Raw genomic sequence first — 51893 nt, forward strand, 5'->3', positions numbered from 1 at the left:
AGGGCTTGATCCCAGGACCCAGGGATCATGACCGGAGCCACCCAGGCGCCCCTAAAGGTTATATTTTTAAGTAATCTCTACACCAAATGAGGGGCTCAAACCTATGACCCTGAGATCAAGAGTCGCATGTTCCACCAACTGAGCCAGCCAGGCACCCCAGATGTCCTACAATTTAATTCAATTCTGACACTTTTCCTGGAGATAGTGTCAGATCCCACAGTTAAGAGTTCAGTCCTCCAAGACTGCCCTTCAGACACCAATAGCAAGTCCAGGTTGTCATCCTAGCAGCTGGCTAAAGATCAGATGTTCCCACAACCCTCTCCAGTTCAATTAATTTGCTAGAGCTGTTCACAGAACTCAGAGAAACATTTATTTACCTTTACCAGTTTATTACAGAAGGATGTTAGTAAGGAACAGTGAGATGGAAGAGATGCACAGGGCAAGGTATATACGATGGAGCAAGGAGCTTCTACGCTCTTTTGGGCTGCCCATTCGCCCCACATCTTCACGTGTTTACCAACCCAGAAGCTCAATTTGTTCACGAGTTTTTACAGAGATTTAATCTGTAGCCTTCCCCCACTTCTCTCTTCCCAGAGATCAGTGGGTGGGTGTGAAAGTTCCAAGCCTTTGACCACTAGGTCTTTCTGGTGACTAACCCCATCCTGAGGCTATCTAGGAGCCCTACCTAAGTCACTTCTTTAACATAGACTCAGAAGGGACTCCTAATGAAGGACAAAAGAATTTCCTATCAGGAAATTCCAAGAGTTTTAGGAACTCTGTGGCAGAAACCCAGGATTTGAAACCATATATATTTCTTATGCCACAGTTTTAATCATGTTCCTGCTCTGAAAAATAAGATGTATATAAAATCACTGCAAAATGCTATAGTATTATTAAAAATCATTATTTTAATGTCAGCAGTGTTATGATAAGACGTTGCCTGGTAGAGATACTTAGTGGACTTGAGTTAAGAATTACCTTTTTAAAAATGTATATATATAATTATCACACCAGTCAGAATGGCTAAAATTAACAAATCAGATGTTGGCAAGGATGTGGACAAAGGGGAACCCTCTTAAACTGTTGGTGGGAATGCAAGCTGGTGCAGCCACTCTGGAAAACAGTATGGAGGTTCCTCAAAAAGTTGAAAATAGAGCTACCCTACAACCCAGCAATTGCACTGCTAGGGATTTACCCCAAAGATACAAATGTAGTGATCTAAAGGGGCGCCTGCACCCCAATGTTTATAGCAGCAATGTCTATGATAGCCAAACTGGAAAGAGCCCAGATGTCCACACACACAAGGGAATATTACTCAACCATCAAAAAAATGAAATCTTGCCATTTGCAATGACTTGGATGGAACTAGAGAGTATTATACTAAGTGAAATAAGTCAACCAGAGAAAGACAATTATCATATGATCTCACTGATATGTGGAATTTAAGAAACAAAACAGAGGATCTATAAGGGAAGAGAGGAAAAAATAAAACAAGACGAAACCAGAAAGGGAGACAAACCATAAGAGACTCTTAATCATGGGAAACAAACCGAGGGTTGCTGGAGGGGAGAGAGGGGAGAGCACTGGGTATTATATAAGACTGATGAATCACTGACCTGTACTTCTGAAACCAATAATATATGTTAATTAATTGAATTTAAATTTTTTAAAAAAGAATAAATGGCAGAAATGGGAAAAAAAGTTTAGGATGATAGTTTTTCAAATTTTTAAAAAGGAAACAGTTTGAATTCTAGTGCTGTAATAGTATCTAACCTGGAGAATAAGTACTAATACTTATTAAATGTTAATATAAGCTAGACACTCTTCCAAGTATTTCACACATTTTGTGAAATATTTATCATAAAGGTATGAATAATGTTCTGGTTACTATTACTGCACAATAAATAACCCAAAACTTAATGTTGGTAAAAAAAATTTTTTGTAAGTATATATTACTTTTTAAGGATATTAAATGTTGCTATTTTTATAGCAGGATTTTGGCTCTTACATGCATTGTATCACTTTAAAAGGGTGGGGTATATTGTAGGCACTATTTTCCAGAGATCTTCAACTATAGAACTCCTTTTTTTTCTTTTTTATTATGTCCAATTAGCCAACATATAGTACATCATTAGTTTTTGATGTAGTGTTCAATGATTCATTAGTTGCATATAACACCCAGTGCTCATCACAATACGTGCCCTCCTTAATACCCATCACCCAGTTACCCCATCCCCCATCCCACCCCAAAAAGTATATATTAGATGCCAAATGTTTTATATACATTATTTCATTTAACTCTATGAGCTAGGCTATCAACTCCATTTTTAGAGATGAGGAAGCTAGGGCTTTGCATTATCTACTGCCTAACAAATTAACTTTTTACCTCACAGTTTCTGTAAGTCAGGAATCTAGGTATAGCTTACCTTCAGACTCTGCTTCAGAGTCTTCCATAGGCTGCGGTGAAGTTATTGGCCAGGGCTACAGTCCTGTCAAGGCTCCACTGGGGAAGAATCCACTTCCACATTCAACTCATGTTGGCAGGGTTCAGTTTCTCACTGGCTGTTGGACTGAGTGGGAGCCTGCCCTCAGCTCTTTAACACATGGACCTTTCTATAGGGCTGCTTACAACATGCCAGCTGGCTTCATCAAAGTGAGCAAGTGAGAAAGTGCCAGCCAGTGAGACAGAAGTCACAAACTTTTACAACCTAATTTTGGAAGTATTATCCCATCAGTTTTCTTGTCTTCTCTCATTAAAAGCAAATCACTAAGTGAACAGGATGCAGGCTCTCACCAGACACTAAATCTGTTAGTACCTTGATCTTGGATTTCCCAGCCTCCAGAAGAACAGTTAAAAAATGAATTTCTATTGATTTTTAAAAACCAAACAAAAACAAGTTACTAGGTCCAGCCCATGTTCAAGAGGAGAGAGTATTACAACAGAAACGGACTCAAACACAGAGAACAAACTGGTGGTTGCCCAAGAAAAGGAGTTTTAGGGGGTGGGAAAAATAGGTGAAGGAGATTAAGAGGTACAAACTTCCAATTATAAAATAAATGAGTCACAGGGACGAAAAGTAGGGCATAGGGAATATATCCCACTCCCAAAAAAAGAGAGAGTATTACACAAAGGCATGAATATCAGGAGGTAGAGAGCACTGTGAGCCATTTTAGAAGACTGCCCTCCCACAGGTCAGAGTGTTCAAGTTGCTTATCCAGTTTGATAAAGCTAATAAGTAGCAAACCTGAGATTCCAAATAACATCTGCCAGACAAAGCCCACAGTGTTCTATTACTCTTTTCCCATTGAATACATGGTAATAACATAGGGCTAGCATAAACTTGTCTAGAAATGAATCTAGAAATAATATAGGGCTAGCATAAACTTGTCTGAAGTGTTAAAATTATCTGTTCTGTAAGATAAAATAAGCCATTTCCATCCTAATTGTTTTTCCTAGGATTGTTCATCCTAATCATTTTCTTCATACATAGGACAAGTTAAACTTTTTTCATTCTTGGTCCATGGTACCATAAATTTCAAATTTTAGTAATATCCGAATGTTCATCATCTAAAAAGCACATGAAGTGTAAGTCACCTCTCAAGACCATATAAGGAAAAGAATCTGGTGGGCACACTAGTGTCATTGATAGACCTTTGGAGAGCATATCTTTTATTTGTTGATTTATTCAGTTTAGTAGGAAAGGACACAGACATTTGTAAATAACAATAAGGGTGTATACAAGAAGCTATGTAAGTTCAGAGAAGAAATATGGTTAAAGAAGTATGAATCGAAGAAGTACTTTGAGTCTTAATGCATGAATCTCAGTTTGCCAGGTGACAAAGGCACAGAATTGTAAAAACAAACAAAAAAACCCAGTCAAGATTACTGAAGATTTTTGGAGCCCAGAATTGCCAGCAGATTTGGAATTTTGAGGACTCCCTGAAAGTCAGAGGGCATATGAAATCAGAGCAAGAGTCAGGCTTCAGAGGCAATGGATAACAGGGAGTTGGGGTGGTGGGGAAGGGCACAGTGTCCTAGAGCAACCATAAGGGAATGGAATTTGAAACCTCCAGTTGAGTTGGTTTCCCCCTCCATTCATTCTTCAAAGTTAAGGGTACTCTGGAATGGTATTTGCCCCTAAGCTAGCTCATTGACTCTAGAAACTTGTGGCAGATGAGCCAGGCTGTACCCCAGGAGACTATATCCGGGAAAGGAAGCCTTACGTCACACCCAGAATATTAGTTACTAAGCCCTCCCTCACAATCATCAGAGCAAACTATGGTAAACAAACAGCATCATGCACAGAGAACAAGGAATACCAAGACGAAGAACCATCAAATACCCAAGGAAGATCCATACAAAATCAAGAACCACCAAATACCCAAGGAAAACCAATGCTATGAAAAGTTGATACCAATCAACAAAAGAACTAACACCCAAGCAAATAGTTATTAGAGAAAGCAGAGGAGGATCTTGGAAATAATAATTATTTACTGCATAATGGGTGTGGTATCAGGCATTGTTCTAATAAGCACCTTACATGTACTTTAAAATTTTTATCCTTATGCAGAATATCCCCAGAGGAATATGAGAGACTGTGAGAGAATATTGTGTCAAATTTCATGAAAAAGGACGAGTTAAAGATTGTTTAAATTAACAAATAAAGCATGGTCTAGGATGCAAGTGGACTTTGATGAAAAGCAAATTAGCAAAACTGGAAGAATAAGCTGAAAAATTATTCCAAAAGAACAAAGATATTGAAGGAGAGGTGGTTTAAGATGAAAGAAAAATCCAGAAATTCCAATATTTCATATTTCCAAAGAAGAGATGAGAGAGAATTTTAAGGCAGCATTAACTGAAGAAATAATAGAAGAAAATCCTGGTATGACTAGTGTAATTTAGAAGAAATATTTAATGCCATCTGTACTTTTTAAAAAGATCAAACATTAAGTAAGTGCATCTTATTTTTTACTGCAGGTTGCATCTAAAATTTCATCACTTTTTACGATCTGTATTTCTAAATTATAACACATATTTTATGTTTTTATAATTGTGCTTTTTAGCTTTTTATTTTGAAATAAATTTAGACTTACAGAAAAGCTGCAAACATAGTACAGATGCCCTTCACCTAGCTTCTTGTAATGTTAACATCTTATATCACCATATTAAAATTACACAAATTAATAAATTAACACCGGTACAATACCATTAATTAAACTGCAAATATACCTTATATCAAGTAGGATGAAAACAAGTCAATGGGTATGATTAACATATACAGATATATGTAAAACAGAACAAAGGAGATAGATAGTTACTATATCCTCATTTCTATAACTGGTCTTGAGGCTTTTTTTTAAATAACATCCATCATTATTTCATATTCATTTTGCCAGTATCTACAGCTGGTTGAGGTTTTCACATGATGTGGTAATTTTCATTCTTCGGGAATGAGTCCTTGGTGCTTCTGCTTGAATTCAGTTGCTATAGTTTCCTATTTTCTGCTGTACATAGCAATACTAGGAGGTGACCCAAAGCATCTCCCAGGTTTCAAGACAGTCTCATCCTTGTTCCTATTACGTAGCAGCAATCAAACTTTCCCTTGGTATCAAGGATAAATTGTGCAGCCTACACTATAACCTCTTTTTCCCCCCTATTGTTCAAATGTCAAGAAGAGCCCAAAATAATCAACTAGTAGTATAAACTTCCAGTTAAGTGGAACCATTGTTGAGTTTTCTGGGGAACATAGTCCTCCCTTGGATACTGAGAACTTTAAATGGTCAAACCTCAAAATTATGGGAATAGAAAGCAAAACATTTTATGGGTAGATTGATAGGTATGAGTGGGAGCTGTCTGTCTCACTCCTGGGTTCCCCAGCTCCTGTGCCGTAGATAAGGGAGAAACAACATTCTATGTTAGTTGCTAGTTCACAACACATTGTATTGTACAGTGTGTACAACACACTGTAGAACAGGAGTTGGCAAACTTTCTCCTGTAAAGGGCCAGATAGTAAATATTCTAGTGTTTAAGGATTACATATGGTATCTGTCACATATTCTTTGTTTTTGTTTACAGCCCTTAAAAAATGTAAAAGCCAGGGTACCTGGGTAGCTCAGTCAGGCATCTGCCTTCGGCTCAGGTCATGATCATAAGGTCCTGGGATGAAGCCCCGTCTTGAGCTCCCTGCTCAGTGGGGAGTCTGCTTCTCCCTCTGCCCCTCCCGCCTGCTCATGCTCTCTGTGTCTCTGTCTCTCTCTCTCTCTCTCTCTCCCAAATAAATAAATAAAATGTAAAAAAGTGTAAAAGCCATTCTTAAAACTGTACAAAAACAGGATGTGGGCCAGGTTTAGCCCGCAAACTCTAATTTGCTAATCCCTAATCCCTGCTGTAGGACAACACCCTTACTTTGCAAATTGTTCCCTCCCTGCTGACACTGGAACTGAGTCTTCAGAAGACCACTCAAGAGTTCTAAAGGCAAGCTGCTACTGGATGATGGGAATATACAATAAGACCAGTGAGTCTTGCGTGCATAATATTTTGGGTCACCAGGGATTAACACCATTGTCCATGTCTTCCCCCTTTTCCCCTACCAGTGCACAGTTTTATCCTAGGAAATAACTGTATGTCCCTTTGAGGAAAGGTTGAGAGATTCACACATCATACTTTTGATGTTATCACAAGGTCCTTTCTCATAGGTACCTAGCATACTCCGTATTCAAGGGCCTCTGGGTTTGTGAACTTTCCAGAACTAGGAAATGGGTGAAAGCTATTGCATTACTCTTAGTGGTATCTCTAGCCTCTGTTTTCCCAACCTAGGGATTGTTCAATTACACAAATATGTATGACCTTAGTGAGCTACCCTTCTATTTTAATACTGGAAACTCCATAAAAAAGTTAACCACCACCAAAGATCTCTGTAGATCAAAACCTTTCAATTACTACTCTGCTACAACTTTTTATTGGTAATTGTGCCCACTGTGTCTATAGCAGTTATGTTCTGCTGCCTGACCTCAGGATCCCTCAACATCACTGAAATTAGAAAACCCATTTGAATGGCAACACATGCAACCTTTATCCCCAGAGGACAGCTATTACAGTAACATTCAGGGATGCTTGTGCTGTACTCAATCTATTTGTTCATGCTATAGGGTGAAGAGAGGGTGTGCTCTAGGTCCTTTTGGGGTCATAAGTAGGGGTGGATGATCCAATACAAATGACATCCCTCTTCAATGTTTGTTTCTTCAGAAACCTGTTCATAGATTTCATACTTCTATCTTTTATGGCCTGGCCTTGGAAGCCACACACCATCATTTCTGTGATATCCAATAGGTTGTAAAGGTCAGCCCTTTTCATTGTGGGAGGGGACTACATGGGGCATTTAATACTAAGAGGTGCAAATCACTGAAATCTTCTTGGAAATTGGTTACTATAAGGTCTCTAGGCTTTTCAAGGAAGATAAGACCAGGGCAAGAAGGGAGCTACTTCTGCAGGCAAGGGACACTCGGTGGAGTTTGGCAGCACAGGATACCATTTTTGTTTGGAATACAACTCTCTTACTGTCGGTACTGAAACTTCCACATCAGAGATCAAGTGAAGCTGTTAATTCTACCTCTTTCCTAATTCAGCATTTTACTAAAGAAGATTCTATTTCTAATTTTTGGTGTGTTAGACCTGTGGCTTTAAGAGATTAAGGATATATGGGGTTCCTGGGTGGCTCAGTCAGTTAAATGTCTGCCTTTGGCTTGGGTTATGACCTCAGGGTCCTGGGATCAAGCCCCACGTTGGGCTCTTTGGCTCAGCCGGGAGCCTGCTTCTCCCTCTCCCTCTGCCTGCTGCTCTGCCTGCTTGTGCTCTCTCTCTGTCAAATAAATAAATAAAATCTTTTTTTTTCAAAAAATGATAAAGGATGTTTTTAGAGCAATCATAGAAAACCGCTGTTTTTTTTTTTAACATGTCCTGAGCTAAAAATGTGAAATCTTGAGCCTATAATTTTCTTTAGGTTTTTCTAGCACAATTAGAAGTAATCCCTACCCTTGTATTTCTTGAGCATTTCATAATACTCTGACTTAGCAGCCAGTTGGTCCGCCAAAGTCTTACTTTTGATAGGCACTTCATTCTGGATAACACCAGATGATAATTTTGGGTTTTTTGTTTGTTTGTTTGTTTTTGGAAAGAGCAAGGGAAGAGCAGAGGGAGAGAGAGAGAGAATCTTAAGTAGGCTTCATGCCCAGTGCAAGCCCAACACAGGGCTCTACCTCACAACCGAGAGATCATGACCTGAGCTGAAATCAAGAGTTGGACGCTTTACTGACTGAGCCACTCAGGGTCCCCAGATGATAATTTTTTAAAGTAAAAATGGAATGTATTTTCTAATGTAACTGAAAAGTCTACAGATAGGCCTGGATCCAGGGACTCAAATGTCTATAAGAATCTATCCCTTGCCATCACTTGACTCTACCTTCCTCTGTTGTCTGTTCTCAGAGAGACTCTTCCCATCATGTGATGGCAGAAATGGTCTTTAGCTTATATTTCACTAGTTTATTTTAGTCCATAGGTGATCATTTAAATAACTGTTTCTCTTCTGTGTATCTTAGACTACCAGTCTCCACTAATAGTAACCAGATCCCCGCTGCCTTCAGATACATCCAAGTCAGATAAGGCATCCCACATTCCCATTTCCTGGAAAAATCATTCATTAACAACTTTTCTTATTACTGCCTCAGTGTTCAGTTGCATAACACAGAATCATCTAGTTTAGGCAAAAAGAGATTTAAAATGAGGAACTGAGTGCTTACAAAATCATTGAAAGAAGTAGAGGAGCAACTTCTAGGTCCAACTCCTTGGAATAACGTTCAGCCCTTACAACCATGGTATTTCTACCATGATTAGAAATGTTCCCACTGCTGTTGCTGTAGGAAGCTGCTGCCATTGTTGTTCACCACAGAACTGCATGAATTGCTGCAGCTGCTGCTACTGCTGTTACAGGAAACCGCTAGCTCCAGAATCACATATATCGCCTCTGCCAAATACACACAAGCAAATTAGATTCCATGTATCTTTCCTTTCTCCTCACATGGCTCAGTTCTGAGTTCATTTCTCACAAGATCCATTGAACTCAATCACATCTAAAATCCTAACTGAAAAGGAGTCTGGGAATTGTCACATACTAGCTTTCCAGTTTTTTCAGATTAGAAAGAGGTTGAGCATCAACCCACAGCTCCCATAGCATTTTGTTCACATCAAGTATTATTATTATTCTGTAGAATTGTAAGTTGTATCTGCTATATTAGATTGAGAATTCTTTCAAAATATGAAGGACATTAGGAGAGGAAGGGAAAAATGAAGAGGGGGAAATCGGAGGGAGAGATGAACCATGAGAGACTATGGACTCTGAGAAACAAACTGAGGGTTTTAGAGGGGAGGGAGTGGGGGGATGGGTTAGCCTGGTGATGGGTATTAAGGAGGGCATGTATTGCATGGAGCACTGGGTGTTATATGAAAACAATGGATCGTGGATCACCACATCAAAAACTAATGATGTTGCTGGGTTTAATATGTAATATAGTGATTATGTAAGGTAATACCCATAACAGCTGTAGTTTCTTACTTGGCCAAGCAATTTCATTTAAATTATAGGTTTCCACTTTGGTGAAATCTTACCATGTCAAAAGATGTTGGAAGGAGGGATTCCCTTTGGTGTTCAGTCTTCTACTTGGGAAATACTGTTGCAGTTGGAGTTTATCTTACATTATTCATCTTCATAGTTTGGAGAGTATGAGGTATGAATTCATTGATACACATAGAGGGGAACCAAACTTCTTGATCCAACATGAATTATAAAATTGTTGAGATCCATGGTTCTTCATTTTGGGGTTGATGAGTCATTGTGCTCCTGTTTAGCTCCTAAATACTGCACCGTATTCCCCACCTCTCCTTTTTCTCCCTCCCTCTCCTCCAAGGATAAAGAAATGATAAATTTTCTGTTGTACATTCAACTCTCAACATTAATTAAGACAAAGTCCAGGCACTGTACCAGGAATTGCTAGGGTTCTACCTGTCTTTCAGTTTAAAGTGCTGGTGTTTATAAAAACAGTTTCAAGGGTAGGGATGAGACCCTCTGTACTTTGCTTATTTTGAAGAATCAGTGGTAGGAGCAGTGAAAAAAATTCCATGGAATACATTTTTGAAGTAGCACATTTCTGAAGTCATAAGTAAGTTGATTCAGGTTCTAACCCTTTGCTGTACACAAGCAGATAGAAATGCATCTGTTATATGAGTGAGAAAAGGCTGTATGCTAACTGAGCATGCTTTTTAAACCCTTTAAAAATACTCAGCATATAAACTTGCGTTTGAGCTTGAAAAAAAAAAAAAAACTAATGATGTATGGTGACTAACATAACATAATAAAAAAAATTAAAAAAAAAGAACAGGGATAAAAATTTTATTTATATTTTAGATACCCAGCATTCATCAGTGCCTCCCTCAAACATAATCCCTTAATTAAACACAATACTATTTTACAAACTTTCATTAAATATTTGCTAAGAACCTTTGTATGTATGAGTAAAGACTCATCCTTACACAATTCCTCTTTGAGCTAGAGCCTACTCATTTCCCCTACCCCACCCCTTACTGAAACTGAAATTTCCTTCACATCATTTCCTTTCTTTTCACACCTTAGAAGACATCATAGTGATTGGAAACATCAAAGTTTTGGGGGTCAGACAAATTTGGGTTTGGATTTTGGCTTATCTATATACTAGCTGTATAACCTGGGGCAAGTTATTAACTCCTCTAAACCTTGGCTATACTGTGAGGATAGTAATCCAAAGTTGCCCTAAGGACTAACTAAGTGAGATAATGTTTTTAAAGTACTTGGCACATAGTAGACACTAAGAAGTATATATTGAATAATATACATTATATTAAATATATATTAAAATGTCTTCCCTTATCTCATAGCTATAACTTTGGAATTGAAAGAGTTATCTATCTAGCCCAGCACCCTACTACCAATGAATAAGCCCAAACCTAAAAGAAGGGATTTCACATCTATGTCTTCCTGCCCCAGCTCTTCATGGCTTAACCTGTTCATCCCCTATATGTTGACACAGGTGTACTGTAGATCCCTGATAGATACTTGTTTGAGTAGATTTTTATCTTCCCTTTTCTTTTTTTTAAAGATTTTATTTATTTATTTGACACAGAGAGAGACACAGCGAGAGAGGGAACACAAGTGGGGAGTGGGAGAGGGAGAAGCAGGCTTCCCGTGGAGCAGGGAGCCCAATGTGGGGCTCGATCCCAGGACCGTGGGATCATGACCTGAGCCGAAGGCAGACGCTCAACGACTGAGCCACCCAGGCGCCCCTATCTTCCCTTTGAGTGAGACTTAGTATGGAATTATCTTCCCTGTTCATTTGGCCAAGAAATAGCTGTCTAGTCCTGATCATTGGATATTTAGTCTCAAGGACAGTTGAACCCATAATGTCTCATACTGAAAGGGAAGTTTTTGCCTGGCATTCTGTAGTTCAAGATGCTCCTCCTAGATACCAGAATGTGTAATCTTGATGTAAATTATTTGTCTCATCATGACTGTAGGTCAACCCATCTTTGGCTACTGCATCTCCCCTGTACTGCTGAACCTGCATATGCCATGAGCAAGGCTCAACATGGTATCAGGGTCTAATGTAGTGGTTCTCAACTGGAAGGTGATTTGCCTCCCCGGGGACATTTTGATAATGCTAAGAGACATTTGGTTGTCATAACTGGGGGGACTGTTGCTGCTGGATGTGATTCAGTGGAGGCCAGCATTGCTGCTAATATCCTACAATACACAGGACAGCCTCCTATAACAAAGAATTATCTGACCCAAAATGTCAATAACGTTCAAGTTGATAAATCCTGGTCTAATTTTAAGCCCCAGGCTTGTACACTAAGCCCTGTCTTGGAGTGTCATAACTCACCAGTAAGTTCTAAAATAGGACATCTCCATCATGACATCGTCCCTTATCGTTCCTGCCCATAGCAATTTCTTCCTCTGCCTTCTATAAGGCTTTATTTATGTATAGTCTCTTGACAAACTGCTTGTATTTCTTTCATTTTTATACATTGTCTCTCTAGGCTCTGAGCTCTCCTGAACAATAGCCCTGTCTCCCACATTCTGTAGCCCTGTTGTGTGTAACAGTTTTAATTAATCCATAAAAATAATGAAAGAGCTCAGATTCAGACAAGATCTTTCAGAGTGCTCCCACTCTCTCTGGGCAAAGGCCCAAAAAGAAAAAAAAAAATAGGGTCCTTACCTAATTGAAATATTCAACCCACTTGATGTCAAAAGAATAAAATCTTAACTTCATGGATCTCCATCTATTCCCACTTATTCTTGAGAGTTCCTGGTTTTTATTTTGGCTTTTGATTTCTTTCCACTGAAAATTTCTTTTCTGCTTATGTCTAATTGCTCTCTCCACTAATGCCCCTAGCAACTTGTACTTCCTCTTTCATAACACATCACATTTGAATTTCTTTTTCAGTGTCTCTCTTCCCCAAAAGACTTTGAGCTACATGAAGGTAGAGGCCATTTCTGCCTTCATTATCATATCCCTAGCACTCTTAGCACAATGCCTGGCATATAGTAGGTAATTTCCTTGTTAGTGCTTTTGAGGTATTTTTTTTTTCCAGAATGAGTTTTATTAAAATATAATGGATTCCAAAAGATAGTTCAGCAAAGAAACTACAAAAAGGAAAATTCCAATTTAGAAAGTATAACCTTGTGTTCTAACACAGGTTAATTGACGACCAGACTCATGGTATTTGTTCCATAGCCTACTTGAGGGTGCCACTCACCTCCTTTGTTACCTTCCTTCCTTGAGGTCTCAGACTTGTAAGCCCTGGGGAAAATTGCATATGAATGGGTTTTCAGGCCATTTTTGGATAAACTTGCCCTTACTCTTCGCCTGTTCAAACTGCCCTATCTGTGGTTTATCTGTGCATCTACTTGTAGATTCTGTGGATTTACATGTAGCAATTCGACCAAGGGTGATTGCAGGCCCCTTTAGTCAGTGAAGGAAAAAAAAAAATCATGTACTACTCTTGTCTACCCAGGACCATTTCTAACTGTCTCCTCAGATTGTTATGCTACATAAATTTAAAAACTCCAAGTCAAGCTAAATTTCATATATTCCTTCTCCTTCTAGTCTTTCTGTCATAAGATTGATTTGAGATTGATTTTTTAAAAACCATGTTCATTATTACTTGGTAGTATAAATACTAAAATACTAATACTATAAAATACTATAAATAATGTCCCTCTGATCAAAAGAAACAAAGCTTTTTAGCAGAATTTGAGGGGTGGGGGTAAGAGGAAGCTTTTGAAACTCCCTCAGTTTGAGCATACTACCACTATAATGGATTTATCAGTGTCTGGCTCCATCTCCCCTTTCTCCCATGCCAGTTTTTGTTCTTGGGTTCTAATCCCTCTTTCTCTTTCCCTCTCCACCCGCCCCCTACCCTCTCTCCTTTTCCAATTTCAATACAACATAAAGGTGGCCAGACAAGTGGTCTGAAAGACCTTTTGAAGATCTGAAATCTACTGTTTCACTATCCACTAACCAAGCTGTGTATATGAGTGAGTTTGTCCCTCTCCATAAGCTAGCAGGGGCCCTTTCTGACTCCCAGGGCTTACTATCAGCCAACTCCTATCTATGGTAATTCCCCAACCTAGTGGCACACTTCCTCCTCTTGGTTCTTGGGTTAGGCAGGTATCCAACTTTGCTTTAATTTAGCATGGAGTTACCCTGGGGCTCTCCTGATTGACCTGAGGCAGTATACGTGGTGGTATAGTTTTTGGGACCTAGGACCCATGCTACCTAATCTCAAATTCTGAGTCTGCTACATAATCTTTTCTCTGTGCCTCAGCTTCCTTCTCTGTGAAAGAGAGAATAGTATCCACTACCTCCTAGGATTGGTGTACACATGTAAAATATTTAGAACATAACTTTGTAACTTAGTAAGCACAGTTTTGTTAATTATTATTATGAGTTGATCCATGGTGTTGGGAAGAGATCTGTGTTATTTCTACCACACTAACAATTCAGCAAATGTTTATTGAATGACCACAATGTGCCAGACACTGCTAGGCAGAACACAGAGATGAAGCAGAAATTAATGCTGCATTTGTTTCTCAGTGAGCTGCATTTGGTCTACAGATGATAATGGTGGCAAAGAGGTAGCTGTGTATTTAGATAGGCCCTCTAGGTTTTCTCCATTGACTCTTAAATGCAAGAAAGAATGTTTACCCTTTGACTTCTAATATTATCTTATATTCTGTTTCCTTTGAGAGCTTAGAAGTGCATTTTGTAATCATAGATCATGATCTCCCTTATTTCTCTTGTAAATTTACCAGGGATTGTTAAAATTTTATTTTTTCCTATAATTAAAAATAAACAATACTTTCTCATTCCCAAATCATCAGTTCTCCAAGTTCTCAAAAATCATTACTTTGGACCTTGAAATGCCTCTGGCCCCTTTTTTACCCCTCTGGTTTTGATTTGGTGGTATGTCGGTATATATGTGTTTGCCCTTCGGCTCTAGTGAGATGTGGAAAGGTGAGCTAAATCAGAGAGTTGTGAGTGAGTTTACCATTGGATAAATGTACTTATTTAAGTCTCTTTCTCACCAGTTGTTTCCCAGGTCTAGCTGGATTTTATCTCTGCCTTGCAATCACAGTGAATCAATGCTGAAAGCAGGCAAACTTAAAACATTCTATCTAGAAGAGAATAAGAATACTTTCCAAAATAAAATATGAAGTTCTAATTTAAATGATGGTTGAGAGGGAAAGAAAGGATACAGTGAATTACCTAAAAATAAGGACAATCCTTTTTATCTGGTTTATTATTCTGCATCCAAAACCTAGATTTTTGTTGATTTGTGTACTCCGAAAGTTACTCTCTCTTTTAAGGGAGGGGAGGAGTCATGGACAGGCTCTGAGTTCCCCTGCAGGGATGTAAAAATGAAGATGTGCAGTGCTGTGGGACAAAGAGTAAAGTCCCTGAGACAGCACTGTGTAACTGGATCAGCGTTGGTTCACTATGATACTTTGCTTTTTGTTTTGAGTTCCTTGGTTCACAAATATTCTCTCTCTCCACCCTTTATCTGATCAGCCACAATAAAATACAACTCTCAACCAGAGAACAGTGTATTTATAGCCAAGGAAAGGTAAGTATTTGGTGCAGTAGCAACCCAAATTCACTTTGTTATGCATAAGTCTGCCGCACTATCTTCAGATTTCTTGCCCTTGTATAATTGGCTCTCTATTCTTTTTCTATAGAGCAAATCATTATTCAATCATTGAGAATATAAGTTATTTTTACTAAGATATTATCTTTAGGAACACAAAAACTCTCCTACCAAAAGTATTGATAGAATGGCTACTATACTTTGAGCAGTTTTTACATGAACCAGAGCAGTCACATTTAATGAATTTATAATTTGATGGATAAAAATGAACACTCTTTTACATTTCAATTTCACTGCCAAAATTTAAGTTTCAAAACACACACACACACACACACACACACACACACACAAAGCACACAGCTGGTTAAGCTATAAAAACTCCTTCACCTGACATCACAAAACTTTCCCATTTCTCATTTTCTCAGATCTTTCCCATGTTCGCTAATATTTTTAGTCTAAAATTAGAGGCCATGATGAGTACTAGAGTACTGCAGGTCCAGATGTGCTGGAATTCTCAACAGTATTCATAAATCTTTGAAATTTTCATTCCATCATTGAAGTGGTCCTTCAGGGTTATACTACAGTCTGTGGCAAAATTACTAGAAATATAGAATATTTAAACATATAGCAAGTACAGCTCTGGTTTACTGCCTGAATCTGGAGGAGGATCAGGGATCCTGAATTCCTAACCCAGGAAACATATGAGGCAAACAACTTTAAAAAAAGGAAAAGTACTTGGCCAGGGAACTGGATATCCTGGTTTCTAGACCCTGCCTTGGGCAACTTCAGGGGCAAGACCCTAAGTATAGAACTTGGAGCGCCTCAGTTGCATCATCTGTAGAATTGTAATACTACTACCTATCCCTTACCATCCCCCCTCAAAGATTCTGTGATCTGACATGAGAAAGTGCTTTGGACTACTCAGAAAAATAGTGCTGCACAGCTATGAAGTATTATTATTATCATTATGCTTATTGTCATCATCCTATACTAGGTACTTATCATGATTTCTGTTTCTTTCATCAGAGAAACTCAAAGATTTATAAAGAGAAACATGTATTCATATAGCATATCTCTAGGAAAATTCTGTAATTCTCAGTACTTTTAAATAACTTAACTTTTCAAACAAGTTAGTAGGTTAATTCCATTCCAGTACATATAAATATATATATACACCAGTTCTCAGAGCAACAGCATGAATTAACCCATCCTCTGGCATTTAAAACTCACACCCTAGTAATTGTGTGTTTAAATGTCTTGCATATCTATAGTTCCACTTTAAAAATTACCTAAGACCAGGATTCCTTTTAAATGACCAACTTTTTAAGTTAACCAGCAATCCTTCCAGAGAAAGTAAGAAAATGAGATTAATTTCAGCTTCTCTAAGAAGACAACTCACCTGGTCACAATCGTTTTCCATATAGCTGCTAGATCAGTCAGGTTTCTCCAGACAAACAGAACCAGCAGGATTTGTATTTATATACAGAGAGAGATTTATTTTAAGGAATTGTCTCATGTTATTGTTGAGCCTTGGTGAGTCCAAAATCTAATGGGGCAAGCTGGAGACCCAGGGAGGAGTTGCAGTTTGAGTCCAAAGGCAGTGTTCCTTGTTTGGGAGCAGTTACTCCTTTTTCTATTAAGGCTTTCAACTGATTGAATGAGGCCCACCCACATTATGGAGGGTAATCTGCTTTACTCAAAGTCTACAAATTAAAATGTTAATTTCATCCAAAAAACGCTTTCAGAGAAATATCCAGAATGTTTGACCAAGTATCTGGGCACCATGGCCTTGGCAAGTTGACACGTAAAATTAACTATTACAGAGTTGCAAGAATTTAGTTCTGCACTAAAATGATATGAGCAATTTAGTGGGCTGAAAATGACCCCCCAAAAGATATGTCCATGTCCTAATCCCTGAAACCCATGAATATTACCTTATGTAGCAAAAAATGAACTTAAGGATCTTTTTTATTTAAGATTTTATTTATTTACTTATTTTTTATTTATTTATTTTTTTATTTATTTGACAGAGAGCAAGAGAGAGCACAGGCAGGGGAGTGGCAGGCAGAGGGAGGGGGAGTGGCAGGCAGAGGGAGAGGGAGAAGCAGGCTCTCTCCACTGAGCAGAAAGCCTGACATGGGGCTCCATCCCAGGACCCTGGGATCATGACCTGAGCCAAAGGCAGACACTTAATAGGTTCAGCCACCCAGGCACCCCTAAGTTAAAGATCTTGAGAGGAGTTTATTCTCAATTATCTGAGTGCAATCGTATGTACCATAAGAGAAAGTCAGAGAAAGTTTTGTGACACACAGAGGAGAAGGCAACGTGAAGACAGAGCCAAGGGAGATGCAGCCATAAGCCAAGGAATGCCAACAACCACCAGAAGCTGGAAAAGGCAAGAGATGGATTCTAGAGAATTCTCTAGAACCTCTGTAGGGAGTACAGTCTTGATAACACCTTGATTTTGGACTTCAGACCTCCAGAAGTGTGACAAAGTTAATTTATGTTGTTTTCGACCACCCACTTTGGGACCGTTTGTTGTAGCAGCCACAGGAAACTAATGCAGGCATCTTACACATTGCATGCAGAAGTGACCAAAAAAGGGACTCCTGGGTGGCTTAGTTGGTTAAGCGTCTGTCTTAAGCTCAGGTCATGATCTCAGGGTCCTGGGATCGAGTTCCGAATTGGGCTTCTAGCTCAGTGGGGAGCCTGCTTCTCCCTCTCCCCGCCACTCCCCCTGCTTGTGCTCTCTCTCTCTGACAAATAAACAAAATCTTTAAATAAGTGACCAAAAAAAAGGAACATCCCCATTGTAGTTAGTAATGTTGCTATAGAAAAGAGCTTGGGGCACTTGGGAAAGTATGAGATCCTGCCACAGTCTAACTGAATTACATTGGAAAAGTCACCTAACCTTCAATTTCCCTATCTTTGAAATGGGAAATGACACTTCCCTACCTACCCACATGATCTGTACTGAGACTCAAATAAGAGAATATATATATTATATTCAATAAATATTCACTGATGTTTACTATATGCCAGAAACTGTTCTAAAAGCACTGTGTCTAAGGGATGTAACAGTGAAAATGACAGGGTTCCTGCTGTCATTCAGCTTACATACCAATGCAGTAAGCAGACAATGTACAAGAAAGAATGTAAAATCATTTCATACAGTGATAAGGAGTATGAAAAAAATAAGTGGAGGGGTGCCTGGGTGGCTCAGTCGTTAAGCGTCTGCCTTCGGCTCAGGTCATGATCCCAGGGTCCTGGGATCGAGCCCTGCATCGGGCTCCCTGCTCGGCAGGAAGCCTGCTTCTCCCTCTCCCACTCCCCCTGCTTGTGTTCCCTCTCTCACTGTGTCTCTCTCTGTCAAATAAATAAAATCTTAAAAAAAAAATAAGTGGAATAATAATGATAGAGTGGCTGGAAAAAGAAATATTATATAGGATGATCAGGAGGGAAGGCTTTTCTAAAGAGGTGACCACAGTTGATAAAGCTGAGTCCTAAATTATGAAAAAGAGCCAGCCATGGAAAAAAACTGGAATAAGAGCTTTTTGGACAGTGGCCCTTGAAAAAGAAGTAGCTATAGCTTTTGCATGTTGGAGGAAAAGAAAGCTTTGCAGGAACTTGAAATGTGTGAAGAACAGAAAAAAAGACCAGTGTGACTGAAGTATAGAGGACAGGGAGGAACGTGATAGGAGATAAAGCCAGAGTGATATTCAAGGACTGGATCATGTAAAGCTATGTAAGCCACAATGAGAAGTTTGGATTTCACTGTGAATATAATGTATATCCATGACCAAAGGGTTTTAAACATGGAAGCGGTGTTATCTGATTTTCATTTTTTAAAAATGACTGGATTCTGGGTAGAGAATGTATTAGAGAGCAAGAGGTGAAGTTGAGAGACGAGTTAGGAGGCTCTTGCAGTAATCCAAGCTAGAGATAATGGTGGCTAGGTTAAAGTGACAGCAATGTAGACAAGAGAAGTGGACGAACTTAAGATATATTTTGGAGATAGTGGTGGCAGTAGAACTTTGATGCATTGGATATGGGAGAAGAGAGACAAGAATTAAGAATAATTCATAGGGTTTTGGCCTTAGCAACTGGCAGATGGTGAACAATGGAGGAACATCTATTCTGAACATGTTAAATTTGAAATGCCTTTCAGATAGCCAAGGGGAAATTTCAGTAGGCAATTCGATATATATATCTATAGTTGCATGGGGGGAGGGATGAATCAGAGATGGAGTTATGAATGTGGAAATCATCATCATGTAAATGGTATTTAAAGTCATAGCATAAGGGGAAGTATTCAGAGGGAAGAGAAGAAGGTCCAGAATAAATCCTTGGGTACTTTAATATTTAGAGGTCAAGCAGAGGAGGAGAAGCCAGAAAAGACAGCTGAATTGGTGAAGGAGACAATGAGGTAGGAGGAAATCCTGGAAAATGTAAAGTCACCAAAGCCAAGAGAAAAATGAATAAATGTCAACAGGATACTATGCATAAATATTTTCTCAGCTCCTGCTGTGTACAAAGAACTCTACTGGAAATGCAAAAGCAATGTTCCTGATCTCAAGGACCTTTTGATTTTGGAATGGAGATAAAAATAAGCCCCATAAAAATAATACAGTACATAGCCTTCTGATTTCCCTATCTTCAGGTTTGCCTTTCAATCCGTTCTACTCCAGGCACAAGGTTGATCTCCCTAAAACAGCACTCCAGTCAATTAAAACTGATTAGCTTTAAACTAAAAATCATCAGAGTTCTGATCAGCTCAGGAATTTTCTTTGCCCATATAGACAGTCCCAAATCATCATTCTGGCACTCAAGGAAGGATGGCCGCAGTCTCATGAAACCTTTTAGCACTTTTTCTTGGTGGCTCAGTTTAGCATTTGTTCTATCCTTCCCTGTCCTTGTATGTAATTGGTGTATGTATCTTTTGTCTAGATTGTGAGCTCCTTAAAGACATTAAGCCCAAGGTCCATGTCTAGTATGTTAACTCATTAGCTTTATTTTTTTTCTGCCAAGTAGACAAAGAACTCCAAATTTTAGTCATATGATATAGAACACCGGTGTAATAATGAAGCAAAATTTGAGTACCATAGAACTAAATTATGGATAACTAGGAATGGAGGAAGGATGTGCCTAGGAACAGGGAAGTAGTCTAAAACAAGTTTGCAAAGAGCCTTTTATACCAAACTAAGGAGTCTGGATGTTATTCTGTTATGGGAAACCTTACTGAGGTTTTTTGAGCAGGGCAATTATATACCCATATCTGTGCTTCAGAAATGAATTGGTAGAGGGGATAAATGAGAATGGCCTCAAAACTGGAAGCAATGGAGAATCAGTAGAGTGAATTTTTTGAGGCAGCAATACCAGTTTAACTGGCTCTATGAGAGAAGATTGTGTGTCTGGGAGTGGCGAAAAATATGGCCATCAGAGAGGTCGGGTAGGGCCAGACTATGAAGGGCTTGAAAGCTAGGCAAAAGCATTATGACCTGGGATCCCTGGGTTCTAACGCCTGTTTCCCTACTTGGGGAAAGTCCTTTATCTTTTCTAGAACCCAGTTTCCTTTTCTTAGGGTTTTCTTCAGCTGTAAAATTATTTGCTATGAAACTCTGACCTGCTACAGTAGTTCTCAAACCTTAACTGTACATTGGAATCACATGGAGAGCTTTAAAAGTGGTTGATGCCTGGATCCCACTCTGAGAGATTCAGATTTATCTGGTCCTGGATGCACTCTGGGCATTGGGGCGGGCGGTGGGGAGGAGGGGGTGCCTGGCAGTCTCAGTCAGTAGAGTGTGTGACTTTTGATCTCGGGGTCTTGAGTTCAATACCCCACGTTGTGTATAGAAATTACTTAAAAATAAAATATTTTTAAAAATAAATAAAAAAATAAAAGGTCCTCAGGTGATTCTACTGTGCAGCCAAGGTTGAGATCAACTGATGCAGAAAATAGTGAAGCACTAATATTCTTGAACATGGTGGCTAATATGTTGGGAAAAAAGTGTTTTAAGGAGGACTAATATGAGTATACAGAGTAAAGGGGAAAGATTATAGGAGACCAACTGGAAATTTCCAATAATTTAGGAGAAAAATATACTAAGGCCTAGATTAGCATGTATGCAATAACATTGTAGGGAAGAAGATGAATGTAGGGAAATGATGATTTAGAGGGAAGTAACACAAGCACTTAGTAATTAATTGAATATTTGTTACATGTGGAAAATAAAAGACATTTTGGGGAAGGATGAAATTTGTGTTCATGGTCAAAAGGAAAGAGAAAATGTAGTGTCAAGTTTCTAGTATAGAATAATAGTGGAATCCTTAGCAAAACTAAAGTAGTTGTCAGTTGGTTAATCAATATTATTGATAATATGATAACAGACATTAGGTAATTATGTCTGGGACTATGTTATGTGCTTTACATACATTAATCTCATTTAATCTGTACAACTCTATAAATACTGTTATTCCCATTTTACAGATTTAGAAACTAAGAAGAGAGAGCAGTTAAATAATTTGTCTAATATTACACAGTAAGAAGTAGAGAAGGTAGTTGAACTAACCAGTCTGACTCCTTTTCCTTATAATAGGAAGATGATCAGTTACATACTGAATTGTTTTGAGTTTGAACAAATAACTCAAAAAAGCAAAATGGCTGTAGAGGCCAGACAGGAACATAAATGAGTGGATCAAGTCAGAGTTAACTGTGGTGAAATGAAAACATTTAAATGAGGCAGTCACTACTCAGCTATACTTAAATGTTGCCCTGTTGGAATTTCGGGCCCAGTATTGCCATATTTTAAGATTTTTCATGAAAAGATGTAAATCTAGATTTGTGTAAAATCTCCTAAAATTTAAATGTCAACTAATTCAAATGTTTAAAATTACTGTGTGGCCCGAATGAAATATGGCTACAAGTGTGCATCTCTGATCAATAATAGGCTGTTAGAAATTCAGAACTGAACTTAGAGATGTGAGCCCGAGATGTATTAGGGGGAATCCTTAAGCACAGAGAAGTAGCAGATGCTCCAGGAGTTGTATGTGTTAGAATAATAACCAGCATTTGACATGACTAGTTAAAAGAATGCAACAATATATGAGTTAACAAGTCAGTCAGGACTCTTAAGAGTTTTGCAGTTTTCTAGAAAACTGACATAAAATGGAAATGTTAAAACTAGCAGATTGAAGTGGGTGTATTTAAAATTCAATTTCCTATAAACTAAAAGCTAAATTCCAGATAATGACTTGAATTTTCATACATCCATGATGTGATGGAAACATTTCAAAACTGTGAATCTCTCTCCTGATTGAAAGATAATTGAAAGATTACATTTTATCCATATTTTCACCTTTTTACATTGGGTTACTTTCTCCCAGCCCAGTTTCTCACACACACTGTGAAGTCCATAGCAGAGGGGTTGGTTCACAATTAGCAAAGATTAAGTAAAACCTTTTTTATTTTTAATTATTGAGTTTCAGGCTCCTCAAAAGACCATCCTGGTTTTAGGGCTCAGTAAATACTATCTTTGAAATCTAGACTAGTGTTTTTGAACATTATTCCATTAGATTAATGTATTATCAATTATGAAGAATGTAAACCAGTTATTTAAAAATAAAGTATCACAAAAATGAAAACATTTTTGCAAACTGTAAAGACCTGTAATAATATTATAAAGAAATATTGTTCTGGTGTTATTTTGAAGCGACAAGGGTCCTGAAATTACAAAGTGAAACCTCTTGTATTTGAAACACAATTTTCACCCTTCCCCAAAATGTCTTTTATTTTCCACATATAACTAACTCCAACAATGAGATATTTTTCACTTAAGTGAAATTGACTTAATAGCAATAACTGTAGTAATATAATGAGGGGTAATGATCAGCCTCATGTACGGCAAAGATCTAAAGATGCTGGAATTGTGTTAGAAATCTTCAGAGCCGCACCACACCCCTCTATTATCAGGTTTAAACGTCCTAGGACAAACTGCAACTTTCATGAAGACTGTCTTACCGACTAGGTGCTTTCAACACCAAGAGCTGTTTTGACATGTCAAACGTTAAGTCTGGTCTTTGAAAACCTTGCCCTTTATTGGACTCTTTAAAAGATATGCATGTTAAAACAGTTTCTTGCTTTTGATACATTGTATCAAGAACTGCATGTTCAAAATGAAGATGGGAAAATTTCTGCTAAGTATATGGAAATATGACTCCATTTTTGTATAGCCAGGACTCCATTTTCATGCAGCTAAAATGTCGCAAACGATGGAACACTTCATTTTACGATAGCCCTACTTTAAAATATTACCTGAGAAGTATTAATAGTTCATCCTGCTGGCTTTGAAAAGCCTAATCCTATTTGTTATGGTGGAGCTTACATAAAATGGAAATACACAGCTGACAGTCTTCAACGTGCTTAAAAACAAACAAAATCCAAAAAACAAAAACCCGGGAGCTAGCAATTAAAATCCTCCAAACGTCCGCGCTCCGCAAACAGTTACTCCAAAGAAGTCTGGTATGGTCTGGGTATTCCTCCGTGACCGCTGGCCGGACATTCCTTCGGGAAAAGCTGCTTCTCGTGTGAGGTACAAAGACAGTAAACTCCTTCCTTTTATCCCTTTCTCATTCACTCTGCAGGGGGTGGAATAAATAGGGAGCTGAATGAAGCCTTCTTTACGCATCTGGGTGCACCGTCTTGTTTCCTGAACCCTATCCTCCCGGCTCCCCCACCTAAAGCTGCCGACGCTGAGCACCTGGAGACCGATAGTTATTCCAGGCACTGCGCCCCGGGGGCGCCAGGCCTCAAACCTCAGGCCCGTCCCGGGAGGCCCAGCCTGCGAGGGGCAATCACGGCGCCTTGGGGGCGCCAGGAAGATCAATGCTCTGACACGCCACGGACAGGAATCCGGTAGGGTAGGGTAAAGGTCCCTCGCACCCCACCCCCACCCCCCATTCTGAGAAAACGAGGTAGAGGGGAAGAGAACTGCACAACTCGGGCATGGGGTAGAGTCAGGGAACAAAGAGGAGGAAGATGAGACAGCCACACCAACGCAGACTCAGAAGGGCTCTCCGACTTTACGCAAGTGGCCCACATCTCGACCGTGCTCAGCGCCCCTTACGCCACTAGCTTGGCTTCAGAGCCTTCGCGAATATGGCTTTGCGCACTGCGGCGGCACTGCGTCGCAACCGAGCTTGGCCCTGTGGCTCCTCCCCGCCGCTCTGCGAGGATTGGTGGCAGGCTGAAGTCCGGCTGCTGATTGGGCGGCGAAGGAGCCATTCGGGGCGGCCCTGGTGGGTTCGGCTGCCCAAGAGTGATAAGTTCGGCTTCAGACACGCCTCAGCGCCAGCAGCGACTCGGAGCTCTATGGAGGTGGCGGCGAGTACCGGGTGGTGGCTGCAGCAGCGACTCCTCTGAACTGAGCGTTTCCAAGCCGTTCCGACTCCTTCCTCCCCCTTCCCTCCCCCTTTTTTGTTTTCCGTTCCCCTTTCCCCTCCTTTCCCTGTCCCCGACTACCGGATCCTGAGGAGGCAGCTGCGGCGGCAGCTGCTGAGTTCTCGGTGAAGGTGAGTGGAGCCGCCGCCGCCGCCGCCGCCGCCGCCGAGTAGAGCGCTCTAAAATGGCCGCCGTCCCCTGGCCGCTTCTTCTCGAGTGGTACAAAATGGCGGCCGCAGGCGGAGACGGGCGGGGCGACCCTTGTTAGCGTTTTTTCCGCTCTTCAGGCACCTAGAAATTCTTCACCTTTGTTCTCCTATTGCGTTGCTGACGGAGTAGAAGGAAACCGGTAGCCGTGGCGGCCTACAGCCGTCATCGTGGGTGTCGGTGGCCGGGGTCCGGGCGGGCCTCGGCGCTGGTGTGCTCGGACGGGAAGAGAGCGTGGCGGGGCTGCGCGTGCCGCAGCGGGGAGCGACGTGCCGGCCGGCGGGGAGGGCCCGGCCGTTGGCGCGGGACCAGCCGAGGCGCAGGAGTCCCGGAGCCCGGCCTCCCGGCGGGGAGGCGGTATGTTGAGGCCCCGGTGCGGGCGGGGAGCGGGTTCCGCCTGGGACAGGAGAAGAGGGGAGAGAAAGGAATCTGCGTCCTTTTGTCAGCTGGGAAGGGAATGGAGAGGCGGCTGTCAGTCCCTCGGGGATTTATGGGGAAGGAGGGGGTCCGCTCGGAGGCGGCGGGTGGGAAGGAGGCCGCCTTCCTGCCTGGAGAACAAAGAGCGGGGCGCTGGGCCGGCGGGGGCGGCCTCCGTTCCTCCCCGCCGGGGCTTGCCCCCAGCGGCTTCGCCGGGAGGCTGTCGGAAGCACTTCCCTAACTCCAGCCTGGGTGGGAGGAATCCACTGCTCTTTTGTTCCCAGGAAGGGGAAAAATGGGCGGAGGTTCCTGCTGCCATGTTGTTGCCCGTGTCTTCTGCCTGCCGAGTGCCAGCCACTGTACACCCAAGTCCCTCTCGCATCTTCCCGGATGCCCTCTGTGCGGGGGTGTTGAAAGAATGGACAGTGAAGAAGACTCAACAGCCTTTTAGTTAATTCCTTATCTAGTCCGCTGGGCTCGTCGTCGAGGCAGTGAAAGCTTAGGACATTTCCCACATAATGTGCTCGTGTTGATGGAGTTAGATTTTCTGTTACTGATCTCAGTGCTTAGTTCTCAAGAAAGTGGCTCTTTCAGAAGGTTTGTTCGCAGGCGGGATGTTATGTTTCTGCGAAGGCTCTTTGCATCTTTGAACATAAAGGGAATTTCCAGGTGGCTAAACAAAATAGAATCTGTCCATTTGTGTTTGAGTACATTAAATTTTAGTCTTAGATCTATCTGCAATGCAGTGAAAGCTCAATCAACTGCAGTGCCAGGATCTAAAATATATAATTGAAGGAAGGTTTATAGATTGGAATATTAGCAGTGTCTAATTTTGGTACTCTCTCTCATTCTAGGTTTTTCATTTCTCCCAACCTCTTCCCTCCCCACCCCATCCATTAATATTATTCTTTTGAAGATTCTTCGTTGTCAAGCCGCCAAAGTGGAGAGTGCGATCGCAGAAGGGGGTGCTTCTCGTTTCAGGTATGTGTGGATTTATTTTTGGCAATTGTTATGAAGAGGCTAATCACAAGATTAAAAGAATTAACCACACCAAATAATTCTGACTTAATGTGCTGCAAGTTTAATGTGTAATAATGCCATTTATTTTTTTTAAGTTCTTAAATTTGCATAATTATCTTCTGTTTGCCATCTGGAGGATAAATCATTTCCAGTTAGGCCCAAGTTCAGTCTTCATCTGTGGTGTAATTTCTGAAATACAGAATAATTCAAGAGACCCATTAGCTCTTTTAGGTGAGACAGTTGGCATACAGTTTTTGTTTTTGTTTTTTTTAATAGTGCTTCTTCGGGCGGAGGAGGAAGTAGGGGTGCACCTCAGCACTATCCCAAGACTGCTGGCAACAGGTATAGTAAGTGTGTAGTAACAATGAGCTTTATAAAACAGATTTAGATGAATAGTTTTTCTCATGCATAAGAGTACATACAGCAATAGATATCAGGAATCTTAATCCTACCGGGCATGGTTTCTGCTATATGTCCTTAATTTAGAATATCAGCTCTTGATTGTTCTTTTGGTAAATCACTGAATTAGGGCTCTCAGACTGCTATTTTGTTCACTTAACTCTTTGGATTATTTTCACTAATGTTATTTCTGAAATCAGAAATTATTAGCAGTTATCCATACTGATTGGTAGTAAAGTGTAGTATGCATGCAACATGGTCATAGGACTTGAGAAGATGTTCTTAAGGTGTGGCGCTTGGAGCAGCAGCATTGGCATCATCTGGGAGTTTGTTAAAAAGGCAAAGTATCTGGCCATGTCCCAGCTCCAGTAAAACAAACTGGGGGTGGGTCCAGCAGTTTGTCTTAACAAGCCCTTCAGGTGATTCTGATGCTCACCCTTTGAGAAGCACTGATTGTGAGTTGCTTAATTGTAAGGGAAGTTGAAAAAATATAAACTTTCTATTTAGAAAGATGTCTGATCGGTATGACATTTGATATGTCACAGTGCTAGGGTTTACATTTAAATTAAAACTTTAATTTTAATTATATATCTTAATTTTTACTAGCGAGTTCCTGGGGAAAACCCCAGGGCAAAACGCTCAGAAATGGATTCCTGCACGAAGCACTAGACGAGATGACAACTCCGCAGCAAACAACTCCGCAAATGAAAAAGAACGACATGATGCAATCTTCAGGAAAGTAAGAGGGTAAGTTTATAGATCGGTTTTGTCTTTTCTAAAAGGAGGGGGAGGGGGAATGAGTTGGCTGTGTTTTTCTTGTGTATGTGCTATATTATCCAGGAGGCAGTGTTCATGTCCAAAGTGTGTATTTTAATGACTGCCAGTGTTGGCAGTTTTATCTTAAATTGAAGACAGCAGCATAATAGGTATCTTGAGGCTTAAGAGTTGCAGTCCTTGGGTTAAAATCCACAAACCTTCTGTCCCGATGTTTCCCATGCCTGGTGTGTAACACACTGAAGCATAATGGTCTTAGTTCCTGGATTTTGGCCTTGCTAATAAGGAGATTCTTGTTCCCTGGGTTTTGAGATAGTGAGAAAGATTTGTCAAACAGCTGGGAACCCCCAGCAGGTACAAACATCTGAATAGTAGTGCGAGGTTTATTTTAACATCGCCTTGGCTGGGTGGGTAAGAGGGTGGTAGGTCTTAGATACTCCCTGATGGAAGGAAAAGATGAACATAACTTAAAAGTAGTTTTTCAATTCTAATTCTTTGTGTGTTGCCTGACACTTCAGTGTGATTCCTTTCTCCCCAGCATACTAAATAAGCTTACTCCTGAAAAGTTTGACAAGCTATGCCTTGAGCTCCTCAATGTGGGTGTAGAGTCTAAACTCATCCTTAAAGGGGTCATACTGCTGGTAAGTTAAAAGTTGGTTTAACTGAAAGTAAAATAGTTAACAAACCCAGGGGGTTTTTTTTGGTACACTTGGACTGTTGTTTAAACCTCAGGCGTGAACTGTTGATTTTAAAGAACTACCAACTTTTAATAGCATCAGATCTAAGAGGTGAATGTTTATTTTTATATTGAAGTATAGACAAAAATGTTTCAGGTGTACAACATAAGTGATTTGATAATTGGATACATTAAACTGTTTACTGCAAGTGTGGTTGTCCTTTGTCATAAAAGGTGCATTTTAAATTGTACTAAAAAAACATGTTCATACTATGTTTGGAGAGTGAAGACGGGCTAAGCACAGCTATTCAGGTTTTGGAGTTTTTTTAATGTTTTTCTTTCTGTGGAAAGCCTGTTTTGTTCTTAGAAATGAATCGCAGGATAGTTGATAGTAAGATTCCAGTGTCAGTTTATAGCTTCAATATCCCGAGATATTTTCAACTCCTGGTGGTGGGTTGTTACTCATGAGATCTGTACAGTTGGACTTTTTTGGTACCATCTTAGAGCTAATATATAAGTGCTTGTATTTTTCCAGGCTGTGTGCTAATGATTTTACAAGGTAGATGAGGCCTAGATTTTGTCAGAAAGTTGACACAGGATTTAAAGATCCTTAAGACTTGTAAGGAAGTATTAAGTTAAAGCGAGGGTTCTTGCAAAAAGTTGCCGTGTTTAGTTTAAAACATGCCTATTTTCTGTAGATTGTGGACAAAGCCCTAGAAGAGCCAAAGTATAGCTCACTGTATGCTCAGCTATGTCTGCGATTGGCAGAAGATGCACCAAACTTTGATGGCCCAGCAGCAGAGGGTCAGCCAGGACAGAAGCAAAGCACAGTAAGTGGTGGTGTTTGCTTGCTTATTTTAAAATTGATTTGAAAGATTTCATTAACAAAACCTGCCAAATGTCTTTGTTTCCTATAGACATTCAGACGCCTCCTAATTTCCAAATTACAAGATGAATTTGAAAACCGAACCAGAAATGTTGATGGTGAGAGTTTATATTTGATACTTAGTAGTACGGTGTATTTTCAACTTTATTCTGAAAGCTGACTTTTTTTTTGTTTTTCTTCAGTCTATGATAAGCGTGAAAATCCCCTCCTCCCCGAGGAGGAGGAACAGAGAGCCATTGCTAAGATCAAGATGTTGGGGAACATCAAATTCATTGGAGAACTTGGAAAGCTTGATCTTATTCATGAATCTATCCTTCATAAGTGCATCAAAACAGTAAGTATGGATTTTGGTTTAGATCAGTCGTTGGGTACATCGTCATTTGGGGGAAAGTCTCATTATAATTGCTTTGTGCCATTGGAGAATGTTGGTAGGCACGTTAAATATTTCAGATGACTAGCAAAACTTAAATGTTATAAACAGGTACTTAAATACACGGTGTGTTTTGTAAAGTACAGATAGAATTACCTACTTCTGTTAAAACTGCATAATTTGGAAGGATTTCTTCTGTGCAGATCAAACAGTACTGTACTTACTACTGTGTATGATGAGTGTGCTCTCTGTCAGTGCAGACATAAGGAGAAGTGTTAAAACTATAAACCAAGTAAGATTTTTGTCAACCCGTGGCGTTTATTTCTTCGGTAGCTTTTGGAAAAGAAGAAGAGAGTCCAACTCAAAGATATGGGAGAGGATTTGGAGTGCCTCTGTCAGATAATGAGGACAGTGGGACCTAGATTAGACCATGAACGAGCTAAGGTATGTGTGTTGCTGACAAAAGTGGTATAAGTAGCTTGTTTTAATTTTATTTAAATGACTTGATTTTGTGATACAGGGGATTGTCCCATTCTTGATTATAAACCGAGAGGTCTTAACATACTTAAATGATGGTATTCATTTGCCATAGCACTTTTTTCTAATGAGGTTTTTTTATTTTATTAGTCCTTAATGGATCAGTACTTTGCCCGAATGTGCTCCTTGATGTTAAGTAAGGAATTGCCAGCAAGGATTCGTTTCCTGCTGCAGGTAAAACTGGTTTAAATATGTTGATAAGCTGAGTTCTTCTCTTCGGGAATATTAAAACTTAATAAAACTTTTTAAATTAAAGGATACCGTAGAGTTGCGAGAACACCATTGGGTTCCTCGCAAGGCTTTTCTTGACAATGGACCAAAGACGATCAATCAAATCCGTCAAGATGCAGTAAAAGTAAGATGCTGATGGTTTGTTTGGTTTTTTTTTTTTAATTTTTTAATCAAGTGGTTTTTAAATTTATGAAACTGCAAGGATCCTATTAACATTTATTTGAGTGAGACTCCTTACTGGTGGAGCTTAATGTTTTTAGTTTCTTGTGTAATATGGGAAGAAGTTATATATAGAAATTACATAATTAGCACTCTAGTAGCCTAGAAGTTGTTGTTTTTCTCAGTTATAAGGATTTTAGTTTTATGTAAAATAGTGTCTAGAATCAGGTGTTCATTCACTTTATTTTTAAAGGATCTAGGAGTGTTTATTCCTGCTCCTATGGCTCAAGGGATGAGAAGTGACTTCTTTCTGGAGGGACCGTTCATGCCACCCAGGATGAAAATGGATAGGGACCCACTAGGAGGACTTGCTGATATGTTTGGACAAATGCCAGGTGATTGTGACTGAAACTGGTTTCGATTAAAAAAAAAACTTCAAACACTAATAGTAGCAGAGTTGTAAAGAGTTGTTTGTTCATCTGTATGTATTTTAAGGTAGCGGAATTGGTACTGGTCCAGGAGTTATCCAGGATAGATTTTCACCCACCATGGGGCGTCATCGTTCGAATCAACTCTTCAATGGCCATGGGGGACACATCATGCCTCCCACACAATCGCAGTTCGGAGAGATGGGAGGCAAGTTCATGAAAAGCCAGGTAAGAAAACATTGAGAATGCTTAGGTAACAAGTATTAAATCCAGTAATGTAGGTGATTTACTGTTTGCTTTTTTAAAAGTGAAAATATTTTAGGGTCATGTGTGTTTTTCTAAACCAAATTTATTATCTATGACAGTTCCTTAAAACTGGGTGAGATACCCTTACGATTGGTAAAATCACAGCACTTTATTTGACAGGCTAGATTTTTGTTCTTCCCTTGTTTTCATCTTTTACTTCCTCTGGGCAAATTCAGTTTAAACTTTCCCTATGGCTTGGCTCATCCCTTTGGTACTTGATTACCATAATTTGTGGACCCCTTTTTATCTAGACTTTCTTTCTCCCTTTCTAAAATAGGGGCTAAGCCAGCTCTACCATAACCAGAGTCAGGGACTCTTATCCCAGCTGCAAGGACAGTCGAAGGATATGCCACCTCGGTTTTCTAAGAAAGGACAGCTTAATGCAGATGAGGTACATTTGCCTGTGTTACTTATCTACCAAAGTTTGTCAAATCCGAAATTGATTGCCCGATGATTATAAATAAGACGCGTTATTAAGAGGACTTAATGCTGGAGTTCTTCACCTTCTTCTTTCTTTTCTGTACTACTTTTTCTTTCTTTGGATGTCCAGCGTCCTATGAGCGAAGATTATGAGATATGAGGGCAAGTCTCTTAAAAGTCTTCAGTTAGAGCAAAGAAAATGGTTGTCAAGATTTCGATTGCGATTTTCCTGTAAACTAATTTTCTGATTTTTAATATCTTAGTGATGCTTCTCCTAGGAGAATTCTAGTACAAATACAAGATTTGTTGACCAGTATCTTTTGTGTGGATCAGGTCTTTAGTTTTCTTGCCTGAAGTTACGTTAACATGGAGCAACTTTTTCAGCCATCAGTACTCAAAATTTCTGCCTTAGGTTCTAGGATGTTTGTATACGCTGAATTGAATTGTAGGGTGTTGGATCTAATGTTTGCCAACTGCATGTTGTCGGTTTTTGTTTTCAATTCTAGATTAGTCTGAGGCCTGCTCAGTCGTTCCTAATGAATAAAAATCAAGTGCCAAAGCTTCAGCCCCAGATAACTATGATTCCTCCTAGTGCACAACCACCACGCACTCAAACACCGCCACTGGGACAGGTATGACTGCAATATGACAACATTTTCTCTTGATAGAGTACTTCTGAAGATTTTGTGTGTGTGTGTGTGTGTGTGTGTGTCTTCCCTGTAACTTCATGAGTTTTTTTTTTTTTTTAATTAAACATTCATATCTGGTTTTTTTGGTTTGTTTTTTTTTTTTTTAGACACCTCAGCTTGGTCTCAAAACTAATCCACCACTTATCCAGGAAAAGCCTGCTAAGACCAGTAAAAAGCCACCACCATCAAAGGAAGAACTACTTAAACTAACTGTAAGTTTCAAATAATCACATAGTCTAATTCATGGAGTGTATCTGAGATAGGAAAACACTAAAGATACTTGGATTATGTTCTTTTCAGGAAACTGTTGTGACTGAATATCTGAATAGTGGGAATGCAAATGAAGCTGTCAGTGGTGTCCGAGAAATGAGGGCTCCTAAACACTTTCTTCCTGAGATGTTAAGCAAAGTAATTATCCTGTCACTAGATAGAAGTGATGAAGATAAAGAAAAAGCAAGTTCTTTGATCAGTTTGCTCAAACAGGAGGGGATAGCCACGAGTGACAACTTTATGCAGGTACAACACTTGTCTGATTCTGTGAGGACTCTTTTGCATTTGTATTTGAGAATTGATAAACTGACTGTGTTATGTATTCCTTCTAAGGCTTTCCTGAATGTATTGGACCAGTGCCCCAAACTGGAGGTTGACATCCCGTTGGTGAAATCCTATTTAGCACAGTTTGCAGCTCGTGCCATCATTTCAGAGCTGGTGAGCATTTCAGAACTAGCTCAACCACTGGAAAGTGGCACCCATTTTCCTCTCTTCTTACTTTGTCTTCAGCAATTAGCTAAATTACAAGATCGAGAATGGTTAACAGAACTTTTTCAACAAAGCAAGGTCAATATGCAGAAAATGCTCCCAGGTAAGAGAATGCTGGGGATTTTTGTTTGTTTTGAATAGTAAGTCTAGAGAGTTTTGGTACCTTGAGTGGTTTTATATAAATCATCACACTGTTTGATTATCCTGTCCAGATAATCATAAGCATTACCACAGGCTGGATAGCACCTTTTATAAAAAGTGATTATGATTTAATGATTTTTCATTTGATCCAAATACTAAGTGTTTCCTTTGCTGGGTTCTTTATTCTTTTATGTTAATCTACCTATGGGAAATAATTTATGAAGCTGTTCTCTATAGACAGGCGAACCGGCTAAAATGAACTACTTGATGATGGAGATGGCTTTTCTCTCTTCAGAAATTGATCAGAATAAGGACCGCATGTTGGAGATATTGGAAGGAAAGGGACTGAGTTTCTTATTCCCACTCCTCAAATTGGAGAAGGAACTGTTGAAGCAAATAAAGTTGGATCCATCCCCTCAAACCATATATAAATGGATTAAAGATAACATCTCCCCCAAACTTCATGTAGATAAAGGATTTGTGAACATCTTAATGACTAGGTAAGAAAAACTCCAGAGTTAGTGCTTTATTGACTAGAAAAATGTCTTCAGGCAAGAAACTAAGAATTGTCTTTCTTGAACTGGAAAATTTTGCTTTTGGGTTCTAACAAGATCTTTCTCTGCAGCTTCTTACAGTATATTTCTAGTGAAGTAAACCCACCCAGTGATGAGACAGATTCTTCCTCTGCTCCTTCCAAAGAACAGTTAGAGCAGGAAAAACAACTGCTGCTTTCTTTCAAGCCAGTAATGCAGAAATTCCTTCATGATCATGTTGATCTGCAAGTCAGTGCTCTGTATGCTCTGCAGGTGCACTGCTACCACAGCAACTTCCCCAAAGGTGAATGAGGGGCTGGGGGGACGGTTGAGTGGGGGCCATGTCTCCCCAACAGCGCACTAGATAATGGGATTGCATGTTGTCTTGTAGGCATGTTACTCCGCTTTTTTGTTCACTTTTATGACATGGAAATTATTGAAGAAGAAGCTTTCTTGGCTTGGAAAGAAGATATAACCCAAGAGTTTCCTGGGAAAGGCAAGGCTTTGTTCCAGGTAAATCTTTTGTTGGAGGCATTTTAGTCTGCCTTTTTCAATTTGCTTGGTATTTTGCATCCTATATTTGTTTTAAAGGCTCTTCATTAGTTTTATCCGTACCTCCTCTTCTGCACTGTTGGAAGCCTTTCATCACTTCATGGCTTTACCTCATTGTGCTGTTTACTCTAGCTTATGGAAGGGTCTGTGGTTTTCCAGGGGTGCAGCCTTCTCCACAATGTCTTTTTGTGAGAAGCATCTGTGAAGCCTTTATCATTAGCCCTGTTCTTGGGGAATCTGATTGAGCGATTCTGGGGTAGGGCTGGAAATCTACTTCTAGGACTCTTCCCCCTGCCCCTGCTTAAACCTATTGTAGGTTCAGGACAAGCCCCTGTCCTGTACGAAAATGAACCTGCAAGGTAACTGGAAGTAGTGTCCCAGAATTTGTCCAAGCTCACTGGCTGTGTACCGCTTCCCAAATATGACTCCACACCTTTTTAAAATAACTTCTAGCCAATAGACAATATTAGCAGTATGTTCTGAAGGCTTTAGCAATCCTAAAAGATAATACTACCTAAAACTTTTCTCCTCTGGTTATGTTTGCTAGCTCGGTCCTAAATCAAAACTATTGGTTTGAGTTTTTCTAAGTGTGGCTTAATTTTGTGGAATGACAAATTCACAGGTGAATCAGTGGCTAACCTGGCTAGAAACTGCTGAAGAGGAGGAGTCCGAGGAAGAAGCTGACTAAAGAACCAGCCAAAGCCTTAAATTGTGCAAAACATACTGTTGCTATGACGTAACTGCATCTGACCTAACCACTGCGAAAATTCATTCCGCTGTAATGTTTTCACAATATTTAAAGCAGAAGCACGTCAGTTAGGATTTCCTTCTGCATAAGGTTTTTTTGTAGTGTAATGTCTTAATCATAGTCTACCATCAAATATTTTAGGAGTATCTTTAATGTTTAGATAGTATATTAGCAGCATGCAATAATTACATCCTAAGTTCTCAAGCAGAGGCAGTCTATTGCAAGGACCTTCTTTGCTGCCAGTTATCATAGGCTGTTTTAAGTTAGAAAACTGAATAGCAACACTGAATACTGTAGAAATGCACTTTGCTCAGTAATACTTGAGTTGTTGCAATATTTGATTATCCATTTGGTTGTTACAGAAAAATTCTTAACTGTAATTGATGGTTGTTGCCGTAATAGTATATTGCCTGTATTTCTACCTCTAGTAATGGGCTTTATGTGCTAGATTTTAATATCCTTGAGCCTGGGCAAGTGCACAAGTCTTTTTAAAAGAAACATGGTTTACTTGCACAAAACTGATCAGTTTTGAGAGATCGTTAATGCCCTTGAAGTGGTTTTGTGGGTGTGAAACAAATGGTGAGAATTTGAATTGGTCCCTCTTATTATAGTATTGAAATTAAGTCTACTTAATTTATCAAGTCATGTTCATGCCCTGATTTTATATACTTGTATCTATCAATAAACATTGTGATACTTGATAAGAGTTGTGTGTGACTTAAGTAGCAGCCACAAATTTATGAAGACTACTCCTATTTTAGATTTGAGGACTTGGGAACTTCCATGGCAAGACACAGAATTCAGAGGTAAGCCTCACGAATTTAGATGTGTAGCAAAAAACTTGGTATCATTTCTAAGTAAAAACACTAGCCTTGGTCTACACTGCCCTACATCTGATCTAGTTGGCCCTCCTCTAGTCTGATCCAATTTCTTGCAACTTTTGCCCTTGCTCATTCTGCTCCTGCCTCCTGGGATGTGCCATGCATTCTTCTCACCACCCCATAACTAGAGGACCGCCTCCCTAAGACTCAAATGTCAGGTTAATTCGTAAGGGCCCGTCCCCTCTATTGAAAAATGTAACAACACATTCTTGCTATACCTCTTCCCCCTTTTTTACATTTGCCATGTCCACCATTACTGTGACTTAACTGCGTATTTATATGTGACTTTGAGCGTATGAGATTAAAACTTTTTTGTTCACTGCTGTTGCCCCAGCACCTAGAACAGTACCTACGCACAGTAAGCATATTTACTGAACCAAATCACACATTAATGAACTTACCCTATGTGGCAGGATCTGGACATTAAAGTAGAACACAAGACCTGAGCTCTAAGACTGCATTCATCCCTACTACTTCAGAGCAGTGAGATCTTAAGATTTGTTTCATTCCTCTGAGCTTTTTTTTTTTTAAACGGGGCCACGATCACTAAAGGTAATAGAATGTCCCTAGCAAGAGCGCCTTGCGCAGGAGGAGGCATTTTAATACACATGAATTCATGCTTTACCTTCTCAGTAGCTTCTGCCTTTTCAGAAGAGCTGCTTCCATGCTAAGCTGCCAATCCGCAGATAAATCCAAGGGGCATTTCTCAGTCTTAACTGACCTATCAAAAGCATGCAACAGTTGGTTATTTGCCTTCAGGCTTCTAAAGGCTCTTTTCTAGCCTGCAGCGTGCATGTTACTATGCTCAGCTCCTAGAGCGCTCCAATTTCCTCTACATGCTGAAGAGTCCAAGCCTTCCCAGGTCATCCAGCAGGTGCATCCAACAGCTGGACATTTCCCCACTGGTTCCCACATTCTGTCTGTCTGCCATGATGACTATCTGAAGCCCTTGACTTCCACCCCATCTCCCCTGCACTGCCCAGTCCAGGCCCCACTGTCTTAAGCCTGAACTATTGCAATTGACTTAAGGGTCACCCTCTAGTTCATTTTGCTCTCCTTCCACTCCCTTCTTAACATCACTGTTGTAAAACTGGTCCTTCCTCTGCCCTTTTAGTGGCCCCAAGTTTTCCTCAAGAAAATACAAACTAACAAGGGAGTGGGCGCCTGGGTGGCTCAGTCGTTAAGCATCTGCCTTCAGCTCAGGTCGTGATCCCAGGGTCCTGGGATCGAGTCCCACATCGGGCTCCCTGCTCAGTGGGACGTCTGCTGCTCCCTCTCCCACTCCCCCTGCTTGTGTTCCCTCTCTCGCTGTCTCTCTCAAAATCTTTAAAAAAAAATTAAAAGGGAGTTACCTGCTGTTTGTCCCTTTACATTTTTTTTTTCTTTCCATCTGTTTGTGGGGCTGTGAGAGCCCTTGTTCTCCTTCACTGTTCCACCTCTCCCTCCATCTTAACTTCTTACTCATCCCTTCAGGCATTAGCATAAATATCCCACATTTGGAAAGTTTGCCTTTCTCTGCCAAGATTGAGGAGTTTGTACCAATCAAGAGTTCGTGGTTGCTGGACAGGCTAGAAAGGGAATTTATTGGCATCTCACTTAAGGGATGCAAAGGAAGCCCAGAGAACCAGGCTTAGAAATGAAGGGGGACGAAGGGAAGCTGGGTTGCCTGAACTACAGAACTCTGCTAGAGCAGTGTTGGGAGCATCCCATCCAAACCCAGAGCCTGTGCCAGCGTCTGACTTTCCCAGGGACACCAGGGCCAGGTTCAGGGCTCCAGAGAGAAGCCCACAACTGACTGGGCTTGGATCATGTGTTCACCTTTACTTTGTTTACTGGAGCAGAGCACGGATCTGGCCTTCTGGGTTCTGCTGTGTCAGGCAGGCCCAGACTCCCGTGAAGACTGACAGTGTAGGAGGGAAGGAAGAACTCAAAACGGGTAGAGAGCCAAAACAGTCATCTGCTATGAGGCCTCTACTCCCGCTCCCCATCTAGCACTTCACCCCGCTGCGTTGTGACCACCTGCTTACTGCCTGCTTTTCCACGGTGCTGAGAAGAGCTCCCGGAGGCTGGGGGAGTGTCTCTTGTTCATTCCTCTCCCCAGGCCTTAGCACTGTGCTGAACACAAGTACCAATAAACGGATGGAATGCAACAATGAATCCAGGTTTTGTGGAACCTGAGTTTTCTGTAATTGGGGCAGGAGGAAGAGGGTCCAATTACAAGGCAAGCCTGTCCATTGTGGTGCTAACCAGGCGAAATCAGCCCGAAGCCCTCAGTCTTGCCAGAGGAGTGAGCTCAATGCCCCTGTGCGGCTCTGAATTCTTGCTGGGTTGGCTAAGATTGCGTGTACAAATGCTTTGAAGTTATACTCACTGATCCACTTCATAAAGCTATGGGAGGAAATCCTGACACCCAGCAGATCACCAAACCAGTCCACGAGCACAGGGAGGTGCGAGGGCGGACGTCTGCAGGCCGCAAGAGCCGTGGCCTTGGAAAGGGTCACAAGTCTCACCACACTTGGTGGTTCTCGCTGTGGGGCACGGAGAAGACACGACACTCCCCAGCTCCACCATGACTGCTGATACAAATAATGTTTGTAGAATTCTTACCTAATAATTTAGGACGGCAAAAAAAAAGATGATGCAACTCTTAAACAACACAAACTACAAACTTGGGGTCAGGGTCCAGATAGATTCCTCTGTAAGATTCTGGTCTTGAACTTAAGCTCACTGACTTCATGGCAACTCTAGGAAGAAGTGACTACAGTTGATACCCTACAGTGTGGTAACTGTCCCGTTCTGTACCAGATCTGCTGCCACTCCAATTACAAAGCACTCAGCTCCCCACATTGATTTATTCCTTCAGACATTCAGAAGTGAGCACCTTAGCCCCGCCAGCCTTGTGCTAAGGGCCGGGACACAGCAGGAGTAAGACACCATCTCTGCCCTGCAAGCACCCACGATCTGGTGGGGCAGACGGCCAGGAGCGGACCCTGTCGCCATGGGCAGGTGATGGGCCTCCTCAGCTGAGAGGAGGAAACTTGCTGGAGAAGCTGGAACTTCAAGAAAGAGTCTCCTGACGAGCATTTGAGGGAGGGCTCTCCAGGCAGAGGCGGGGAACCCGACTTCCACCTTCCTCCCGGCTCCGCGGAGCCCCCATCTCCCTTCTCCTCTGCCCCAGAGGCAGAGTCCACCAACACTCCTGAGTGAGGGGACATCTTTCGTCTGCTGCTGGAGGTGGCAGTGCACAGCTGCGTCAGGTACCAGCTCTGCAGTGGGGCCAGGAGGACAGGGAATTCCAAAGCTCCCTCACCTCAGTACATTTAGAGACAGCCTTCCAAGGGGTGTCCTCCAAGGAAGCGCCGGGCTCTGGTCAAGGAGACATCTGAGCACAGAGCAGAGAGGAGCCGAAAGAGGACCCAGAAGGCACACAGGCTGCCCAGACCCACAGACTGTCCTCCCACCCCACCTCACCTTGGGTTAGTCCAGGAGGACGGGACAGAGCCAGGATCAGGCTTCCTGTCTCCATGGCGCTCTCTGCTCTGGGCTCACCAGGAGAAGACACTCCACCCCTCCCTGGAGGAGGATACAAGGGTACTTGTCTTGAACACCCCAAGAGAAAGGACCAAACCTACCGGACATGTTAACCAAGGGGGTAGCAGGGAGTGAGAATTGGCTTTGGGTCGGTCCCCCTGTCCACTGCAGACGATGCAACAGTGTGACCGATAAGCAGTGAATCCTCGAGGGCTGCTCATGCCCGCATGGGACTCAGAGCCTGGTTTGGTCTATGACTCTAATTACTTGGGAATCTCAGCTTCCCAAGTAATTAGTCCCATGCTTAGGCCAATTGCCTCACTTCTCTGGGCTTCATCTGCCTTATCTATGAAATCATCCTTGGTTTGGCCTCCTAGGGTCGTTGCGAGGAACCAGACATGTAATGAAAAACTGTGTTCGACAGGTATGGGATTACTCTACGGGTCCATTCATCTCAGAAGTATTTATGGAGAACCAACTACATGTTGGGCACTACTCCAGTGCTAAGGATGTGACAGTGAATGAGGCAAAGGCTTCTTATGGAGCACACATTCTGGCCAATAGGAGAGAGAACAAGTGTGTAGGATCCATTAGAAAGTGCTACACACAGAGAAATAAAACAGAGTACCAGGGAGTGATGTGAATGCTCGCCGAAATAGGGCATTCAGGGAAGGCCTTATGTGCAAGTGACCCTGCAGCAAAGATCTATATAAAGTGAGAGAGTGAATTATGCAGGTATTTGGAGGAAGAACCTTCCAGGCACAGGGGAAGCAAAGCCAACAGCCCTGAGATGGAAACACACACAAGGGGCGTCTGAGGACCAATGAGGGAGCCAGTGCAGCTGAGCAGAGAGCAGGCGCTGAGGCTGGAGAGAGGCTGGGGGCACGGGAACTAGCCAGACACAGTGAGGACTGCAGCTTTTATTCTAAGTGGGATGGGCGGCCTTTGGAGGATTGCTAGTATTATTTATTAAAAATGATAATTATTTGAGACTGGAGGAGCAAGATGGCGGAGGAGTAGGAGGCCTGGATTTTGTCTGGTCCCAGGAATTCAGCTGGATAGGGATCAAACCATTCTGAACGCCTACGAACTCAACAGGAGATCGAAGAAAATAGCAGCAACTCTGAACAGAAAAGTGACCACTTACTAGAAGGTAGGACATGCGGAGAAGTAAAGCCGAAGCAATATTCGGAAAGATAGACGGTGGGGAGGGGGCCTCCGTCGGCCGCTTCTGGCAAGTGATAGAGCCGCGGAGCACAAAATTGGAACTTTTAGAGGTTGGCTCCGCTGAGGGACGTCGCTCGCTCCAGTGGCTAAGCGGGGGGTGGAACCCTCGCGGGACAGTGTGGTCTCAGGACCCTCGGAGTCACAGAAGGACCGGGGGTGCCTGAGTGCGGCAGAGCTCCCAGGTATCGGAGCGGGGAAGCCAGCTGCAGAGACAGAGCTGAGGCGCGGGCTCTCAGCTCGGGGTTGCCATAAACTGTGATCCGCGGCCCAGTCGGGCCACTGCTCCTCCGGGAGGGACCCAACAAGCGGCAGAGCCAGGGAGACTCCTCTTCCTCCCCCGGGAGGAGCGGCGCGGGAGCGCACCGCAGGGATCTGCTGGGTTTGGAGACTCCACACGGGGTCGGGGGCCAGAGATAGAAACACTCGGTCACAGGCCGGGTGAGCACGGAGTGCGGCCGGAGACTGGGGAGACGGGAGTGATTGACTGCTTTTCTCTGGGGCTCACTAGGAGCGGGGCCCCAAGTTCTCAGCTCCTCCAGGGCAGAGATTGGGAGGCCACCATTTTCACTCTCGTCCTCCAAAGCTGTACCGAGAGCTTGCAGGGAACAAAAGCTCCCCAGAGCAAACCCGAGCAGATTACTTAGCCCGGACTGGCAAGGGTGGGGCAATTCCGCCTCCGGCAAAGACATTTGGGAACCATGGCAACAGGTCCCTCCCCCAGAAGATCAGCAAGAACAGCCGGCCAAGACCAAGTTTACCGATCAATGATAATGGCAGAACTCCCTGCTAGGGGAAGACTGCACACAGAATTCATGGCTTTTTCACCATGATTCTTTAGTTTTTCAAAGTTTATTTAATTTTTTTTTTCTATTTTTTTTTGGATTTTTCTTCTTTCCTTTTTTTTTCAACCAACATCTTATCTTACCGATTCCTTTTCTAAAATTTTTTAATTTTCATTTTTACAGTCATATTCTATCCCTTCATTGTATTAACCTTATTTTTTGTATATATGTAAGTTTTTCTTTCTTTAAAATTTTGGGATACAGTTTCTTCTAACGGACCAAAATATACCTTAAATCTAGCGTATGATGTTGTCCTAGTCTCTCACCTGATCACATTCTTTTTTTTAATGAACTTATCAATTCTTTTTTAAAATCTTTTTTAATTTCCATCTTTACCATTATAGTCCATCCCTTCATTGTATTTACCCTTATTTTTGTATATATATAAGTTGTTCTTTCTTTAAAATTTTGGGAGGCAGTTTCTTCTAACGGACCAAAAACACCCCAAATCTAGTGTGTGGCTCTGTTCTATTCACCAGCCTGATCATATTCTTTTTATTCTTTCTCCCCTTTCTTTCCCCCTCCAGTTTTGGGTCTCTTCTGATTTGTTTGCTGTATATTTTTCTGGGATCATTGTTACCCTTTTAGCATTTTGTTCTCTCATTCATCTATTCTCCTCTGGACAAAATGACAAAATGGAAACACTCACCTCGAAAAAAAGAACAAGAGACAGTACCGACTGCCAGGGACCTAATCAATACAAACATTAATTAAGATGTTGGAACCAGAGTTCAGAATGACGATTATAAAGATACTAGCTGGGCTTGAAAAAAACCAAAGAAGATACTAGAGAATCCCTTTCTGGAGAAATAAAAGAACTAAAATCTAACCAAGTCGAAATCAAAAAGGATATTAATGAGGTGCGATTAAAAATGGAGGTTCTAACTGCTAGGATAAATGAGACAGAAGAGAGAATTAGTGATATAGAAGACCAAATGATGGAGAATACAGAAGCTGAGAAAAAGAGAGATTAACAACTACTGGATCACCAGGGGAGAATTCTATAGATAAGTGATACCATAAGATGAAACAATATTAGAATAGTTGGGATCCCAGAAGAAGAAAGAGAGAGGGGGGCAGAAGGTATATTGGAGCAAATTATAGCAGAGAACTTCCTTAATTTGAGGAAGGAAACAGGCATCAAAATCCAGGAGGCACAGAGAACCCCAGTGAAAATCAATAAAAATAGGTCAACACCACAACATCTAATAGGAAAAATCACAAGTCTCAGCGACAAAGAGAAAATCCTGAAAGCAGCTCGGGACAAGAGGTCTGTAACCTACGATGGTAGAAACATTAGATTGGTAGGTCTATCCACAGAGACCTGGCAGGCCAGAAAGGACTGGCATGATAGATTCAGGGCACTAGACGAGAAAAATATGCAGCCAAGAATACTATATCCAGCTAGGCTGTCATTGAAAATAGGAGCGATAAAAAGCTTCCAGGACAAAAAAAAAACAAAAAACAACAACATAAGAATTTGCAAGCACTAAACCAGCCCTAAAAGAAATATTGAAAGGGGTCCTCTAAGTAAAGAGAGAGCCTAAAAGTAACATTGACCAGAAAGGAACAGAGGCAATATACAGTAACAGTCACCTTATAGGCAATACAATGGCACTGAATTCATATCTTTCAATAGTTACCCTGAATGTAAATGGGCTAAATGCCCCAATCAAAAGACACAGGGTATCAGATTGGATTAAAAAAAAAAACAAGACCTATCGATATGTTGTCTGCAAGAGACTCATTTTACACCCAAAGACATCTCCAGATTTAAAGTGAGGGGGTGGAAAACCATTTACCATGGACATCAAAAGAAAGCTGGGGTGGCCATCCTTATAACAGACAAATTAGATTTTAAACCAAGACTATAATAAGAGATGAGGAAGGACATACTTCAAGGGTCTATCCAACAAGAAGATCTAACAATTGTAAATATCTATGCCCCTAACATGGGAGCAGTCAATTATATAAGCCAATTATTAACAAAATCAAAGAAACACATCGACAATACAATAATAGCAGGGGACTTTAACACCCCCTCACTGAAATGGACAGATCATCTAAGCAAAAGATCAACAAGGAAATAAAGGCTTTAAATGACACACTGGACCAGATGGACCTCACAGATATTTTCAGAACATTCCATCCCAAAGCAACAGAATACACATTCTTCTCTAGTGCACATGGAACATTCTCCAGAATAGATCACATACTGGGTCACAAATCAGGTCTCCATTGGGAGATTGGTACCAAAAGATTGGGATCGTTCCCTGCATATTTTCGGACTGCAATGCTTTGAAACTACAACTCAGTCACAAGAGGAAAGTTGGAAAGAACTTAAATACATGGAAGCTAAAGAGCATCCTACTAAAGAATGAATGGGTCAACCAGGAAATCAGAGAAGAATTTAAAAAATTCATGGAAACAAATGAAAAATGAAAACACAACTGTTCAAAAATCTTTGGGATTGCAGCAAAGGCGGTCCCAAGAGGAAAGTATATAGCAATACAAGCCTTTCTCAAGAAACAAGAAAGGTCTCAAATACACAACCTAACCCTACACCTAAAGGAGCTGGAGAAAGAACAGCAAATAAAGCCTAAACCCAGCAGCAGAAGAGAAATAATAAAGATCAGAGCAGAAATCAATGAAACAGAAACTAAAAGAACAGTAGAACAGATCAATGAAACTAGGAGCTGGTTCTTTGAAAGAATAAGATTGATAAACCCCTGGCCAGATTTATCAAAAAGAAAAGAAAAAGGACCCAAATCAACAAAATCATGAATGAAAGAGGAGAGATCACAACCAACACCAAAGAAATACAAACAATTATAAGAACATATTATGAGCATCTCTATGCCAGCAAATTAGACAACCTGGAAGAAATGGATGCATTCCTAGAGATGTATCAACTACCAAAACTGAATCAGGAAGAAATAGAAAACCTGAACAGACCCATAACCAGTAAGGAAATTGAACCAGTAATCAAAAATCTCCCAACAAACAAGAGCCCAGGGCCAGATGGCTTCCCAGGGGAATTCCACCAAACATTTAAAGAATTAATACCTATTCTTCTAAAACTGTTCCAAAAAATAGAAATGGAAGGAAAACTTCCAAACTCATTTTATGAGGCCAGCATTATCTTGATCCCAAAACCAGACAAAGACCCCATCAAAAAGGAGAACTACAGACCAATATACCTGATAAACACAGATGCAAAAATTCTCACCAAAATACTAGCCAGTAGGATCCAACAGTACATTAAAAGGATTATTCACCACGACCAAGTGGGATTTATTCCTGGGCTGCAAGGTTGGTTCAACATCCGCAAATCAATCAGTGTCATACAATACATTAATAAAAGAAAGAACAAGAACCATATGATCCTCTCAACAGATTCAGAAAAAGCATTTGACAGAGTATAGCATCCTTTCTTGATTAAAACTCTTCAGAGTGCAGGGATAGAGGGTACATACCTCAAAATCATAAAAGCCACATGAAAAACCCACAGCAAATAGCATTCTCAATGGGGAAAAACTGAGAACTTTCCCCCTAAGGTCAGGAACACAGCAAGGATGTCCACTCTCACCACTGCTATTCAACATAGTATTAGAAGTCCTAGCCTCAGCAATCAGACAACAGAAAGAAATAAAAGGTATTCAAATTGGCAAAGAAGAAGTCAAACTCTCACTCTTTGCAGATGATATGATACTTTATGTGGAAAACCCAAAAGACTCCACCCCAAAATTGCCAGAACTCATACAGGAATTCAGGAGAGTAGCAGGATATAAAATCAATGCACAGAAATCAGTGGCATTCCTATACACCAACAGCAAGACAGAAGAAAGAGAAATTAAGGAGTTGATCCCATTTACAATTGCACCCAAAACCATAAGATACCTAGGAATAAATCTAACCAAAGAGGCAAAGAATATGTACTCAGGGGTGCCTGGGTGACTCAGTTGTTGAGCGTTTGCCTTCGGCTCGGGTCATGATCCTGGGGTCCTGGGATCGAGTCCCACATCGGGCTCCCTGCTCAGGGGGAGGCCTGCTTCTCCCTCTCCCACTCCCCCTGCTTGTTTTCACTTTCTGTCTCTTTCTCTGTCAAATAAATAAATAAGATCTTTAAAAAAACAAAAAAACAAAAAAAGAATCTGTACTCAAACTATAGAATACTCATGAAAGAAATTGAGGAAGACACAAAGAAATGAAAAACATTCCATGCTCATGGACTGGAGAACAAATATTGTGAACATGTCTATGCTTAGAGCAATCTACACATTTAATGCAATCCCTATCAAAATACCATCAACTTTTTTCAAAGATATGGAAGAAATAATCCTAAAATTTGTATGAAACCAGAAAAGACCCCGAATAGCCAAAGTAATGTTGAAAAAGAAAAGCAAAGCCAGTGGCAACATAATTCTGACTTCAAGCTCTATTACAAAGCTGTAATCATCAAAACAGTATGGTACTGGCACAAAAACAGACACATGGATCAATGGAACAGAATAGAGAGCCCAGAAATGGACCCTCAACTCTATGGTCAACTAATCTTTGACAAAGCAGGAAAGAATGTCCAGTGGAAAAAAGACAGTCTCTTCAACAAATGGTGTTGTGAAAATTGTACAGCCACATGCAGAAGAATGAAGCTAGACCATTTCCTTACCTGACACACAAAAATATACTCAAAATGGATGAAAGACCTAAATGTGAGACAGGAATCCATCAAAATCCTTGAGGAGAACACAGGCAGCAACCTCTTCGACCTCAGCCACAGCAACTTCTTCCTAGAAACATCGCCAAAGACAAGCGAAGCAAGGGCAAAAATGAACTATTAGGGACTTCATCAAGATAAAAAGCTTTTGCACAGCAAAAGAAACAGTCCACAAAACCAAAAGACAACTGACAGAATGGGAGAAGATATTTGCAAAAGACATATCAGATAAAGGGCTAGTATCCAAAATCTGTAAAGAACTTATCAAACTCGGGGTGCCTGGGTGGCTCAGTCGTTTAGCGTCTGCCTTCGGCTCAGGTCATGATCCCAGGGTCCTGGGATCGAGCCCCACATCGGGCTCCCTGCTCCGCGGGAAGCCTGCTTCTCCCTCTCCCACTCTTCCTGCTTGTGTTCCCTCTCTCACTGTGTCTCTCTCTGTCAAATAAATAAATAAAATCTTAAAAAAAAAAAAACTTATCAAACTCAATACCCAAAGAACAAATAATCCAATCAAGAAATGGACAGAAGGTATGAACAAACATTTCTCCAAAGAAGACATCCAAATGGCCAATAGACACATGAAAAAGTGTTCAACATCATTCGGCATCAGGGAAATCCAAATCAAAACCTCAATGAGATACCACCTCACACCAGTCAGAATGGCTAAAATTAACAAGTCAGGAAACGACAGATGTTGGCGAGGATGCAGAGAAAGGGGAACCCTCCTACACTGTTGGTGGGAATGCAAGCTGGTGCAGCCACTCTGGAAAACAATATGGAGGTTTCTCAAAAAGTTGAAAATAGAGCTTCCCTACGACCCAGCAATTTGCACTACTGGATATTTATCCCAAAGATACAAATGTAGGGATCTGAAGGGGCACATGCACCCCAATGTTTATAGCAGCAATGTCCACAATAGCCAAACTATGGAAAGAGCCTAGATGTCCATCAACTGATGAATGGATAAAGAAGATGTGGTGTATATATACACATACACATATATACATACAATGGAATATTATGCAGCCATCAAAAATGAAATCTTGCCATTTGCAATGACATGGATGGAACTAGAAAGTATTATGCTAAGTGAAATAAGTCAATCATAGAAAGACAAATATCATATGATCTCACGGATATGAGGAATTTGAGAAACAAGACAGGATCATAGGGGAAGGGAGGGAAAAATAAGACAAAACCAGAGAGGGAGACAAACCATAAGAGACTCTTAATCTCAGAAAACAAACTGAGGGTTGCTGGAGTGGAGCGGGGTGGGAGGGATGGGGTGGCTGGGTGATGGGCACTGGGGAGGGTATGTGCTATGGTGAGCGCTGTGAATTGTGTTAGACTGATGAATCACAGACCTGTACCCCTGAAACAAATACTACATTATATGTTAAATAAATAAATAAATAAAATATTAATCATGAGTATTATCCATGCTTTGCTATGGCATATTACTGTGATTATTCTAGCTAACATTGCTTGAGCATGTAGTATATGCAGGCTAGATTAGGTCCATTAATCCCATTTAATCTTCCCAACCTCTCTGAGGCAGGTACTTTATTGTCTCCATTTTATTGATGAGGAAACCAAGTCTCAAAAAAGTGAAAGAGGGACACCTGGGTGGCTCAGTCGTTAAGCGTCTGCCTTCGGCTCAGGTCATGATCCCAGGGTCCTGGGCTCAAGCCCCACATCGGCTCCCTGCTCCGCGGGAAGCCTGCTTCTCCCTCTCCCACTCTTCCTGCTTGTGTTCCCTCTCTCACTATGTCTCTCTCTGTCAAACAAATAAATAAAATCTTTAAAAAAAAAAAGTGAAGGAGCTTTCCTAAGGTCTTTCATTTATTTAACATGTAGTGATGAGCACCTTCTGGGTGCTCTTTTGATGCGCTAGGATACAGCATTGTCATGGGGTCATCATTCAAACCCTGCACTGCATTTCAGGAGGCAGTACTCATCACCGCTAAGCCTGATGGGGGGGTGGGGCAGGAGGAAAGGAAAGAAAGGAAGAGACTCACCCAGAGGCAGCAAACTTCTCCTTCCTGGGAGTGTGCGGATCAGACCTGAGTGAGCTCGTGAAGGAGCAGGTGCCTCCGAATGTTGGGCCACAGGACCTGAGGTGAGGAACAATCAGCCTCCAGATCCCCCTGTTATGGGTTGAGTTGTGTCCCACCTAAACATATGCTGAAGTCCTAACTGCAGGAACCTGTGAATGTAACCTTATTTGGAAATTGGGTCTTTGATCAGATGTAATCAAGATGAAGCCATTAGGTGGATCCTAATCCAATAGGATGGTGTCCTTATAAGAAAAGGGACACATAGAGACAAGGCCATAGGACAACAGAGGTGGAGATCAGAGTGATGTGTCTACATCACTCTGGCTCTCCCAAGCCAAGGGATGCCAAGGACCGCCAGCAATACCAGAGGCTAAGATAACAGCCTGTACCACATTCTCCTCTACAGCCTTCAGGTGTCCTGCCAACACTGAGATTTCAGACTTCTAGCCTCCAGAATTAGGAGAGAGTACATTTCTGTTGTTTTACAGCACTTGGTTTCAGCCCTAGGTAACTAATGTGCTGCCCTTGCTCTAGCAGCACCCACGTGGCCGCCACCATGATGCCTGTCGATCCCCCCCATCCGGTCCCCTCCCCAGAACTGGCTTTACTGCTCAGCTGGGTGCAGAAGGGGAGGGAAGCACTTAGATGAACGAATGAACAGTGGAGCTCTATTTAGTTTTGAGAAAAATCAACTCTAAAGAAAATGACTGAACTGGTAACCCATTTTAGCACTGAAAACTTAGAAAATAAAAATAAGCGAAAAGATATAGTTAATCATATCAAAGGTTTTCTTAATTTGGGGCAAGGTGACCATTCCAAGCATGACATCGGTGGCAGTTCCAGATTTTGTGGGCCCTGAAGTTTAAATCATTTGAGAGGCCCTTTTAGGAAAAACACACACAAAATTACAAATACAGAATTAGGTACAGGGCCCAAGGAGAGGGGGGACCCTGAAGCATAAGCTTCTTCAACTTCATGGAAAATCCACCTCTGCATGGAAAAAAAAAATCCAGAAACCACAAAGGAAAGTGTTGATGGATTTGCCTAATTAACCTGTTTTTACCAAAACAAAGGACAAACTAAGAAAAATATTTGCCATACTCACAATAAAAGGTTAACCACAAAACCTCTTAGAAATCAGTAAGAAAAAGGCTAACTTTGGGGACCCCAACTATGTGCCTGGTGCATGGCATGCATTATGGCACAGGATTCTCAGAGCAGTCCTGGGATGCAGACATTGTTATCCCAGTTTAATCAGTAGGAAATCAGGGCTAAGTGACATGAGGCCACATTCAAATGAAGCCACAGTTCAAAGTTGCATAGTTTGTCGTTGGAAGAATAATCTAAAGCTCATATGTTTTCCATCAGATATGGTCAAAATTGGAGCTGATTTCCAAAAGTGGGGAAAGTAAAACATGGCAGCCCTGCAGTTTTTCATCCCCAAATTACCCCCAAGAGAGGGACTGGCCTGACATTTTAGTGCTAACAATTTATTTCCAATGACACATTTATTTCCAATGACACAATGACACAAAATTACTGTTTGTGCACAAGGATGTACTGTTTGGGGATGACACACAAACTCGAAATGGTCCAACCAATGTTAGTTTTTGACATGTATGGAGATCCCCTCATTGGGCTCGGTGAAGAAAACAAAACAAAACCAAAAAAGCACAGAGAAATTTAACACAGATTTAATCATTATTCTGGGGGCATGATCACACAATCTAAAGAGTGAGCCACACGTCCGGCTTCTTGCTCAGCGGGGAGTCTGCTTCTGCTTCTCCCTCTCCCTCAGCCCCCTGACCCCCGCTCACTCATGCTCTTTTTCTCTCTCAAATAAATAAAGATCTTTAAAGATAAATAAAAACCAGTACGCTAAATCAGGACAACATACACCTACTAGACAAATAGAAAGGCTGAAAGTCTTAATGTGATATAAGTGAATACATGAGGTACATTTCCAGCCAAACAGAGATTCTCAGGCCTGCATCCACAAACAATACCATGGAAGGAAAGGCTACACTCTCTTAAAAACCATGTTGGAGGGTTTGGGACACGGTTGGAGACCAAGACCCTGTCAGAGCTTTTGTGATGAATTTGAGTAAAATTATTTTATGAAGGGTGAATGGAGAAAAGCACTAGTTCTTTTTTTTTTTTTTAAGATTTTATTCATTTATGGGGCGCCTGGGTGGCTCAGTGGTTGAGCGTCTGCCTTCAGCTCAGGTCATGGTCCCAGGGTCCTGGGATCAAGCCCCGCATCGTGCTCCCTGCTCAGCAGGAAGCCTGCTTCTCCCTCTCCCACTCCCCCTGCTTGTGTTCCTGCTCTCTCTCTCTCTCGATTTTATTCATTTATTTGAGAGAGAGAGAGAGAGAGAGCACACACAGCAGGGGGAGCGGCAGAGGGAGAAGCAGGCTCCTGGCCGAGCAGGGAGCCTGATGTGGGGCTTGATCCCAGGACCCCGGGATCATGACCTGAGCCAAAGGCAGATGCTTAACTACTGAGCCACCCAGGCGCCCCAAAAAGCACTAGTTCTTAATGTTTTGTTTTATATGTGGTTTTAAATATGTTTGTAATAAATGTTATTAATAGACATTGAACTATTTCACCTATATCCCAAAAGTCTATAAACTTAAGTTAATAAAAACCTTTTGAGCAGGGGCCCCTGGGTGGCACAGTTGTTAAGCATCTGACTCGGTTTTGGCTCAGGTCTTGTCTCAGGGGTTGTAAGATGGAGCCCTGCATCAGGCTCCCCGCTCAGTGGGGAGTCTGTTTTTCTCCTCTTCCCTCTCCCTCTGCTCCCCCTGCACACACACTCTTTCTTTCAAGTAAATAAATAAAATCTTTAAAAAAACACTTTTGAGCTGTGAGAGAACCTTAAAAGTGGGAATGGGGTCACACTGTAATTTAGGCTACCTTATATCTGGGCATATATGATATTTGGGACTCAAACCACAACTGTCGCTTTATCTTTGGAAATGCTGAGCAGGGAATCCTGTGGAAGCTTCATTGTCTAACCACACTGCTTTTTAAAAAGCAACATCAGTGGGGCGCCTGGGTGGCTCAGTTGGTTAAGCGACTGCCTTCGGCTCAGGTCATGATCCTGGAGTCCCGGGATCGAGTCCCGCATCGGGCTCCCTGCTCAGCAGGGAGTCTGCTTCTCCCTCTGACCTTCTTCCCTCTAGTGCTCTCTCTCTACCATTCTCTGTCTCTCTCTCAATAAATAAAAATCTTTAAAAAAAAAAAAAGCAACATCAGTAACAACGTGCCATGGAGAGACAAGGTCACAACCACACCCCTCCTGCCTGGTGCCACAATGCAACAGGCCCTTGGGAAGAGGTAGCCCAGCCTCTGGGTCCAGGAGGGACACCCGTCCTGTAGTTCCTATGCCCCTCCTCTCCCCCAGCCCCCTCCAAGGATGCCTGTCTGGAGCTGCCGGAGACCACACTCCTGCTCTATGCAGCCTAACCTGGCCACCTTTCTTCCCATCCTGCCTCACTCCCACCCCAGCTCTCTAGGAGCCCTCCACCCTGGCCCCTCACCCCCAAACTTTTCTGTATATATATGCTAATCTGTCCCAATTCCCCACCCCTGCTCTCTCACACCCTTCCTTCGTGCCCTCTGCGTCCCACAGTCGATCACCAGCAAATGTCCCCATATGCTCAATCTCTCTCTGAACATTACCGTCATCTTCTTGCTCTGAAGGAAACCAGGCTG

The 51893-nt window shown here is 41.4% G+C and overlaps 1 protein-coding gene and 1 non-coding gene across 2 annotated transcripts; both read left to right on the plus strand.

The window, feature by feature from the left end:
- The first annotated feature begins 25587 nt into the window (after window positions 1-25587).
- On the plus strand, window positions 25588-35626 carry EIF4G2 (eukaryotic translation initiation factor 4 gamma 2). Its single transcript, XM_088017498.1, has 22 exons — window positions 25588-25651; window positions 26147-26273; window positions 26589-26654; window positions 27318-27458; window positions 28024-28126; window positions 28860-28991; window positions 29079-29145; window positions 29230-29381; window positions 29751-29861; window positions 30045-30128; window positions 30211-30309; window positions 30598-30739; window positions 30840-31000; window positions 31356-31469; window positions 32005-32130; window positions 32295-32399; window positions 32488-32703; window positions 32791-33049; window positions 33383-33587; window positions 33713-33924; window positions 34012-34133; window positions 34795-35626. The coding sequence occupies exons 1-22, from the start codon at window positions 25588-25590 to the stop codon at window positions 34858-34860; spliced, it is 2874 nt and encodes a 957-aa protein (XP_087873624.1). The 3' UTR covers window positions 34861-35626.
- On the plus strand, window positions 31522-31664 carry LOC114219441 (small nucleolar RNA SNORD97). Its single transcript, XR_003611380.1, has one exon. It is a non-coding gene; the product is annotated as a small nucleolar RNA SNORD97 (small nucleolar RNA).
- Window positions 35627-51893: the final 16267 nt, after the last annotated feature.

Source organism: Eumetopias jubatus, unplaced genomic scaffold, assembly GCF_037043125.1.
Source record: "Eumetopias jubatus isolate StellerSeaLion01/CBP00866 unplaced genomic scaffold, mEumJub1_p1.0 scaffold_13, whole genome shotgun sequence".
Classification (NCBI taxonomy): domain Eukaryota; kingdom Metazoa; phylum Chordata; class Mammalia; order Carnivora; family Otariidae; genus Eumetopias; species Eumetopias jubatus.

Coding starts and splice junctions, on each gene's coding strand:
- EIF4G2 (XM_088017498.1), top strand. CDS start 25,588: ATGGGCGGAGGTTCCTGCTGCCATGTTGTTGCCCGTGTCTTCTGCCTG. Junction 30,129..30,210: donor GGATTCGTTTCCTGCTGCAG/GTAAAACTGGTT, acceptor TTTAAATTAAAG/GATACCGTAGAGTTGCGAGA. Junction 32,704..32,790: donor CGAGTGACAACTTTATGCAG/GTACAACACTTG, acceptor ATTCCTTCTAAG/GCTTTCCTGAATGTATTGGA.